Source organism: Sciurus carolinensis, chromosome 6, assembly GCF_902686445.1.
Source record: "Sciurus carolinensis chromosome 6, mSciCar1.2, whole genome shotgun sequence".
Taxonomy (NCBI): domain Eukaryota; kingdom Metazoa; phylum Chordata; class Mammalia; order Rodentia; family Sciuridae; genus Sciurus; species Sciurus carolinensis.
The window spans coordinates 70,518,011-70,590,099 of record NC_062218.1 but is presented as its reverse complement, the minus strand read 5'-3'; positions in this window follow the sequence as shown (position 1 = coordinate 70,590,099).

Sequence of the window (72,089 nt, the reverse complement as noted above, 5' to 3'; positions counted from 1 at the left end):
ATACATCTTCTGTGAAGTGTCTGTTCATTTCCTTCACCCATTTGTTGATTGGGTTATTTGCATTCTTGGTGTAAAGTTTTTTTGAGTTCTTTATACATTCTGGAGATTAGTGCTCTATCTGAAGTGCATGTGGAAGAGATTTTCCTCTACTCTGTAGGCTCTCTCTTCACATTATTGATTGTTTCCTTTGCCGAGAAAAAGCTTTTAAGTTTGAATGTATCCCATTTATTGATTTCTGCTCTTATTTCTTGTGCTTCTGGAGTCTTGTTAAGTAACTCTAGTCCTAAGCCCACATGATGATTTGGCCTACTTCTTCTATTTGGTGCAAGTTCTTTGGTCTAATTCCTAGGTCCTAGATCCATTTTGAGTTGAGTTGTGTGCAGTGTGAGAGATACAGGTTTAATTTCATTTTACTGCATATGTATTTCCAGTTTTCCCAGCACCATTTGTTGAAGAGGCTATCTTTTCACCGTCGTATGATTTTGGCTCCTTTGTCTACTATGAGAAAATTGTATTTATTTGGGTTTGTGTCCATGTCCTCTATTCTGTACCATTGATCTACCTGTCTATTTTGGTGCCAATACTATGCTGTTTTTGTTATTGTTCCTCTGTAGTATAGTTGAAGGTCTGGTATTGTGATACCACCTGCTTCACTCTTCCTGCTAAGGATTTCTTTAGCTATTCTGGGTCTCTTATTCTTCCAAATGAATTTCATGATTCTTCCTTTATTTCTATGAGGTACAGCATTGGGATTTTAATCGGAATTGTGTAGAATTTGTATAGCACTTTTGGTAGTATGGCCATTTTGACAATATTAATTCTGCCTATCCAAGAGCATGGGAGATCTTTCCATCTTCTAAGTTTTTCTTTAATTTCTTTCTTTAATGTTCTGTAGTTTTCATTGTAGAGGTCTTTCACCTCTTTTGTTAGATTGATTCCAAAGTGTTTTATTTTTTTGAGGCTACTGTGAATGATGTAGTTTTCCTAATTTCTCTTTCAGGGGATTCATCACTTATGAATAGAAATGCATTAGATTTAATGTATATTTGTTTAGAGAAATATTAGAATAAAGAAACTGATTTTTTGAATAGAAACCAAGATTGAGGTACCTTTCCATCACATGATAATATTCTTTTAATGGTTAGATGTAGTAGTAGAGTGCTGTTTCTTCTCCAAGTAATGATTAAGTTGCTAAATATTAGAAAATTCAAATGTTAACGTTAATTTTTTTTTTCTATATCCAGTGGAGGCATTGTTGGTTAAATATTTGAAAGTCTATGCATTAGTGAAAATGAATAACTAGCATAGTGTCACATCTGTCCTTACATGACTGACTGATTATACAAAACTACTTTCGCTGACCAAGCTGAGAACTGTCATTCATATTAAATTAAAATGAAATGTTAGAATCTAAGAAAATTGAATTGGCTGATGAATAACATCCTGAATGCCTCTCCTAGCAATATGAATAATTATAATAGAATTCTCTGGCACATGGCAGCTTCTTGCAAATTAGAAATGATTAAGCCTGTTTGGTCATGTAGAAAGATAAAATTAACATTAGTTAGCTTGAAAAGATAGAGATAATCCTTAATATTATTTTAAAACATATTCTGTTTTTCATGATGAAAAAAAATATAAAATCCCAATTCTTTTTCAGGATTTTCAGTGATATCATTTATTTAAAAATTGTATTTTATGTGTTCTAAAGCATAACTATATCATTTGTGGCTTACATTCTCAAGTTGTACTATTTTCTTATTGGTTTATTTCTTTAAAAGGAACACTTTAGAATAAGATGAATAATGTAAAAATGAACACTTGTCAGACCCAAGAATTTAGAGATCCAGCATCTAGTCAGGGTTAATACAGACCAGTCTTAATTTTCTCTCTCAATAAGTGATATTACCATGGTGATTTAAGGTATAATAAAGGTGATTTCAATAGAGAAAGACAAATTTGGAGCTGAGTAGTTGGGCTGAAAACCTGGTACACTGCTTACAAGACTGAATGACCTTGAAATAGTCATGTAGTCACTAATGCTCAGTGTAATTCAGTGAAATTTGGAAACTGAAAACACTTTCTCATCAAATACTTTAATAGAATTTGAGTTTGTTCAGGAGAAAGGAGAGGATGAAATATGTTAAAGCACCCTGAAAAATCTAAAGCTTTCAATTAATGTTAGTTTTCATTAACGCTACTATTACTATTCATAATTGTTCTATGCCCTATATTTTTTTTTCATTTTCCACATAAGTATAAAAATTCTGAGTTGATAGGTATGAGACAGATTTTAAAACAATTTTGTTTCAAACAAAATAAAATTAACAATTGACATTTTTGCTTTATTTTGTTTGCTCCCTTTGTCTACTTCATTTAGTTTTGTTTATTAGCTGCCAATAGGTGACTAATCGCTAAAATCACACTTGTGAAATGTCTGTCTTTTAATCATGTGCTAAGTATATGTTGGCTTGATGGTTGTGCTTCCATTTATGCTCTTCTTAAGCAGGTGCTATAGCACACAGCTGTAATCCAGCAATTTCAGAGGCAGAGGCAGGATGATTACAAATTGGAGGCCAGCTTCCTCATCAATTTAGCGAGAACTTGTCTCAAAAAATGAAACAAAACAAAACAAAAGAAGAATCTCCCTCTTCTTTCTTAAAAATTTTTTTAAAAAATTCTATATTTAATATCTAAACTATTGAAGAGAAAAAATAGATTTAACATTTGTAAAGTAATTTGATTATGTTTCTTTAGTTTCACAGAAAATAAATTGTGCTTATTTAATACTATTTATACAAAGAAAGGCAAACTAGAAGAAACAACTTGTTCTATATTTTATCTATTCTTGTTTATATGAGGTATGACATTTTTAAAAGCAAGATACTTTTTTTTTACACTTAAGAATGAAAATTGATTTTAGAAGAGAATTACTTCTCTTGTTATTCTGACACTTAAAAACCAAAGGGAGTTCTCCATCTATCTCTTTTCTTCTTCTTCTTCTTTTTCTGTTTCATCACATGTCTCAATACCAACAGGATCTTTATTCTGAACTAAGAAAGGTAAACTCAAAAAAAAAAAATAAGAAAGGTAAACTCATCAGTTTATTTTTATACATGAAAACTAGCACAACTATAAGGCTATTTACACAGTGTTATAAAAGACACTGACAAACACTTTTTTCCCCCCATTTAGGAACGAAAACTTAAAGGACCAAGGTTTAATTTGCACAAGTGTAATTCCATCCTTTGATTTTATTTTTATGGTTCTTCCCATGAGAAAGAAAGGTAACAGAGTTTTTCCTGAATTAAGAGAGAAGTGGCAGATATGACATTTCAAATCTGTAGCAAACAGTACAGCATTCAGACATATGAATGTGTTTTGAGATAAGATGTCCAAATTTGTTTTTAATCATTCTTATTTTTGCAAAATTTCCTAGAAGTCAATTTTGTTTTTCCAATTCCACAGTCCTTGAACAATTGAGCAATGGATTGTAAAGTTGTAGCTACATTTATTCATTTTCTCATACACCAATACACACAAGTTAGACAAAGTTCTTAACATTCATTCTAAAACAAAAATGAATTTGAACCACTGTCTACAAAATGCTACTGTTATATGAGGCCCTGCACCATGGAAAGCAGACAAGCATGAAAATAGATTTTTTTTCCCATTTTCATTTACTACTTACTAAGAAAAATGTTAGAAAGGTAAAAATATTTCTACTGCTATTCAAATGTATATCTATCTGTACCTCACAATTTAAATTATGTTCTAGATTGAGAATTGAAGATTTTAATTTTACAAACATGCAATTAAATTTGTTTCATATAGAACTTTAATTATGTATTTAGATGTAAATAATTTATGTTTTATAAGATGTTTTATGTTTTAATGTTCTTCTTTTTTGTTTTAAATTGCACGAAGAAATCTGTAGTTTACGCCACAAAACTTACTTAACCCACAAAGTCCCAAGATTTTAATGTGGCTAATGTTCCAATAAATTGATACAGATGTATGAAAATAAGTTAGATATTATAGTTTAAGGCTAATATATTATTATATTAATTAATATATTACAGTAATAATTATGCTGTTATATAATTAAAATATACATTATATAATTAAAATATATTATATATTATTATAAATATTTATTATAACTAAAATTATGCTGTATTAAAATTATACTATTTAACTATATTATATAATTATACTATACAATTATATATTATATATTATGTTGTATTACATAACTACATAATATATAAATATATAGTATATTATATTATATTTAAGCTTTTTTATATGTTCCACATCTGGGACCATGGAGGAATGGATTTAACAATCAGATACCATAAGGATGTAAAACAGTGAATGATGTTATCAAATGATTTTCTACATAAGATACTGCTTTGCCCCACAAAATAGCTTACTTTTCTAGAATAGGTTAGAGCTTTGACTTCACCTTCTGTGAGGTAACTACTGACCCCTTGGAATGTTTTCCCTGACAGGAGTTTCTTTGTTTCCCAGGGGGCTTTGGTCCAAGCTAGATATGTTACATATGTTAGCTATGGTAGCATTTCAGCTCAATCTCTTCAGGCACTACAGTCTAAATTCAGCTATGGGTTTACAACTATGTCTATGTGGTCTATTCCCAACAAAACTTTGAGCCAAGACTCGAGCGAGCATTTTTGGCAGTAATTGTGTAGTGTCTCATATTATTGCTGAGAAAATAAAGTACTATCATCACAACTTCACTGGGAGGGGAAAAATGGAAGCTCCATGCCTTGGTGTCTCTTGTACCATGTTTTATGTGTATCTTCCATCTCTGATTTTGATTTTAACTTTTTTTTTGTCCTAATAAACTGACCATAATAATAATAATTTTTCTGAGCTCATGACAAAAAAATTCATGTGCATGCATATTACATTCACCTTAAAAAATCCCCCTCAACCCAACCCAAAAAAAACAAAAAAAGGACAAAACTTATTTCTAGCTTATTTCTGAAGAAGTGTTGTTTATAATTATCATCATCATCATCATAAAATATGATTGTACCAGAAATATTTTTCTATACATTACATCCATAAAATCAATATTGGAATATTTAGCAAATGCAATTCCATATTTAGATATGAAAAATAAACTAAAATTAAAAATCTTTATCAAGGACATTACTTTTGTCACTGCTCAAAAGACACTGAAATAAACCATCATTTATATATATGTCATTTTATAAGTATTATTTTCTATAATTTCTATTTCACATATAATTACTCTATGATCTCTGTTTCAGAGATACAAGCAAGAGAACACATACATTGCAGTCTGGACTGACATATTTCAATTGGGTGTTTTTCTATTTAAGTGATTTTGGACTCCTACCAGTTCTTGCAGTCCAAAGGCCATATTAATTATTTAAAGTTTTAAGTACCGATGGTTTCTAATGAAACAAATAATAATGTGACTTTGTCTTGAATGCTATAGTAAGCAATACAAAAATTGTTGAAAGCATTTAGTAATGATTATTTACTATTTTCTATGAAGTTGAATACTATAATACTTTCTGATTTTATCAATTTAAATCATTTTCTTTTTATTGGAATAATTATTAAGACATATGAATTGTATGAATTAAAGAGTTTTGCCATGGCATTGCCAACCATACATACATTATACTTTACACACCCTTCTCCCTTCTCCCACCCACTAACCTTCTGCCCCTTCCTGTGACCTGCTTCCCAGGCTCCAGTAGTCTTTGGGTCATCTTTTTTTTTATTTTTTATTTTTTTAGAATTCTGCATATCTGAGAAAGCACAATACTTATCTTTCCATGTCCTCATTGTTTTGCTTAACATAATGTCTTCCAGTTCCACCTGCTTTTCTGCAAATGTCAGAATTTCATTCTAATGAAAAGCTAATACTCCTTTGGGTATATGTGCCATACTTCATTTATCTGTTCATCAGTTTATTGGCACCTAGGCTGATTCCACATCTGGATTATTGCAAATAATGCTGTAATAGACCTGACTATGAAGTTCTCTTTTGTATACAATCTTCATTTCCTTTAGATTTTGTGGGAGTCCTCTCTGCCACTCCACATCCCATGTGAAAGAGAAAAGGGTTAACTGCCAGAGGAGGATGTTGGCAGTTTTTCTATCTATTACCCAAAAAATTTATTTACTCAATGAACACACATGAACCAATACTCTTTTTATGAGAGACGGGGTGTGACAAGTCTGGCCATACCAGCTCTGGCCTCTTACAACAACATGAAGTCGCCCAACTCTCCTTTATTTATAATATACAGGTCAAGGGGGCAAGGACAGGGAGAAGCTTCTTCTGTGATGGACTGGATAGGGTGGAGTTAGGGAAACCATCCTCTTAGGAGGAAAATTCCAGAAGGAGACAGGGAAGCACTCTCACACAGTGCCACATGCTTCTTGGCAGTTCCTAGAAGCCAGGCCTCTGCATCACATGGCTCAACCTAGTCTGATTCTGCTAAATAAGGACGACTTCCCATAAGATGTTTACCCAGGAATGGTACACTAATTTTAGTTTTTTGAGGTAAACTGTAAACTGGTTTCAGTAGTGCCTGTACTAATTTACATTCTTACCAACAATACATAAGTGTCCCTTTCCACAATCTCATGAGCATTTTTTTTTATAATAGCCATTCTAACCAGGGTAAGATAAAATTTCTGTGTGATTTTGATTTTGATTTCCCAAATGACTAAAGCACTAAAGCTATTGAGAATGTTTCATATAATTTATTGCCCATTAACACTTCTGAGAAGTGTCTCTTCAGATCATTTGTCCATTTCTTGATTGTATTTTTAAGTTTTTTGAGATATTTATATATTCCTGATAATAATCCTTTTTCAGATGAATAGCTGGCAAAGACTATGTCCTATTCTGCAAGTTGTCTCTACCATCTGTTCATTGCTTCCTTTGATTTGCAGAAGATTTTACTTTTATGTAACTACACTTGTGAATCCTTCCCTTTTGCTTCCTAAGTTATTGGAATCCTGCTGGGAAATTGTTGTCCATGCTAGTCAATATCTTGGAGTGTTTCCCTGAAGGTTTTTTCTAATCGTTTCAAAATTTCATGCCTAAGGTCAACATCTTTAATCCATTTTGACTTGATTTTTGTACAGGTTAGAGAATGGTCAAGTTTCAGTATTATACATATGAATATCTCACAACTCACTCACTGGAATATCTCATTGGGTAGCCTTTCTTCAGTGTATGTTTTTGTTATCTTTGTTGAGAATTCATTTGTCACACAAAAGTGGAGAGCTGAAGTTTCTAAACTCCACTCTTGTGTCCCTATAAAGAAAATTTAAAGTCAGACATGAAAAGACAAGAAAGAGAAACTTATCTGAGTGAAAGTAAAATAATCTCAAGCAAAGGGGAAAGTGGGTCATGTCTGTTAGGAGAATGACAAAAGAAACAGTGTTCCTTCCAAATTTATTATTAGTTGATGTTTACCAGGAGAACTGTGTTCTATGTTCTATACTCATTACCAATCATAGGTTTATCTCCTCCTCTGTATCACGTGGGAGAGTTTTTGACCCTAGTTCTTCCTCTCTGGGACTGTCATTGTGACCATCCTGTTCAGGAGGGGATTACATCTGTAAGTCAATCCTATGTTAATGTGAGCATAGGGGTAAGTGGTCAGACAGAATTAACCTTAATGTGCCTATGCTACTAAAGGAATTTCACTTTTGAAATGCTGTGAGGAATCTATTACTATAAATCCTAATTTTATAATGACCTCATTAGGCCCTGTCAGTAGTTAGTCCACTGATCTTTCTTTCTGGATGTATTTCTAAACTGGCTCCCTTTGTTCTCTCCAATCTATTTATTCTCAAGTTTAGTGTACTTGTTATATAGGTTACTTGATTGCTTATTAATCACAATTCAAAGAAAACCTCTGACATCCTGCTGTGTTATTGATTCACATTTCACTTCTCATTACTATTACTCCACACATTGACTGAAGATGCATGGATTTATTTCTTCGTCTTTTCTGCTGTTATGCTGTTCCACTCATTTATGTTATCTGTTTGGTTTGGTTTTTGTTTGTTTTTCTTGTTTTGTTTTGCTTTTGTTTTGTCTTATTTTTGTTTGTTGTTTTCCCCCAATAAAACATTGTTTTAGTTACAATTGCTATGGAGAAAGTTTTGAAATCAGGTATCATGTCTCCAGCATTTGTTATTTTGCTTAAGATAGTTTGGCTATTTAGGGTTTTTTGTGTCTCCATATGAATTTTATAATTTTTTTCTAGATCTGTGAAGAATGTCATAATATTTTTATAGAGATTGCTTGAATATGTAGATCACTTTGGCTAGTATGGACATATTTAAAATATTAGTTATACTAATCCATGAACATGGGAGGACTTTCCATCTTATAGAGTGCTATGTTTTATATATGAGATTTCCCCCAAAAGTTCATGTATGAGACAATGGAAGAGAATTTAGATATGAAGTGATTGCATTATGAGAGTCTTAATCTAATCAGTGTATTAATCCCCTCATAGGGCTTAACTATAAGCAGGTTGGGTGTAGCTAGAGGATGTAAGTCACTGAGAGCCTGCCTTTGGCAGCCTGATTTTCTGTGGTGAGGAGAGCTCTCTCTCTCTCTCCCCTCTCTCTCTCTCTCTCTCTCTCTCTCTCTCTCTCTCTCTCTCTCTCTCTCTCTCTCTCTCTCCTTCCTAGTACAATGTTCTGAATTGCTTTCCTCTACCACACCCTTCTGCTATGATGTTTTACCTTACTTCTTGTCCAGAGCAATGGAGTTGGCCATCTATGGACTGAAATCTATGAAACCATGAGTGCCAAATAAACTTTTCCTTGTCTAAAATTGTTTTTGTCAGGTCTTTTAGTCACAGCACTGAAAAATCTGACTGAACAGAGTATCTACTTCAATTTCTTTCCTCAGTGTTGTACAATTTAGTTATAGAGGACTCTCACACCTTGAAGCTTATTCTTAACCATTGTTACTTTTTGCCTGTATGGCTATTTTAGTGGAATTGCTTTCCCTTTCCTGATTTCTTTCCCAGAAAATTATCTATTTCTCTAGCTCTCCCAATTTATTGCATAAAGTTTTTCAGACTGTTCCTTAATGATCCTTTGAAATTCAATGGTGTCGTTTATGTTTTTGTTTTCACTTCTGATTTTATCTTATTATCCGATTTTATTTATTTAGATCTTTCTCTATTTCTTTTGGTTACTTTAGCTAAAAATTCATTAATTTCTTTATCCTTCCAAGAAACCAGCTTTAGTTTCATTGATCCTTTGTAGTATTATTTTAGTCTCTATTTCACATATTTCTGTTCTGATCTTTAGTATTTCTTTTCTTATATTGCTTTTGGGGGGTTGGTTGCTCTTGTTTTACAAAGACCTTGAGATGCATAATTAGTTTACTTGAACTATCTCAGAGAGAGAGAGAGAGAGAGAGAGAGAGAGAGAGAGAGAGAGATGCCACAAATTTTGATGAAATCTCCTCTTAGTCTAGTTGGTTTGCCTTTAAATATGACTTAGGCAGTTCTCTCTTTAAGCTTTTAATACTATTTGTTCTGTACTTACATCAATTTAATTATAATATGTCATGGAGACCTTCTTTTCTGGTCCTATCTATTTGACATTCTACATACTTCCCATACCTGAATAAACATATCTTTCCCATGATCTGGGAATGTTCCACATTTACTTCACTGAAAAGATTTCCTATAAAACTCCCTTTCTGTGTCACTCACCTTCAGTTTTATCAAGCCTATGCAATCTGATTAGGTAGCTGCAATCCATGCAGCTGCCTCACATAGACATTTCCCCCTTGCCGCGCCTGCCTGGGGACAGGTCAACAGCAATATTTTGTGCCTCCCTTTACCTTAAGTAGAAATGTTCTTTGTCACAAAAGAATTGCTGGTCTGTGGACAACGAGAGCTTAGTTTCCCTCAGTGGACCTGAGAGTGTAGTTCAAAGGCAGAGAACTTGCCCATGTGAAGCCCTGAGCTTGATCCCCAGGATTGGGAACAAAAAATTCAAAAGGAAAATGAAGAGGTAAAACTAGAACACCAACAAATATAAAAACAAAATAGAGATAAAGGGGAAAAAAGAAAGAAGAAAGATCAAAATTAAATTTTCATAAAATAAAATGAAATACAGAATCTTTGTATGGAAAAAGCAGCTAAAAAAATTCCTCCTAGTCAACTTTTTTAGAAACACAAGTAAGGGCATATGGTCACAGTCTATGCTTATCTAATCTTCTCTTTGAATCTTCTAAGATTGGAATCTTCCAGGTATGGTGGCTCATGGATGCAGCTGGTTAAAATTCATCTCAACTCTCTCCAATTGGATTAAAGCAGAATGTCAGCAGTATATTTGTTGTGGTTATTTTTAGTTTCTTGCACACGGGTATGTGGCAAATGTCAAAGCTACAATAGATTCCCACATGCCTCTCCAGGTGGGTTGAACAATTGAACCATGGAGTTTTGTGCTGGAGGGGATTTTGGAAGCCTACAGACCTGCTTCCCTTGATTCTAGGTCCTTCAAACCTGTTCTGCATACAACTGCTGTCCCTTCAGGCAGGTTCTCTGAACACCTGATTCCAGAGATCTGTGCCTTGTTCTCCTGTCCCTGTTACAGCCTGCACTCTCCCAAAGCATAAAACTCTGTGTGTTTGCTTTATGGACACTTCCCCAAGCCAAAACTGTCTTGTGTGGAAGACACTCACCTAGTCAATGCAGCGGGGTATCCATGGAAGATATGTGTAATTATGTGTAATACTTTTGACCCCTCAAAATATAGAACCCTTCTAAAGATGGCTACAGGTTATAGCACTCTGAGAGTTTGCCCTGAATTTCTTCTCAAAAGCTAGCTTGTGCAGATTCGAAGAGACTTAGTTGTTCAAGTTGTTTTTGTGCAAGGTACAACCTTCTGTGCCATGTGTGATCTTCTTTCACATTTACCCCCTCTGAGTGGAAAGGACTTCTTCCCCAACCAAGGTGCAAGATGCCAGTTCCTGAGGTGTTACACTTCTCTTGTTTTGTTACTCTGCTTAGTCCTTGCGTTTCACCAGGTTCCGTTTTCTCTGCACTCAATTTCCTCTGCTTACTCATGGCAACCCCTTCCTCATACTGTGACACACCAGCCCCTTCGGTTCTGTTGTGTGGAGGAACAGAAAGTGCTGATTGCCTCCATTCTGCCATCTTGATTCTCAATCTAAATTCTGATCTACACAAGTCATCTCTGGTAATGTGTGAAATGGTCTTATTTACCAGTGTCTCTAAGCATAGCTTATCAATTATTAATGTTCTTTAATCCTTGTTGATTATTATTAAATGCTTTTCCAAAATGCAGATATTCTAAATACTATGTATCATTAAATTTTCTAATTATTAATCCCCAAGTGTTATTTTTATTATGCTGTTTTACTGATATGCAAAAATGTGCCCAATTTAATTTATTATCTAGCTCAATATTCAATTAGTTACATACAATAATTAGGTACAATATTTTATTTATTTCTGATGTTCGTACTTTTACCTGTTCCTTTTCACTTTTAACTCTGAAATCTAGTAGAACATGTCAACTGTTTTATCTGATCCTTTCATTTAAATTTTCATGATTAAGAGATATATTATAAATTCACTGTAACTAACATCTCTGTTTCTAAAAAAAATATAGTTGTGTAATTATGTCTAAAAGAAAAAAGGTAGAACTCACTTCTAAATGAAATTTGGAATCCATTTCTGATAGCTTCCTTATTAATTAACGTTTAGGCTTCTCTCTCAATTTTCTGTTTTATCCCCAACATCTGTGTCATTTAGTCTTTAAAGTAGAATACAAAATCATCTGTATGGATTGGTTTAAAATTTTATCACTAGCACTAGACACTTAAATGCCCCCAGCCTTCCAAATTTCTTCACATATGCTTTCAGCAAAAGCGGAGCATATTTATTTATTTTCAATTTCACCCAGAGATGGGGTAACTCTTTATGATGCAGGAGCTGAAAGTAAACTCACCTAGTGGAAACTAAGTACAGTTATAACAACAACAACAAAAATATTGCTGATTTTCTCTCTGTATATAAGGAAAAATGATTTTTCTTGTTTTAAGTTTCATTGTGATGCATCCATGATCCTTCAGGAATTTATTAAAGTCAAATTCTTTGCCAAGCCCAGTGGAACCAGGTATCTGGAGAATGTTTTTGAAGTCATGACCTAATCTGTGCATCATCATCTGAATCTTGGAGGCAGAACAGCAACCCTGGAGATTGAGCTGATTATTCCCAACCACAGCATTCATCAGTGTGAACATCACTCACATTTACGATAGCTCCTGCTGTGCTCCTCTGTATAGTTCAGGCACTTCCTTTACAAAATGTTTCTATACCTCAAAAACACAGACTCTACTGACCTACTTGCAACTCCTTTGTTTCTTCCATTATTTTATATAATACAACAAATTTATTATAATTAAATACCAATTAGCCTGAGGTTCTTATCTAATAACTTTTAAAAACTTCTATCTTTTGCAGGATGGGATTTCTCCTATCCCTCTCATTACTTGTCTTTCCTTAGGAAGGATATCTTTGCATTTCCACTTCCTAAAGAGCTGGACTTACCAAGTTTGCAAAAGTAAAGTCGAATAAAAGAGACTCCATAATCACAATAAGAATAAGAGTTGTAAGGCATAGACATACTGAGAATTTGTAAGTGAATTTGTGTCTGTGGATTTTACTCCTCTCACTCTGTAGCCGAAATATATGAAAGTTCCTCTTTTATCCCACTATGCTGTTCTTCCTCTGAACAACTATGGGATCTGAGTCAGAAAAAAACTACATCATCTCCTCTCCACCATGCACTTATGAACTGATCCATCCAGGTTAGAATATGATGTTTCAGTTCCCCCAAACCTAGTACAAGGATTTGAAAGGAAATTGAGTTAGAATCACGGATAGAAGTCAAAAGGTAAATAGTGACAATGAGAATGAATCTTGAGGGAAAAGGTAGAAATTCAAGTTTAGGATACAAGCATTTTTATGATCTCTTTGCTTTTATGAAGTAAATATGCACCTGTGTTTTTTTCTCTGAAAAATCAATTCAAACACATGCAGTATCTTAAAATATTTCCTTGGAAATCTCCAGCACCTTAATTATGATCTCATGAAAGCCTCAATGATGAGATCTTCCTTATGTCATATATTTAAAAGAGTGTTTTTAAACTTCAACCTATGTCTCATGCAGTCCAAGGAAATAACTCATGCAAGTTAGTACTATGAAGACTATGATTCTTAATGTTTTATCTTTTCAAGAATAACAAATAAAAATCATTTTCTTAGAAAGTATAATATCAGTAAATAGTTTGAATTAAATGTGTAAATTGATGAACATTGCATCATTTAATCTCCATTGAAAATTTTGTGGAATAACTCAAACAAGAGAGTTAGGAAGTTTAAATAAATAATTAATACATGATTTTAGCAGTACAGTTTTGGGAGAATAGTAAGAAAATTGATAATAGTTCCAATTTCTTTAAAATAACAAATTTTAATATTATATTGATATGACTTCTTTTTGTCTTTCATCTTGTTCTTGAAAAAACTGATTGCGTTTATCTCAATATGAACCTTCTAATGAAAATTATTAATATTAATGTGTACTATGTTATTTAAATTGAGTAATAAAATGTTAACTTCTATCCAATATTTATTACATTTCAATTACATATTTGTTATATGGATAATAATAGAGAACTTCTAAAATAGAAAAAATTTTAAATGGAGTTTTTTTCAACAACAAAATAAGATTTGTGTCATGATCAGAGAACCTGATCTGTTCCTTCTTTACAGAATGCTTAGGGAGAACTTCTCATGGTGATGTGATTTATTTATGTTTAATGAAGAAGACCTAAGTCCAAACATTAATAATGTAATGTTTAAAAGTTTAAAAAGTACATACTTGGCATTATGTTTACTTTTATATTTTTATTTAATGTTTCTCTTTTTTATGTCTTCTTTCTTCTATTACTGATTAGTAACGTGCAAACTCATAAGTTAAAGGGAAAAGTAATACTTGATGAAGTGATCAAAATCAAACTTAAGAAGACTATGAGGACAAAAAGGAGGGTTTGGAGAAACAAAAAAAACAAAAAAGAAGAAGAGGAAGAGAATTATTTAGAATTCAGAACAGAGGACAGCAGTGTGTGCCACAGTTCAAAAAGTTTACATGAAAATAATCCGAGTTCTTTTATATTTCTTGCATTTTTTTCAGTTACACAATCAATCATTCGGTCAGCATTCACAGACTGCAGACTATGTTCTAGGCACAGTGCTGAGCTTTAGTGTGTCAAACTAAAAAATGCACAGTTATGTACAGTTGCCTCCAAGTAATCCCACTGTGGGTGTGACATATGTGTAACAGATTTAAAATACACCTGTATTATGCATTAAATCCTCACAGTCTATAGAAGCTCATCCATTACCCAGGCTATTGTTGAGCAGATGCTATAAACAAATGATGTAAAGCTAAGTGAGGAAGCACTGACAACTCTTGTGACTTACTGAGGCCATTTAAAATGAGCAATGAGCCAAGCAGGAGTCCTACAGAGAAAGAATCAATAATGAATACATTATCATACATATTTCCCTAAGACAAGGATAATAATCATGTGGCATTCACTTCTCTTACTAAATAATTTTAAGGGGCCCTTTTTCCCCCCCCATGGACTCTAATATACCTATTTCTGCATAAAATAGAAAGAGCTCAACTACTATTAACCCCATAACTGTTAGACTTCAGGTGCTCATTCATTTTCAGAATCCTTTGATTCATTTAAAACTTTCAGAGGGAAAATGGCAATTGAAACCTGAGTTTACATTATACAATATTATGTTGGCTAAAGAAATGAGCATTCCTCTAGTTCATCAGTTGTGCTGCATCATGAAAATTTACTAAGAATGATAAGTAAAGAGCTTGTGTTCTCTTCTACCTTCCTTTAAATACCAAATAGATCACTAACGTATTTTTGTTATATTATTAAAAGGATTATTTTCATATTCTTTAAATACATCATTTAAACTGTTAAGATGATATGATAGCCTATATTTTCTCTGGTATTTTCTTACTATTATTCAACAATGGTCGTATCATATAACTCACTGCATTCGCTAAGTGAAAATATAAAAAAGGAAAAAAAAAAAAAACCCAAGAGTGCAGGTTGTTCCTACTGTTAGTTTGCTCACTGAATTTATCACTTGGGTTCAGCATGAGATGCTACCTTCTCTTCTATTTCCTTCACTCTAAGACAGTCCTTCACACATTTCCTAGATTGAGAATCAAGTGTAGGGAGGAATAGAACCTCGTGATTAAAGAGTGCATATGTATTTTGGACTGGCACTGTGCTGATTATTGTTGAAACTGAGTGACATGTTCCCTGGTTTTCATTGTACTGTTCCTTGTGTTTCCACTTCTGACTGTCCTTTCTGTGTGGAGGCTACACATCTTGGATTTAATCAAATGCAGACTGAAAATATTTGAAAAAAAATTTCATCTGTGTTGAATATGTGTAGATATTTTATTTTCATCATTATTCTCTAAATAATACTGTATATTCAATTTCAGGCTCACATTTGAGGCTCACATTATCTAATATTTTCTCTGTAACCTATTCCTCTACTTGGCCAGAATAGTTTCTCCCAGTGTAGCTACCACAATCATTTATTCCCAAAAGTACCTGCAGACTGAATTTTCAGCTGCCCCTCACCCAGTTTAAAAAATATCATAACTCGATCATTTCAGAAACATATTTTTAATTCTGGGATTTTAAAATTGATAGTATTATAAATTCTTACATTTTTGTTTTCAGATTCACAGAGTTAAACCTGTAAAGTCTCATATCAACTCTAACTGAGCATTTTCAAATCATGCAAAATTTCACTGAAATTTCCTTGAATGTACCAAATGGAATAGTATATATAGTTTTGTGTATTTAAGCAACTTATATACTTTATGTACATGCTGAAATATAAGAATCACCAAGTTAGGAAAAGGGAACAAATTTTTTAGAAAATGAAAAGGAAAAAGATGAAAAATCTATCAACAACAGATGTCTTTATTTTCTAATTATTTTATCTTTAAGCTAACTTTCACCAAATCTTTCATAGTGACTAAGAAACATTTAGATAATTATAAACTTGCATACAGAGTTTTTCCCGTATTGTTTTAATATTGTTTCTACACCTTAATATATATTTATAGAGTTTGATTTTATATGGAGTTAAGATGCATTTTATTGGGGCAGAAGAATGAGATAATTTCTAAAATTACAAATAAAACATTAGAAACATTTTGACATTTTAAATATTTCAGCAAAGAATAAAAAATATTTGTAGTTTGAACTCACTATTCCTCCTATTGATAAGAAATGACAGACTATGTTTTACTTTGGACCATAAATTCTTTAATATGGATCCTATTGTCCCAAACAGTTTCACAGACAGATTTCACCCATTAATATAGATATCCTTCAGCATTGGTAAGCATCCTCTAAAATTTAAAAGAATAAAATGGTCCTCATCACATACAGCAATTGATATCTTGGAGAACCCATAAGCCAACATTTATACTAACTTGTTGACTGGCAATGGTAGACTCAGGAAAAAAAAAAAATTATTCTTTCCTGTTGGCCCTTGCTTTTACTCTAGGCATTTTTCCCTTCTTCTATCTTGGGACTTACTCTCCAACATGCCTCCAAAGTCTGGACAGGATCAAGATAAGTCGCATTATCTTTCACACCTCATTAGTTTTAACAAATACATAGTTGGCACTTACACAAACACCACAATACCTGCTGTTCTGTTTCTCAGTATATTGCTTTCACGCTGTTTTTACAGGTGGTGTTTAGCAGCACTATTCTGAGATATATCATCATTTTTACGTCATTGTCACAGACTCACAAGCACAGGCCTGGAGAAAAAAAGTTTACTTGTAGAAAATTGCAATCAAAATACTAAAATTTTACATAGCACAAAATGAAAAATAGGAATATATTTAATACCACCAAGACCTTCCAAAATCACTGGAAAGAATCCATATGTACAAATGATACTGATATTATTACTTTACTATACAACAGATTAATGTAAAGTTGGAAATATTTGTTAACTTACCAAAATTATTTTATCTTTAAGTAAAGGTTCAGTGTGCTATAATCATCATTTAAGTTGACAACAGTAGTTGGATGTAGAGATACATGCCTAAAATCCCAGCAATTAGCAAGGTTAAGACAGGAGGATCAGAAGTTCAAGGTTGGCCTCAGCAACTCAGCAAGACCCTAAAACAGGAATGGGGATGCAACCTAGTGGCAAAATGCCCAAGAGCATAAAAAAAATAAAAACACTTTGCTCCAAATATATATAGCATTTTTATTTAACTGTTAGACTTCTGTCATTCTTAGGGTTAACCTATGAAAGTTATCTATTTCTAAATGTCTCTTTATTAAGTGATAGTAAAAAAGTGAAATTAGGCATGTTATTTGAAAGTACATGAAACCAAATGTAAGACAAAATATAGGATGACTATGAAAAAAGAGAAGGCAATAATGTCATTACTACGAAATAAATCCCTAGGAATTGGGGATGTACTTCCTGGTAGAACACTTGGCTAGCTGTGTGAGTCCCTGAATTTATTAACATCACTGTACAAAATAAGTCATAAATGTTCAACACCCTCAGCAATCAGTGAAATGCTAATCAAAACTACACTGAGATATCTTACTGAAGTTAGAGTAGCAATCGTCAAAAACACAAACATCAATAAATATTGGTAAGGATATGGAGAAAAGCATACATTCATGCATTCTTTGTGGGATTGCAAATTACTGTGACCATTTTGGAAAGGAGTATGAGAAATCATCAAAAGACTAAGAATGGAAATGCCATAAGACCCAACTATCCCACTCCTTGTTATTTATCCAAGAGAACTAAAATCAGCATACTCTAGTGGTACACATGTACCCATGTTTACGACACAATTCACAATAGTCAAGTTATGGAACCTGTCTAGCTGCTCATTGAGGAATAAATGGATAAAAAAAAATATGCTATACATACAAAATGGAGTTCAAATCTGTCATAAAGAAAGAAATCATGTAATTTGCTAGTAGATGGATGGAACTGGAGAACATCATTCTAAGTGAAATAAATCAAACTTGAACCCAAGGGTTGAATGTTTTCTCTCCTATACAGATTGCTCGGGAGAGATAAGGAATAAAAATGTAAATCTGAGGTAAATAGGGAGGATGGTGAAGTAGAAGAAGGGGACTGAGGTGGAAGAAGGAAAGATGGGAAAGTAGAAAAACATTGATCAAATTATCTTATGTGCATATCTGAATATATCACAATGAATTCCACTTTTATATGTAACTTTAATGTATGAATAAAAGGAGAATAAATAATAGGAGGAAGTCCAGCAGAAGAGAGAAAGGAAAGTAGGGGAAGACAGGAATATAAGTGGAAGTACTCGGGGCTGAAATGGAGGAAATTTTGTAATATGCCTTTAAGAATATGTCAAAGTGAATAATCACATTATTATGTATGACTATAGAGCACTAATAAATGAAGAAATTAATGAAAACATAAACTTCCATCTGTTCTCTTTGATTAACTAATTAATTCATTAAATAAATTCAATGTGTATCATGTACATGCCTGGGACACAATAAACTAAAGGACCCATGTCCTGTGATACTTTGTGAACTTGGGAGCTAAACATTGGAAATGAAATTTGTGAAGTTGGGTCAAGTTTAGGGAAAGGGCAATAGTGAAAGCAACTGTGCTTAGGAATGATAGATTTCATTGTCCTGTCCTATCCTGAGGCAGTAACCATTTCCATAGATGAATGCAAGGTTTATGTTTTACCATGATCAGGAATCTGACAAAGAAATAAAAATGAAATCTGTACAGACTGCTACTACAAAGAGATGGCCTTCTCCATGTCTCACTCCTCCTTCCTTTCTCTTCTGCCCTCCTAAGTTCTTTCCTCTAGGATTCTCAGTCTTCAACAAATAAGGAGAAGATGCTGGGGAAAATATTGCATGGCCAGGCACACCTCCTTCACAAAGAGAATTTGGACCTATATTGATCATTGAATCCAATTTAAGGAAATCAACTTAACTGCCCCAGCAGATGAAACTTCCTGGATTGTTTGTATGATTCATCAATTTTCCTTTTTTACTACATACTAAATGTGACACTATTTGCTTCCCTCATCAGGGAAAAATGCCCTGTATTTAAAATGGTTCCCTGCCCAAAATAAATTAAAAGAATAAAGAAGATGAGTGAACAAGCATGAAAAATTGCATTGCTAAATTGGCCTAAGAAAGGAAATTGGCCTGAGAAATAAAAATAATTAAGATCTTATGGCCCTATCAAAAATTCCACTTTCTAATTTCCATCATTTTCAGGTAAGTCTGACTAAAGTTAAACTTTGTTTAAAAAATATAATTTAAAAAGTAATATTGTCATTGATTGTTGACAATGCTATTTTTTTCCACTGAACATTATTATATATACTGACTAAAACTGTGTTTTTTGTCATTGAATAGGAGAAAAATAATCCCAAACTATTTCCACTGGAATTCTACCACTTAAGGATTTATCAAATTTCTCTTGTCACTGTGTGACCTCTCCTAACCCCATTATCTCCTAAACATCAAGTACTGTCCTTTTGCTTTCTGGAAGGAACAAGTCATTTTTAGTGTCTGTGAGTTGGTACTTCCGGAGAACAATCAATTATTGATTGTGTGAGATTTCATAAATAAAGCCAGATGTAGACAGGTGATTAATCATTCATTGCAGGTTCACCTTGAGAGAAAAGAACAATGATAACACAAGCAAAATATGGTCTGTGTTTTCCAACAATTCCATTCATGTTCAGCACATGTATGCTCTACAATTAGTCCACAAGGATTCTTGCATGGCCACCTGAGTCATTTGGATAATCACTTAAAGAAAAGTGATATTCTCTTTGTCAAGAACTTCATGTACCTACATGGATTTCTGTACCTTATTCCTTTTATTTAATATAAAATTCATCTGAGTACCAATCTTGATTGCCTAACTTACTTGCTATGTGATTTTAAGTAAGATTTTTAAATACTTTTATTTTATTTATTTATGTTCATGTGGTGCTGAGGATGGAATCCAATGTTTCATACATGCTAGGCAAGTGTTATATCACTGACTTACAACCACAGTCCCTTAAGTAAGTTTTTAAAACCTTTTTTTTTTCCCCCTTGGGCTTTTTCTTATATCCAAAATGGTGATAACACATTAAGCTATTTAAAAACCATTTTTATAATAACACACACATTCACATATGCACCCACAAATACACTTTTCAAGACAGCATTCCACCAGAGAAGAAGTGGTAGGGGATACATAGGTATTGATAATAGGGGATATTACATATATGCTAACAACGAGTTGTGCAGTACACAAATGTAGATACTGGTTTAATAGTTCCTTTAAGGTGATTGTCACCACATCTGTTGTTAGAACACTGCTGCTGTAGAGCAGGTACCCAGGAAGGAAAGCCGAATGTTGACCATGACAGATCAAGGGCAGGACAGAAACCACACATGTAGCTGGAGCTCCACTAAACCTGGTATTGGTCACATCCTCTGACCTAGCCAGCAAAGGGATGCTGCATAAACTTGGGCCCTATGACATAGAGCTTGAGGTACACCCCTGGAACAGGAATGCAAGAAGCTAAGGAGTGACCTTAAGAAGGAAGAGCAGCTGATGCTCATAACAGTAAGTTGACTCAGCTCAGCTAATTGGTAATGTTCTTTATGCAGCCTATGAAATGGTACTGCTTCCCTTAACTTCCTAAACATACCCAAGAATCTCCTTAATGGTCTTCCCTAAACAGAAACATATAAGCAAATTGTGGGAAATATAGTTCACCCTAGCCAACATCATATATATACACATAATACCATTTATACAAATATACTCAGGTTTTCTTTGAATATTAGTATTCATAATATTCATTTTTTTCAGCTTTGCTTGTTTGCACTAAAAAATTTAGTAAGTTTCTGATTTAGAGCACTGGTTTCAGTAAAGATTTTAAGGGTTTGAAGTAAGTGATGGAAAAGAGAATATACAAAATGGCAACCATGAAGTACTCAGACTTAAAAAAAGGAACAATTTATTATTTTAAAACTTTTAAATTTCCCAAAAATCTATGAAATGTAGATTTTTAATTTTTTTTTAATTTTTATTTTTTATCTTTGTGCAACTAGAAACAACTGTGTCTTTCTTACAGTTAAAAGATGACCAGGAAATTCAACCTCCTGTTCATATATAAAGAATCAGGAATGAAGTTCCATATTCTCTGAGCACTTATTTTCTCAATCAGCTTTCAAGAGAGATTGTATTTTGAAATAAGGAATCATTTTGCATGTGAATTCTATTCAGAGCAATTTGGTCCTCGTTGAGAAATTTCCTTTACTTTTCTTGATGGAGTAAACACATTAGCTGCTCAATTATGTTCATCTTTGGGTGAACAAGTATGAATGCAGTTACTCTTAGAACTGGTCAAACTGCTTAGTATTTAATTTTCATGAAATTTTATTCTTTAGTTACCAGTAATACTTTTTGTTGTTTTCAGCTTGAGTTAAAATCAATCAATAGATATAAAATCATATATATATATATATATGTATATTTAAAGTGTACAATGTGATGATTTTTATATGCATACATTATGAAATAATTTCCACTGTCAGGTTACTTAATCTGTGCATCACTTCATATAGCTACCTTTTTATTTATATAGTTGCCAATTTCCTGGGTTATTGTCCTGTCAGAAGAGTCTATAAAAGGACATTGACACAGAAACACATCGCTTTTTCCTTATGCTTGAGTACAAGGGAGGAAGTACATGTGAGACACAAATCTCAGGTTGACTCAAAATGAAGAGCAAGAGTTTACAACTTTTGTGGCATGTATGCAATAGTCCAGATGCCCTGTCCCTTGATGTCATGACAGTTATCAGTGGAGTTTTAGTTGTGCTGGCAAGTTTTCATTATGCCTCTTCATGCAGTACCTATCTAGTTACCATATTGATTCTTTATCTTGGGATGTGATTTTAATATTCTAATACAGTAAAGGTAACTGTAGATTACTTTAGTGGCAATTCTTCTCATGTGCTTGCCTCTTCTCATCTGGAATTATACTCTTATCATGCATGGAGTCTCCAATATTTTTAAAACAGGGCAGACTATTGCCCTCTTTTCAGTGGTTTGATTTTATTGACCCTGTCTTGTCGGTCTCTGCCTTTTTGATATCTCTGCTGACCAGATAGTCTCAGAAGGCTGAACTGACTTACTGAACTCCATCCTCTAGGTTTGTTATCTTGATTCTATAGCCTTGAAGACTCTGCTACTGTTTAACACCCAATTTTCCAGTATGTCTGTTGACCCCATTAGACTAAGAGCTAGCTTAGCTGTCTCATGAGCATGTTTGGGTTTAGGGAGGGGGGCAGGAATGGAGGAAGGAAGGACTGTATAGATGGAGGGGAGGGGTGGGAGGGGTGGGGGGGAAGGGAAAAAATGGCAGAATGAATCAAACAACATTACCCTATGTAAATTTATGATTACACAAATGGTATACCTTTACGCCATGTACAGACAGAGAAACAACATGTATCCCATTTGTTTACAATAAAATAAATAAATAAATAAATAAAGCAAGACAAAAATCAAAAAAAAAGGATATTAGGCTAGAAGGAAATATATTTGTTTCATTTGAGAAATATTATCTTTCACTCAAAAAAAAAAAAAAAAGATCTACTTTTCAAGCAAAGTTCACTACTATTGATCATAGTCCCTCACGTTATAAATGAAAGTTTGTATACTTTGACTATCATCTCCCCATTTCTCCCATCCCCAGGCCCAGGAAAACAAAATCATTCTCGCTATTTCAATGAGTTTGGCTCACTTTTATCATAGAACTGATAAGTTGCAGGAACTATCTTTCTCTGTGTGGCTAATTTCACGTGTCCAAGGAAACACCAGGTTTATTCATGATGTCCAAATAGCAGCATTTCCTTCTTTATAATTCTAAACAAATTAATCCATTGTTGTGTGTATGTGCTTATATGTTTGTATAACTTTATCCATTCATCCAGTGACGCACACAACTTATGTTTTTTTCTTCTGAAAAAAGCTCATTTTATTAGAGTTCAAGGAAAGCAAGCTTATTCTAAAGAGTAACAGATTTATGAAAATCTTTCATACATATTGGATATTTGAATAATACTGCAATGAATATGGGAGTATAAGTATTTTGGGGATACTGATTTCATTTCCCTTGAATGTATACCCATAAATGGGTTTGCTTCATTATATAATTATTTGCTTGTTTAATCATTTATGTATTTATTATTGTGGGAATTGAACTCAGGATCTTGTGCATGTTAGGCAAGCGTTCTATTGCTGAACTACATCCCAGGCCTCTGTTTTTAAATTTTTGAGGAGCCTCCATTCTGTTTCCATAACCATATACGAATTTACATTCCCACTAACAGTGTAAAAGGCTCCCTTTTCTCCACATCCACTCTGACATTTGCACTCTCTTGCCTTTCTGAAAAATAGGTTTGAAGTGTTCATGAAGTAACAACTCAGAAATTTTGTCCTTCAGTAGTAATACACTATTTAGTTATGTCTCCTTTTTCTCTCTTAAAGTAATACCTACTTCACTTGTGCCTTAGGATGTTTGTGAACTTAAAGCAACTTCTCAATTACAAGCTCTGAATTGTTAGAGTCTAATATAATCTATACAGTATCAACAGACAGGTTTTTTTTTTTTTAAAGTATTCACAGTATTGTATAATCTCTGTTAAAGACCAGGATATGAGACATGAACTTTTAGAAAACTAAAAAAGATTCTCTGTTGGTTTTCCTAGGACTACACCTTTAAAATATTACTTTAGAAAAAAGCATGATGTGGAGCATAGAGCTGGCCGTAGACAGACAAGGGAATCCTTAGATACACACAGATGCAGCAAGAGTGAAATCCCACAGTGAGTGTGAGGAATGTTGAGGAAATATCTTTCTTTAATGCAGATTGTGGCCTGAGAACGTTTGGCAGCTCTGCTTTGTGCTTTTTCAGTTCTTCAATAAATTGGTAGTACATACTGCTTGATTTCTGAGAGGATAGTAGGGATAATAAATCAGGAAATATTTGTTCCCAAATGATACTTGCTCTTAGCAATTATAGGAAATATGTTCTTAACAAAGGCCAGGGTTGTTGAACTCTGTGAGAAATAAATAATCAACACGTTTAAATAGTGAGGGGTTATTCTGGTCAAAACTGGAGGTTACTGAAGGTCTATGTTTGTTTATTTCTTGAATATAGCAATTTTGATGTGATGTTTGTGTATCTTTCCAAACTTTTTCTTTAAGTTGTTAGAAAGATAAACTTTCAAAAAATATTTTTAACTGTGAAACTTAGGTATATCCACCATCTCTCATATTTAATTGCGACCATTATAGTAAAAAGTATGGCATGCAAATATAAAGCAAAGTTCTTTGACTCATAGATGTCTGTTTAACATTGATTATTAGTGAAAAAAGCATGAAAGCAAATATCCCTCATCTTGAACCATTGCTTGATTATCCCACTATATGTCTTATTTAAAGAACAAAATATTAGAAAGCCTATTAATATTCAAAGAGTGGAAATAATAATTGCCACAAAATGAGAAAAAATGAACACAGATGATTTCTGCAAATTGAAACTTTCATTATCAAATAATTTAAACTATGTTCTTGCTTACAGAAGTTGCCTATTGGAAGGTTCACAAAGAAATGAAAATTAATTATGTAAAAGATATATTGTTTATGAAATTCAACCAAATTTGTTGAAATTTTTAAATAATTGATTTCTATGGCATCTATTCTAGAAGTATCTCATTATACTATTTTATATGTATGTAATATTTTTGATGTTATTGTAGATCATTTCTGTTGTATATCACTTTAATCTCTGTGGCATCTCTAATACACACAAAATTATTTATGTATAGCCACAGAATGATTAAGAAATGACGAAATGAACTGAAATGAAAGTTTTAAATGCCGTATAGGTTTTAAAATTCTACAAATGGTGAATTTTTATCATATTTGCTTATAATAAGACTGTGGGATAAACACTTGGTCATAATATGCATGTCTCCACTGTTTTCCTTCATTTTCTCTTGAAATTCTAGTGCACAAAGTCAACTTAATGCTTCCCCTTAAACTGTGGCATACTAGGAACATTGGTCTTAGCAAAACCCACATCCATATATCAACTATCTGTGAATTTGTGCCTGTATTCACAAATCAATATTCCTTTTTAAAACTGTTATAAATTGCTATGTACACTTAGAAATTGCATCTTGAATCTTGTTTATGTGTATTTATTTTAGTAAGTGATATCATGGCACATATATAAATTAAATATACATATTAATTTGTATATTTATCTTTATTAATATGTATATTTAATACATATGTATATATATTTAAAGAAAAAAAGTGGATCTGCATGAAGTCAAGGTTGAACTTTAGCAACCATAAGATGTTCCTTGAATTCCTTCAACTATAGGGAGTATAATTGTCCTTGGGTCTGAGCTTCTGTACCCTGAAATTCATGTTTTTTAGTCCCAGACAGGAAGTACATACAGCATGGATACCAATGATGCTTCTTTATGAAATCGGGAGAATTCCCTGATAGTCACACTCAACTTTCTTTAAAATGCCCTTCATTCAAGGACACTTCCACTCAGTCCCCCAGCCATATACTCTCTACACAGTGTCAGACTTGTGTTCCCTCATGGCTCTCTGGACCCTTGCCTTCGGTCCCTTCTGATTTTTCTTTTGTGTGTCTTCTAATAACATATTTGCAAGCTTGATTCTATTTCAGCACCTAGTTCACAGAAAAACCTTGGCTCACCCAGTGATGGATTAGTATTTTAATTTGGCATAATGTGAAAAATGAAACTCAGAAATTTTACACATCATCCAAGGTAGAAACAAAAGGATTTTGACATAGTATTGAGATATCCTCTGAAAACAGAAGCAGTTCTGATAAAAGCCTAGTTTTCACTCATTGAGAACCATGTTAGATTCCTGACATTTAATCTAATAAATATTTACATTTTAATTAACTATGTAGTAGTTTATTTTCACAATAAAAATTAATGTAATTACCCTTAAAAGTTAACTTGAAATGTACGAAAGAATTAAATGTACAACAGACGAAAGGATAAATAAAATGTAACATATATACACATTATGGAATAAAAAGAATGACTTATGATCTTTTCCAGTAATTTAATGGATCTGAGGTTATCATATAAGTGAAATAAGCCAATGTCACAAAACCAAATGTCAATGTTCTCTCTGATATGTGTATGCTATCACATATCAAGGTGAGGAGAGAATAGAAGTTCAGAGGATTAGACAAAGGAAAATAAAGGGAAAGGAGGAATAGGAATAGAAAAGACAGTGGAATGAATGAATGTAACTTTACTATGTTCATATATGAATATATCACAGTGATGCTTCACATCATGTACAACCACAAGAATGGAATCCTAATTAGGATAAGTTATACTCTATGAATGCATAACATGTCAATACACTTTACTGTCATGTATATTTAAAAAGAAGAAACTTTTACAAAGCACCAAAACAATTACAAAAAAACATAAAGTCAAACATTTACATATTTGGAAAGGCAAATATGACTTAGAACACAATAAATTATGAAACAAACAAGAATGCAATTAACAAACTCAGAGTTATCCAAATTAGAAATGCTTGTTCTCCAATGATCATATTAAGAAATTTAAAAATGCAAATATAAGATTAGAAGAACTTACTTAAGATGCATATATTTGACATTATAAGAAATAACATCAAATCAATTAAAAATAGCAAAAAGCTTATTAAAAGAGATAGAACCAAGAACCAACAAGTGGGTTTGCATCAAATAAAAAAGCTTCTACATAGCAAAGGAAGTAATTAAGAACATAAAGAAAGGGTCTATAAAATGGCAGAAAATCTTTGTCAGTTACTATTCTGATAGGGGATAATATCCACAATATACAAGAACTCAAAAACTTAACAGCAAAAAAACCCAAATGACCCAAGCAGCAAATGTTCAAAATAATGAATCAGACATTTCTCAAAAGAAGAAACACAAATGGCCAACTAATATGTGAAAAAATGGTTGACATTCTTCATAACCAGGGAAACTTCAAAACTATATTGAGATTTCATCTCCAGTTAGAATGACAATCATCAAGAATATAAATAATAATACTTGCAAGGATGTCAGGAAAAAGATTCACTCATGTTATTGGTGGGAGTGTGAATTAGTACTACTATTTTAGAAAGTACTATGGTGATTCCTCAAAAGACTAGCAACCACCATATAGCTATCCCACTCTGTCAGAAGCAGCAATTAAATAATTGCTTTGAACTCCACAGCTGTGGACAGCTTGACTGCCCCATCTGGGAATCTTTCCATGTGAAGGTGTAGAAACATATGCCCATCAGCAGGCTGCTGCTGTTAATGGGGCCCATCCCATGCCTGGCATGGAAGTTATGAGTTCCATAGTTTTAATTTAGATGCCTGCTAACCTTGGGTGTAAGAGATACCAGAGCACCTAAACAGTCTCCAGGTGCCGGCTGCCTGGAGAAAGAATTACTGCACAAGTGATAAAGCCCCCAGGAGGCCAAGTTCCCTCAGTTCTCCCTTCTTGTTTATCTTAAAGAACCTTTCCTAACAATGCATACCTTTGATGTGTTCCCCTATAGAATAAAGGTTGGTGCCTTTCTCCCTTTGTTAGGATCAGACCCATCAGGTCTTTTCCACCCTTAAAGCTTCTACTTAAAATATATTTCCTGTATCCTTTGTTTTTATATCTCAATACTATTATTTTAGCCTTTTATTTCCAGCCTGCCTACTCCTGGGTATTCATTCAAAAACAAAAAACCAGCATACCATAGTGATACAGGGACATCAGTGTTTATATCTGTACAATTCACCATAGGCAAGTTATAGATCCAGGCAAGGTGCTTATCAACAGATGAAGGGATAAAGAAAATGTGATATATATTCACAATAGAATTTTACTCAGCCATAAAGAATTATGAAATTATGGCATTTTCTGGTAAATAGATGGAATTGTAAAACATCATGCTAAAAGAAATAGGCCAGAATTTCAAGGGTTAAATATCTTTTCATATATGTGGAAGCTATTGCTAAATAATCAAAAAATAATAGTAAAATTGCAGAGAGAATCCCATAAAAAATAGAAGGAATATCAGTGAAGTAGAGGAAGAGGATTGGAGGAGGGAGAAAGGATGGAAAAGGGTGAACCATAGAATGAAATAGACCAAACTACAGTATGTACATATATGAACAAACCAGTAAATTTCACCTGTATGTTTATCAGTAAGCCACCAATTAAAAAACAATAAATAAGTTGAAGGAAGACCAACAGAGAAGAGAAAAGAGGACCATGAAGGATGAGGGGAAAGAAGTATTATTGGGGACTGAAATAGAGCAAATTAAATTTCATGCATGCATAATTATGTCAAATTTAATGATAATGCATTATTTAAAACATTTTAAAAGGACATGAAATGGCCAATAATCACGAGAGAATATACTCAACTTCATTTAACTTTCATGGAATTAAAAAGTAGAACCACAAGGAGACACTATATCTAAAATGATGAAAATTTAAAACAATACAACCATTTGGAAAGATCTGCTATTTTCTTAAAAGGCAAGGATAAAAAAACCTAACCTTGCACTTACCATAGGATCCAGTTCTTTTTCATAGATAATTTCCTAAAATAATTAAAAAATACAGAGCCACAAACATACTCACACACAAATGTGTACAGGAACTTTATCTGTAAGAGATAATAATGAAAACAGTATTCATGTTCAACAATAATAATAAACAAAATGCAGTAAGTTCATCACACTGTAGAAAGAAAGCAACTATTATTCCCACATAATGTCAAATGATTGTGATTACTGAAAGAATATAGAAACATAAAAATTTCTACTGAAGAATATCATGTATATAAAATAATGATCTACACTGAAACAAACAGTGTGTGCTGTTGTGTGAGTGGGGGTTGAAAACGTCCTTACAATCTTGATTGTATATGACTATAAGAGCCCCTCAAAGTGTATATTTTAAATGGATGGAGTTTATGTTTTCCTCAATAAAGTTGATGTGGAATAACTAAGAATGGACCAAGGTGAATAAAAGGTAATTTAGGGCAAAAGAAATGTTTTAATGGAAAAACTTGAATTACGACATACAATAAGCCAGGGTAGAGATTTTCCTACTAGAAATTACTAATTTCAAAACTTCAGAGAAGCCATTTAACTCTCTGATTTTCAATTTAATCATCTTTAATATCATGGCGATATAACCTGACAGTATTATTTTAAAATGTAAGTAAGATTACAGGTTAAGATGTATATCAAAGAATCTTTCATATCATAGGTATTTACAACATTTTTTAAAACTTTTTTTTAAACAGGAATGAGGACACAAATTGTAAATGATTCCAGACTTCGATTGCTTGTACTTTATGATTTTTACATAACTTAGTCACTGAGAAGAGTTATTGTACTCTTATTATAAAATCCACTAACATTTTTCTGTTTAAATGAACTTGTGAATTGTTCTACTTTTAGTTCTCTCATTTTTAATTTTCTCACATTCAACTGCCAAGATCTTATTTGCTACTAATAGCATGGAATGTAATTAGTCACCTTGGTCACTATCATGATAAGTGTCAGTCCTGTATTATTTGGCTCATACATTGAAGTCTTCAAGGAGTTGTAATTACAAGATCACTTAATTAACGGTAGGGATGGATATTGTTAGCAATCTATTAAGAAACTTTTGCTTTTCTATTTTACTGCTTTGCTCAGTTTGTTTCTACTCTTAGAATACAATTATCCTATGACTCATTTATTATATCTTATGTAGCAGATTTGTATTTTCACTCTATTATTCACACCTCAGAAGGGTATCCATTAAAATACCTTTCAAGGACTGAATTAAATAGCAACTTTCCTTGAAATTTCCCCTAGTATTCTCTACAAGAAGAAAAAAAGTGACTTAGTTAGCTAATAAAACCTTAAGATAAATATCTGACATATTTCCTTCATTAAGGAAATTATTTAGAGAAGTAAAATTACCTGTCCAAAGGAAAACAGTCACATGTTAAAGCTAGGACTGGAGTTCATTTTGCTCAGTATAATGTAGTACAATATTTAGTCACTACACTGCATTGACATTTTTCACATCTTCTGAATAATACATTAATTTTCTATCCTTTTATTTTGCTGTCTAGCATTTTCTGAACAGAGTTGATGTTGCAAATAAGAAAAACTACAAATAATTATTTTAAACATCAGTTTATTTCACTTTTACTTTGCTAATCAGACATGAGCTATTAGGCCTGTTGGTTAATGGTCCTGTCCTCTTTCACATGTGATTCCATTTTGTAGTCCAAGATAACATCAGTCATTTCTGATTTGAAAAGATGACTTGAAATAGAAACAGTTTTAAATAATAATTCTCCTTCCTACTAGACATGTACACATTTAATGAATGCTCAGTGAGGCTTAAAGTTATTTGAATTCCTTAGTTAAATGAACTCATAAACAGAAAACATGTATACATATTTTTTCTTACTACTACTTACAACTCTCTAAAATGGTTTTGCATATGTAGCTTATTGTTGTTGTTATTGACGTTATTTTAAGTAACTAGACTGTTTTTCATCAGATAAAGTAGTCAGATTGCAGTTCTGTTGTGAATCCACAAGGAAGGCGAGCAATATCCCTTAGGGTAGCCATGCAACAGTTAATCACACCATTCATACCATTTTGTCTCACAACCTGAGGGTTGCATGGTCACAGCTAGGTGCATGGAAGAAGACTAACAGTATCCCAGCTGGATGGTTGATCCTTTATAACATTATAAGTCACATTATGACAAGAAAGAAGTGAACAATGTAAAATGGCAAACAACTAAGTGTGTCACAGAATGTTTTATATCAGGCATCGTCAATTTTTTATATTGCAAACTACTGAAGAAATTTTGCATAAAAATGTAACTTCCTTACATTTTGTTTTTTTTGGGGGAGACAGGTGGCAGGTACTGGAGATTGAACCCAGGACTCTCAACCACTGAACCACATCCCCAGCCAGTTTTTGTTTTTAAAACTATTTTATTTTAAGACAGTCCGGTTAAATTTTTAGGACCTCACGAAGTTGCTGAGGCAGGCTTGAACTCTCATTCCCTGCCTCAACTTCCCAAACTGCTTGGATTACTGGCATGTACCACTGTACTGGGCTCTTCCTCATATTTCTAACATTAACATAAATCATTATATCTTAAGTTCACATAGTTGTAAGAGTTATAATTCTAGCATGTTACAAATATTATTATTAGGGCTGGGATTGTGGCTCAATGGAATGAGCTTCCCTAACATGTTGAGGCACTGGTTTGATTCTCAGCACTGCATATAATAAATAAAATAAAGGTTCATTGCCACTAAAATATATACACATACATATTTACAAAATAAATATATATTTAAAAATAAAACCAAAAGAATATTAGTGTTAAGTAGTGCTTTATTCATTTAAAATTCTTGAAAATCTCTCTTCTAATAATCACATAACATTTTTCTTCTTAAAATTTTATTTATTTTGCATTTTCCCCATAGAACTATATTCCAATTATTTTATGTTTTCAAGAATTTTATAATCACTTTCTATAATTTATTATAACAAAATTATACAGAGAATGATATTTTCATTTATCTTATGGCTTAAAGTTATTTTTCCCCTAGAGTTTACCCTAATCATTATTATTAGTACTTAGCTATTTATAAGTACATATATTAACCATTATAACTGCATTATTATCATTATGATAAATACATAGTTATTAAAATTGTTATACATTATTATAACTTTAACTATAAAAAGGTTTTTAAAATATCTCATTTAGATGGATGAGTTATTCTTTCTTTTAAAATTATCTGTGAATTAATATCACCCATTGTTTTAGACATAATTTATGATCAATATAATTCTTATTTTGTATATGTGTGTACACATAATTACAATCCATTGTAACAACAATACAGATGAGAGTTGGAAAAACGTTTCTTAAAAGCAATGTCACTCAAATCCTTGACACCTTCCAATGAGCATGTCAAAAATATTACATTGAGACATAGAGTCTAAGTAATTATTATTTTGAACAACTTGGCCACTGAAAAGTTTATCAGATGCTCTTTCAACTAGCTAAAATCAAAGACTTTATTTATTACCAGCTATCAGTAAATTTCACTTTTTGGAGATTAAGCCAAAATGTTTGAGTCTTTCTTTTTTTTTCTTTTTTCACTGTCCTGGATAACTTTTAAATAATACAGCAATGCACAAATATGATAGTAAGAGTGGATAAAAGGTTAACCATTATTTTGAAAAGAGGATGAGAGATTGCATGAGGAAATGAAAGAATGGAGGAACACTTGTATATTCTCAATGAAGACTTAGTTTATGCACGCTTTTTATAGGAATTGATGGTTGGGGTAATAGTGTTTTTAAAATCATCCGTCTTGTGTTCCATCAGAATGTGTAACCTCAAGGTACATGTATCCTAATTTGAAGATCACTACTGGCTAGTGTATTCGTTTGCTGCTGTATTATTCCAAATAGTATCTTTCCATAACTTTACATGCACAATACATACAGACAGGCAGGCAGACATAAGTGTGTGTATACAAGCATGCGCACACATACACACGCCTACTCATAAGACCATTTGCTATCTCATAGCCTCATAGATCTGATACTCAAACCAGAATTTCCAACTATCAAGTGAACCTTTTTGTTAACAAAAATGACTCTTTGTATCAGTTTAAGAAATTTGAAACAATACTGCTGGGTAAAATGTAATGGACAAGGACATGTTTTCAGAATTCTCTCTGCCTTTCTCTGGATTGCATATTGAATTTCCCATTCTCTTTTTCATCTTGTGATTCAATGTTAAAATAGGAGCAGATAGATGTATACTTCAACTGGGGTTACGGATGTAGGCAAAAGCAGATATGATAGTTTATCAGAGTTGTTAGATCCTTTGTTTTGATTGAAAAAAAAAGTGTCAAGTGTTATTTTGGTTGTATATTTCAAACTCCCTGATAATAGCAAACTTTATACAACTCCGAAATTGCTGTTTTCAGGGTCAAGATCTTTCACTATCAAATAGCCAGGCTCTGTTCTTCCCTCTTGGCCATAGTTCAAGGTAACATGCTAAACCCTTGATAAATGTGCAAGTGAGATAGGAAGATGGGGCTATTCAGTGGACCCTGCTAATCTATCAAGTCTACTGGTTCCTTATCTTTGCTTTACCTATTTGTTATCTTGTAACATGTGTTCTTTTAATTAAAAGTAATATATCTTCTCTTGTTTAACTGACAAATATGTCTTTCTAAAAGGAAAAGGAGGTAAGAGAATAAATAAAAAGAGGAATATAACCTTTGAGCAGAAAACTCTCTATGCACCATAAAAAGATTTAAAAATTTACTTGATCCAGAATATTATAACAGTTGATGAACAGAAAAATGTATTACTTTAATTTCTTCATTTGTTACCTTTGTATTCTAATTATCTCACTTTTTGAGAAATCCTTGTTGACCCAGGAGTTATTAGATATTAAGAATTATCAGTAATCAAAATTGACAAAACCCCTGCTCCACAGAGCTTAAACTAGTGGAAAATTCTAAATGAATTTGTGGAGACAGTAGAAAAACAAATGAGAGGATTCATAAATTAATGGATATGTATTTCTAAAAGTCACATTTCTAGAATAAGAAGACTTTATAATGGTAAGGAGAGTGCTATTTTATAAGTATAAAAGAGAAAAATGACACATAAAGAATTTCCAGTCTTGATTTCAAATATTTTATCTATAAACTATTTAAGAGCATTCATTTTATTTGAACAATATTGAGTATATTATTTATATAATAAAACAGATTATCTCAGTTACTTCAGTTCTATGGTCAAAATATTTATGTCCTACAACTGGTGATCTTATGTAATAGTCTCTGAATTTTTTTTCATAATATGCTATATTAAAACATTAATTCAGCACTGCATACAATTTGTAGGTGCTGTACATCAGTGTCTTTGGAAGAATACATTATAACTGTGTCAGAGCATCATTACTGTGATGACAATTTTTTGTACTTAAATATGTTATATCATTTCAAGTGACATTAAATAAATAGATAAAATGAAAATAAAAAGTAATTGAAAAATAAACATTTAAAGCAGGGCGACTTATATGTAAACTTATTATTTAACATATTTGTGTGTGGAAGTTCAGTATCTTATTATGAAAACCACATTGACTAGGTTGTGGTGGTGCATGCCTGTAATCCCAGCTACTAGAAGCTGAGGTAGGAAGAGTGCAAGTTCAAGGCTAGGCTCAGCGACTTAGAAAGACCCTGTCTCAAAAATAAAAAACTAAAAAGGACTGACAATGTGGTTCATTGATAGAATATAAAAAAATATTATATTAATTTTTCAACTGATAACTGTTTTAGGGAAATTTGGCCCTTTAAAATATTTTTCAAACTTCTTTTTCCAGATTCTTCTTGACATTTAAGTGCTTTATTAAAATAGTGACTGTTACATAATTTGTCTGCAAAAAGACACTCTCAGGCTAATTGTCATTTACTTATGTCATGATGAGAAGAAATATTTGTAGTATTTAGGAACTTCATTGGATTCTTTCTGTCTTCTACCTAAATCATTTATTTTTTATTTTGTTTTCGTGATTCTTTATAAGTTCTTTTCTTTGAAACACATTCTTCCTTCCTTAGATATGGGAAACTAACACTGGTTAAATTAACTAAATAAAACTAGAGGAAAATTGTATTCCTTTTCACTGACCATGGAAACTGAAACTTCACTCATTCATCCCACTGGGATATCAAACCTATTGATCTCATAGTCAGCATTGCACAAATAGAACTTGACTTTGAACTTGCTAGCTAGTTTTCAAAGTTTGATCTGATATGTGAAGTTCATTCTCATAGAAGAGATTCTACTCATCCAAGATGCAATAGCGTCCATCCAATAACTGAGTACTACTTCAAATTTCTTCTCCCCTCTGTGAGTCTACAAAAGATTTTTGTACATCAGTACTTCTCTTTCCCAGTTTAAAATGTGATGCGCTTTATTGTATTAATTCTTGGCATTCGGAGTCTCATGCATCTTGTAGTTTCATTAGAGTTTAAGTAAAATCAAAATTTACCTACTTGTAATATTAGTTCTCTTTAATCAGAATCAATATCTAAGTGAACAGTGTCATACTAGTACAATAGATACTGTACTAACATACCTTAATACTTTCTTCATAAGTTTATTATCAGCTTGACATGACCACAGTCTCAATTTGCCATAGGCCATAATTCTTCATTCATACCAATTAAGATTTCTGCTTTGCCAGTTATGGCTCTAGAAAAATAATTATATAGTAGGTAGTCTCCAACAAATGATTAAAATGAATTTTGAAAGTATATTTCAATATCAGGACTTTGAACTCTGAACATATTTTAATAAGAGAAAAAATATTGAAATTCATGCATAGAAAATAAATTGTATTTAAACATATGATTTAATGAATAAAATAGTTAAATGTAAATTTGCTATGAAAATTGGTACTTTGTGTACCACTGAAATGTCAACTTTTGGTCATTGAAATAATATCTATCCAGTTATTCTTCAGGTATATATAGTACCTGGTAAAAGATCTATAGCAAAAAAAGTCAAACAAAGCTCAAATTTAAAATATGTTATTAAACATAAGGCACTAGTATCAGAATTATGTTAGAATGTTTTCTTTAGTCTGAGAGAAAAACACGAAGATATTCAGAGAAGGAAGAGATGGTAAAAGCATTGTAAACATCTTACTGACAGTCATTTTGGATTTCCCCACAAAATCTAATAGTTTGGAAATAATTAAAAACAATTACTACTATCATACATACAAACAGATATGCAAACCCACAAATGTTCTGCATCTACCTATTAGAAATACTGTTTTACAGTTACTGGAAATTTTTAAAACATAGGTCACGCACAAAAATACTTATGAAAAAAGTGTTAAGCAACATAGAAGTCATCAGATCATACACATAAACATTCCTATTCAGCTCAACATGTGGCATGGTCATTTCTGCTTCATTCATAATCACCCTACTTGAATCTGCTACAGTTTTGCTAGAGGTTGACAAGAGTAGGGCAGAAAGTCAGAGAAAGTTAGCCAACTGTGCTAAAGTTACAGTTGTACAGGTGTAATGAATTCTGGTGTTCTATTCACAGTAGGAAGAATGTAGATAGCATAATATGCTATTCCTAAAAAGCTATTAGAAAGTATTTTGAAAGTATTAACCATAAAGAAATGATAAACATTTCAAGAGATAGCTATTTATATATACAGTTTTCTACTATTATAATTTCTAGTATTTTCCAATATTATGTTTTTTCACTCTTTTCTTTAGTATATTTACCAAAGCTTATATTTAATCAAAGCTATTTTAAATGTATTATTAATTTTAACATGTGAACAACTTTGAGTCTGACGATTTGCCAGTTACCAATTTAATTCATCTCAATTTCAATTTCATTCTTTATTGCTTAGCTCGTAATAGGGAGATCGATTTATAAGCAGGTGTGTCTTGTCAGCTGGCACAAAGATTGGGCAGCATAAAGAATACTCAGAGATAGTCTCTTGCAGGAAGTTTCAGTGGCACTATCACATGCAACTTCTGATCTTTTTTTTTTTTTTTTTTAAATTCTTACAGCTTTCTTCTAATAGTTCAGCAGCGATTCTCTGGAAAACTTCCTGGAGAGTTTCTAGCCCACGGTGAACACCACACACTATAATGCGCTACCAACCTGATCTGCTCTCACTACCACAATGAACTTTTCTACCCCTGAGAAGCTACAGGCACACCAATTACAATGAGATCTTAGTTTCAGGCATGTGTGAGACCAAAAGTGATCTTTCCATGAACACTCAGTAACATACATGTCTATGGTGACTGTTCTCTCTATCTGATATTTCTTTATTCTTAAAAGTTCTATTTTATCTTATAAGTAAATATTTTATTTATTCATAAGTATTCATTATATTTAATCCTTACTCAAGAGCACTGTGTGGTTTTTATCTCTTGACTAGACTACAACCAATACAAATGTGATGGCTGTAGTGTTATCAGGAAATATAGAAAGGGATCTTAGATTGGATTTGATTGTGTCCCTTGATTTTAACATACTGATCAGTTCTTTGTTGACTGGAATTAATTATTAAAAATGAATTAAATGAAAATATAAAGTAATATTTTTTCTTGTAGCTACAGGTCTGATGTTATTCCAAAGATCAGACAAAATGTAAAAGAAAAAGCAAAGAGAAAAATATTGAAATTTTATGGATTGATGGATTATAATGTCAGTTAGACCAATAAATTTGGTCTCATCAATTTTCTTTTTCCTTTCCTTTCTCATTCCTTCCTAACATTCTTTCTTGCTTGCTTGCTGGTTCTTGTAGTACAGGGTATTAAACCAGGAGGGATATACTAAGGAGCTACATTCCCAGTCTTTTTAAAATTTTATTTTAAGACAGGGTCTTACTCAGTTATGCAGACCAGCCTCAAACCTGTGACCCACCTGCCTCAGCCTCCCAAGTCAATAAGTTCAGGTATGTTCCATCCCCCCTGCTCAGTCTCATCAAGTTTATATTTTTGTTAGGATAAACATTAAGAAAAACTAAAATCTAGAATGGAAACACCTGATTGGCCCAGTTAAAACTAGTTTGTTCCTTCTGTAACTCTGAACCTTACCTCTTCTCATGTCTGAAGACACTTTGCTTGAAAATCTTTGTTTCTTAAAAGGGAGTGGTTACCTTGTGCATTGGAGGGTGACTTGTTGTTTGAATGAAAATAACTCAGTGGTGGCCTGAATTTAATCAGCTTGAGATGCTATGGCTTGCCTGCCATGATGTTAATGAGAAACTCCAAGGGCTTAGTCATGTAGGAAAGTGAGAGTTGTGATGTATTTCCTCTATTCCAACTAAATTATACTTAGGTGGTACAGAAAAATCCATCTTGGAAAGGACAGAATATGCTACAATACAGGGCCTTAGTTCATTAGCAAAGGGAGTACACAAAACCTTGAACACCTTTTTAGGTCACATATGACCATGTAAAATATTTCTTGGAATGGATTTACTAATTTTCATTCTTAGCATAGATTCCCAAAGTAGCAGAGTATAAGGGTCAAGACTTTATTGTTCAAGTGAATGTGGGCTTATTTACTGCAGAAGATTATTCATAAGAAATACCTGGGCTAGAAGGATATTTTTCAATGAGGAACCACAAGGTTAATAAATAAAATAGATGGGCAACCAACTAGTATTGTGGTACATATACAGTACACCCCCTCAGGAAAAATTGCCTATAGATACTAAGATATTGGAGATTACTGAAATATATCAATGATTTTGGCCAAATCATTCTTACTACCAAAATTATGTTGGTTTAAAGGTATCACAGTTATATTATTTCATATGTCTATATTTTGTAATTAAAATTTTCAGTGGACCTAAGTATTTTACTTGATTCTTTCCTGGGAGCAAGGCAATATAAGTTTCTTATAATAATAGGCATCTTAAAATTTCTTTATAACCATGAAAAAATAAAACTAAACTCAATCAGAGAGTTCAGTGTTATTAAAGAAATAGTAGCAATAGTTTCTGATTCAAATTAAACTAACATTCAGAACTGGGGTTGTGACTCAGTAGTAGCACGCTCGCCTAGCACATGTGAAGCCCTGGGTTCAATCCTCAGCACCTCATAAAAAAAATTGAAAAAAAAAAGGGTATCTTGTCCACCTACAACTAAAAAATATATTTAAAAACAAACAACAACAACAAAAGCTAACATTCACTGATTATCTGTGATGCCTTCAGCACTGGCATGTATGATCTCCAGTGTATATAAATAGTAAAACCCATAGATTTTGTACTTATATATGGTATTTGCGAAGATAACTTCAAGCAAAGAAGTTTAATCATTTTATCATAAATGTACAGATATTATATACATGCACTACATATATGTGCTATGACATGCTCATTAAATGTACACATTACCTTGCCATTTCTTATATGTGCATAAGCCTGTACACTTTCAACCCTGCCACAGCCTTGCTTTGTATTAACAATTATGAAACAGTTTGTTATCTAAGAAATGGGGGAAATAAAAGTGGGTGATAGATCAAAGCAAAACAAAAAGCTGTAAGATAATATTTGAAGAATAATCATAAAATTTGAAGATAAGTTAAAATAAAAATAGTATATAATTAACTTGATATATAAGATGCATCACCACTTGCATGACAACTACTAAAAGAAACAGTGAGTTCATTCAACTGCTGTCTTGATAACAAATGACTATTTTGTCATTTACTTTATTTCAATGTGCATAGGAAGTCAATATGATTAAGAGAAAAAGGCCACTAAGGTGTTGATCATATGAAAATTCAAACTATGACTCTATGCATGTTTTTTCACATTCTTGAATAGTAGTTAGAATTTCTAGTTAAGATAGAGTTTATTTATTTTGTGTTTTCCCAGTCAGATGTAAGAGTAGAGATTATAATTTACAAAAAAATTACAAACTGTGGTAGTACTTTGCATAATGACTTGTTTTGGGAATAATATGTTTTATCCATTTATTGTGTATATTTTATTAGCAATGAGGTGGACACATTGAAACTCTTGAGGGATTTAGAATTATACAAAACTTTAGTTTTATTGGAATTAAGAAAGCTTAATTTTACTATAATATGTTAATTTAACAAGAATTATAATTAGTATTGAAAGTCATAATAAAAGTAACATGAAATATTACTTTGTCTAGCTTATCATTATGCTTTCCTTTCATAAACTGTTCGCCATTGTAGAAAGTATTTCTGTTTGCTTTTTTGGTAAATGAATAATATGTGAATGGCAGCAATCTCTTTTAAGTTTATGTGTTATTAAAACGTATTCTTTTTGTAGAGAAGTTTGAGTCATTCTCAAAGAGTATTGTACCATCTTTGATATTTTCTTTTTCTTCCAAAGAACCCCTCAAGATCTGAGGTTTTTCTCTAAAATAATTCCATGAAGTAACCAAATATCCTCATTTTAATGGACTATATCAGCCTTCTGGGAATTTTCATTGGAACATTAACTTGTCCCTTTATTGTTCTAATGTCAAATAACTATTCTTGTCCTCTTTGAAGAAGTCAGCAATTGTGAAAGCATTTCTTTTCTTTTCTTTTCTTTTTTTTTTTTTTTTTTTACAGATGGCATTTTGATTCATTGTACACAAATGGGGTACAACTTCTCATTTCTATGGTTATATATGATGTACATTCATACCATTTGTGTATCATAAGTGTACATAGGGTAATGATGCCTGTCTCATTCCACTATCTTTCCTACCCCTGCTCTCTGAAAGCATTACTTATGAGGAATTTTTCCCATTTGGTGGGGAGATTTTTTAAAAAGTCACATTCTTTTAGATTATTTATCTGTAGATATAAACACAATTTAAAAAAAAAATAATTTAATTTAATTTATAATTTTTTAATTTGTTCTAATTTGTTGTACAAGACAGTAGAATGCATTTATACGTTTTGATAGATCATACATAAATGGAGTGTAATCTCTCAATTTTCTGATTATACAGATTGTAGGATCATATGGGTCATGCAGTCATATATGTACATGAGGTAATAACGTCTATTTCACTCTGGTAACATTCCTACCCTGATACCCCTTCCCCTCCCTTCACTTCCCTCTACCTAATATAAAGTAAACCTGTTCTTCCCTACCCCACCCCCACTTATTGTGAATTAGTATCCAAATTTCAGAGAAAATTCAGCCTTTGGCTTTTTGGGATTGGCTTATTTTGCTTAGCATGATATTCTCTAACTCTGTACATTTACCAGCAAATGCCATAATTTCATTCTTCTTTAATATATATATATATATATATATATATATATGACATTTTATTTATCCATTCATCTGTTGAAGGACATCTAGGTTGTATTCACATATTAGCTATGGTGAATTGAGCTGCTATAAACATTGATGTGGTTGCATCACTGTAATATGCTGATTTTAAGTCCTTTGGGTATAAACCAACGAGTGGGATAACTGGGTCAAATGATGCCTCCATTCTAAATTTTCTGAGGAATCTCCATACTGCTTTCCACAATGGTTGCACCAATCTGCATTCCCATCAGCAGTGTATGAGTATAACTTTTTTCTTGCATCCTTGCCAACATTTATTTGTGCTTTTATTCTTGATAATTGCCACTCTGATTGGAGTGAGATGAAATTTTAGAGTAGTTTTGATTTGCATTTCTTTAATTGCTAGAAGTGTTGAACAGTTTTTCATATATTTGTAGATTGATTGCATGTCATCTTTTGTGAAGTGTCTGTTCAGTTTCTTAGCCCATTTATTGATTGAGTTATTTGTTTTTTTGGTGTTAAGTTTTTTGAGTTCTTTATATAGCCTGGAGATTAATACTTTATCTGAGGCGCTTGTGATAAATTGACATCTTGGGACTGAAGGTGGCCAAACCCAAGACAAATGTTTTGTAAGAAGAGGTTATATGTACAACTTCTATTGGTAGTTATTTAATAATTTCCAAATAGTTGTTTTTCTAATACTTAACTTTTTCCCAAATATTGGCATAATATCTACTGTATCGCTGAGTACTAACTGTTGCCATGCATGAAAATAAATGTCCTGGAAATAAAATGTATGGAAATATGACATTCTAAATGGAAATAAAAGAGTTTAAACATTTGCTGCTGAATCACATAAAAAGTGGAAATTAATAGTCTGAAATTGGGTGAAGCTTCAGAGGGGTATGAGGCCAATGTGAACCCCTGGGCACAGTGCAGTAGCAGTGTCCTGAGGAGAAGGAACTAGGCCATAGAATGAATCAGATCTTTTTTGTTATCATAAGCTATCAGGATGATCATAGGTATATAGCGGAAGATCCAGATGCAAATTTGCTTTACTGCATGTTAATGTATGATATAAAAAATTCAGATTCAGTAGTAAGAGTCTCACGTATCTTTACTCCTCATTGCCATCCTAAGGCAATTTCTGGCATCCTTTACAGACTCAACAACATACATAGATGGGAAAATAAAAAATATGAGCACTAGTCCTTATGAGCACTCTCATCCTTTAAGAGAGATGTCGTATGAAGAATAAATTGAAATGAATTTAGCATAGATATTTAAAAGTTAGAATATAGAACTAATTTATGTGAAAATTACAATAAAAATTAAAATGTACTGTATATGACATAGATATAAAAGATCTACTGTACCTTAGCATGTTTCCATGTTTTTATGGCTTTTTAAAAAAATTAATCTTCCTTCATGCCAATTGATATGGTAGTTGAATGGCATCAGTCAGTGGGTTGGATTCCAGAAATCACCACTTTTACCTGCTTCAAGAGCTCTACAGACAAAAATAAGTACATAAAATCACACAACAACATAAAATATTTGTTTGTACTGTCTCCATACTGTCTTTAAAATGAGAGATAATAGTCTCCACAGCAGATGAATGCATCATTTTTCTTGCAGGAACTCCCTGGCATTTATTTTATTTGCTTGTATGTTATTTATTTAAATAGTTGTTCTGTAAATGACTTGAAGTAATGTAATTTTAGATCCTTAATTGAGTATTATTCCACTATGTGAAAACATTATCTAGCTATTTGTAAGGCAAATTGCTTCAAAACTATCATTTCGGTTAGCCTAGAACAAATAGTATGAAACTTTTAAAAAAGGTAAAAACACCCAGTATCATTTGACAAAGAGTCATGCTACAGAATGTTGCAGTATTAAGACAGCATGTTGGAAACAAACTTTAATAGTATCACTATATGAGATAAAAGTTACACATATAAATACATGGAAGCATGGCTTTGAACTGTGTAAATAAATTTGTAAAAGTTATATCAATAAAATCCATATGTACATTATCTTATTATATATTATATAAGCAGATGGAGTTAAAACCCAAACTAGCCTCATAATTTTCTGTTATTCCCAAATAAAAATGATTGGATACAAGTTTAACATAATTTCTAAAATCTAAAATTTATTCATGGTATCTGAAGCAGGAAAATTGTGACTTTAAAAAATCTCTTGGCATGACATTATTGTCACTTGGAATTGAGTGGAAACTTACGAAATGTGGAGATTAGTGAAAAAGAAGAGGAATTATTATGTTCCATAGAAGACACTGAGAAAGGACCTTATAAACAATATAGAATGATGAAATTATGAGGCTGAAATAGGGAAAGTATAAGTGCAATTAGGAGAAGGGAAGACACAGAAAGAAAGGGATATGGAGAAAATTAGGGGCCAGAACACATAGAGCCTTGTCGCATTGGCTGAATTTCGTCATTAATTTAAGTGTAATAGGAAGATATCAAAGTGCCTCAAGCCTAGGGATATAGTGTTAGGACTTGCACTCAGAGGACATGGGTACATGTTCTGAAGAAGGGCTCAGATACAGCCTTTGTAAGGAAGGCAGAAAAAAGCCTTTCAGGACCCCTTCATGAGTGTAGTAGAAGACATAGAAAGAAGGAATGAATTAAGAAAACTTCAAATATTGTAACACCCCAGTGTTTGAGAGGAATCATCTCTGAGAGGAGTTGGACACACACACCACGTGAAGACACCTAGGTCTCTGGTTTCTGAAAAGGAATGAAGAGCGCCATTCTCTAAGAGAATAAAACTTCAGAAGTGTGAGATTTGGAAGGAAACATTACATATTTGATTTTTGTCCTTTGATTTTTAAATGTCTGTGCTCCAAATTTGAGTGACTAGGTTTGGTACCAAAAGAAAGAAAATTATAGTTTTATTTTCCTCTACTCAGCCACTCCATTTAGGAGTTCTTCACGTTTACTCCTTAGGATTCTTTCCATTTCATCCTGTAATTTCCATGCAATCTCATATACACATAGCTGCAATTACTGTAAACATGAAGATGACTCACAAATTTATAGTTCGAGTTAATAGACTTTTCATTTTATTCTGTATTTTCTCCTTAGGCAATCACACATATGGAGCCTCAATTACCACAGAGATGCAAATGACTCACAAAGCTATAGTTAATGTTTTGTACTCCTGTCTCCATGAGACCCAGATTGTCCAATTCTTTCTTTAGATTTCCACCACAAAGTCACCTAAAAATTTAAAAATCAAAGAGAAGACAAGTTTAGAAAAGAACAAGCAAATATTAACAAGGCATTTAGAAATGTTAAAAAAAATTACTCTGGAAACTGATGTGAGGCTTATTAGTGAATTTCAAGAGGAATTTAAGTGCTTGTTGAGAACAGAAGCAGACTTTATTAGGTTGAATAATAAATAAGAGATGAGAGAATGGAGACAGTAAGTACTGAAGTTTGCTTTTGATAGAATTTATTACTTTTTTTAATAAAATAAAAGAAAAAGTGTGCAAAAGCCAATAGCAAATATGCCATTGCCAAGGAAATGTTGATTATATAAGAGTAAAAAGGATACTCAAAGTGTTAATTATCTAAGATGATAGGAAGGGATAAAAAGAAAAGCAAAGAAGCAGGAACTGAAGTCTGCTCACCTACAGACACAGAACTTGGCTTTATTAGGTGTGGATGAGGCTAGTAATTTGTACTTAGAACAAGTTCCATGATGATGTTGTTGCTGGTCCATGGACCACGGTTTGTGAATCAGCACTACAGAGAGTGAGGGATTAACTAAGTAAAAATGCATGGTATTTGTAGACATTGTGGTATACTAATCTGAAATTTTGATCATGAATTTATAGTGTTACTGCCTATTCCAATATTTAATATTTCTCTAGCAATGCTTGGCTGCTAGGATGTTTACTCATCTAAAGTATATTCATATTTAGTTCAGTCAGGTTTAGGGTTCAGTGGAAAGTAGGAGAGATGTGCATGGGTGGGTGAAAATATTAAAATAGTAGACTTACATAATTAACTCAAATATTTTAAACGATTCTATAATAACATTATGGATCAATGGTGAATATTCCTTTAACATTTGTTCATTATACAACATATTCAGGAAATATTTCTTGTATCAGAGACATCACAGAAGTCCACAAGTTCAATTTCTCTAGAGGCAGGGGCTTATAGTACCTCAAATTGGGTCTATATATATTTTAACCTAACTATTTTACAAATTGCTTTGCATACTGTTTTCAAGTCTATTAGAAAGTTATAGTTTTTATTTGTTTATTTTAATGACACATCACATCTTCAGGGTTTTTAAATGGAAAAAGCTACTTTGGTTTCATTTTTTTATAGCAGTCAAAATACAGTGAAATAATCACATTTGAATTAAATTAATTCTTTAGCATTAGTTGTTAAAGATATAGGAAAATTGCAATATTCTTAGCCAGAGTCTTCCATCTTTATTAATTAAATGAATTTTTAAACTGGCATATAAAAACAAAAAAAATTCATACTAACAGGTTACCATGGTCTCTTTCAATAAATTGTATCATGCATGAATCAGTTTAAACATATACATCTAATCAAATATTTATCATTCTATGGTGAAATGATCATGTCCTTTCTTCTAGCTGTTCAAAATATATAGTCCATTTATGTTGCCAAGTAATAGTCATGCCACTGTGGAAATAGCACATTAGAACATTTACTCATATCTAACTGGAACTCAGCAGCTGTGAATTAACCTCCTTCCCATCCCTGGTCCCCTCTACACTTCCTATGCCCTGGTAATCATGATTCTACTCACAGCTTCAATGGGGTCAACTTTTTCGGATTCCACATATGAAAAAAGATCATGCAGTATTTCTCTTTCTGTACCTGACTTACTTCACTTAACATAATAATTTCCAGTTCCATCCATGTCATCACAAATGACAAAATTTCATCATTTTATGGTTGAATAACCTTTTGAATAGCAATCTTTTGTGAATTTGTTCTGTATTTTCCTCATCTATTCAGAAGCTGATGGAAACTGAAGTTGTTTAAATTTCCTGGCTGTTGTAAAGAGTGTTGCAATGATCACATGATTGCAGGTGTCTTATGACATTCTTATAAATTCACTTTGAAAAAAATATCCAGTAGTACTGGGTCTTTCAAATTTGTACTAATCATGCTGTCTGAATGTGAAGTTAATCATTAAAAAATATTTGTAGTTAAAAAATACTTGTAGTTAATTTGTATGTAGTATTTTTGTTTAGTTGTAGCTAATTCATATGGTATTTTTTGTTATCAGAATTTTAGACATGTTTTGAACAGAAAAACTTATATCTTCCTTTTTTTTAAAAAAAGAGCAAGAATTCACAAGAGTGCTAGCTTGATGTTAATGTAATTAGTTGTCAACAAAATTGTCTTTAAGCAGTGGAGCAAGAGCTTCCATATCAGGCAAGAAAAAGTTGATTTGTCAGAACTGTTTCACTCCCACCTATTCCAATCATTGAATTCCATATAAAATTATTGTATGTGACATAAAAATGGGTTCAGAAGACTAAATGCTTGCAGAACAGTGTATGAGAGATCAGCTGAATGGTTGCTGATGGTTTGTCAAGGGAAGGGTTTATCAGAGTTCTGTAAGAAAATTTTAGCAGGTAGTAATTGCTGTAGAATGAATGCTTGTCTACCCCCAAATTCCCAAATTCATATACTGAAGTTCTAAATCTATACTGTGATGGTATCAGGATATGGTCTTTGCTGAGTGATTAGGTTATGAGGTTGGAATCCTCATGCATGGATTGGGCCCTTATACAAGATGCACAAGAAAGGGTCCTAACCCCTTCACCATGTACATACACAGAGAGAATATCATTCATGAACCAGGAACCAGACACTAATTATAATGGTGCCTTGATCTTGAACTTCCCATTTTCAAGTACTGTAGTATATTTCTGATATGTATAAGTCAGCTATTTATTGTAGTGTATTGTAGATATGAAACAGAAGTACATATCACTTAGCATATACATTACAATGAGCATATATTATGTCTAAGTTCCTTCATCTACTATACAGCAGTGCTAGTATATGAAGCAAGCAAATTCTTCTAAAGATAACAGCATATTTACTGGTGTCTATTATATCACACTAAATGTTAACTACTACACTATATTTGTTACACATCTTTTTTTCTGTAAAATTTCTGCCAATAAATTGTTCTGTTTAAAATGATGATCACTTCCATGTAGTAGCTTGGCACTCAAATTGTTACTATTCTCTGGAAAACATTAATGGGAATATATATTCAAATTAATATATATATAATTATAATTGTATATCTTTGCGAGGAAGTAGCCAATGACTATTACCTACTTGACATTTGATTTATAGGGATTTTATTGTTAAGTTTTATTATAAACATTTATCATAGTTTACTTAGTGCCTGGTATTGACTTTAATAAATCTTTTAGAATAAAAAAGTAAAAAATTCAAAATAGTAAGATACTATCTCACATTCACTGTGAAAATATCACTTACTTTAATATGTATAGGAATATTGTACATGCTTTCTTTTGAATTTAAATTCAGTAATAGAAAATCATGTACCTTATGTTAGCATGGGAAGGAGACCAGAACACATTTTGGGAATTTTTTTACTAGAAAACTCTAATAAAAAATAATCTTCTAAGGCCACAGAAATAAATCATTCTTTAATATGTGCTTATCTCTAAGATAACATGTGAAAGCAATTATTCACATATCTGTGAGGATCATCAAGTTTGAACCACAGTTGACTGAATCCTGATAAATAATGCTGTTTTAGATATGGTTAAGACTAGATAGTTGAAATGGTTCTGAATATATGAATAGTGTATAAACATTTGACTTTGAGAATTCTATAACACCATTCTTAGTATATAATACTATTGTTGAGTATATAGGCACATATGAAAGATAACTGTCAATATAAGAGAAAATAATCAAAAGTCTCAGGCCCAGTCCTTAGATTTGAACACTTTTTATTTTGTAACCCTGAGTATATGCAGAATTAATCAGGGGCAAGGGGATAATGCACACTAACCAAACTCATAAGAGACTGATTTAAAAAATATAATGCCATATTATTGTTTCAATGATAATTAGAATTGCCAAATTGATAACATACTTACATATGATAAATACTTAGCAAAAATGTGGGAAGGCAAATATGAATAGAGGACTGCTTCATGAACATGAAAAAATGTAAAGAACACAATAAAATAGTAGTATAACAGACAACATCCATTGCTGTGAATTTTAGTGATCACTGAATATTTATGTGCTTATCAACAACTGGTTACATTTGCAATTAGTTGCAGCCATGGTACATGTACTTTAATGAATTAGGAGCACAAGTATCATGAAGAAGTACTTGAGGACAAAATCTAAAGTTATAACATATTTCCTTCATAGTTATCGTCCTTCTTGGAAGCAATATGGAGGTCACAGGATGAAATGGTAAAGCCACATGTGAGAAAAACCTGGACCTGTATTGTCCTGTAGAGCAGGAGCTATCAACTTATATCTGATTTGTGCAGCTAGGATAAAAATTTGAATGTCTAAAAGCTTCTAGACTTAAAATATGCTTATCACAACATATTCTAGAATTACCTCGCATAATCTTCTCAAACATAGCATGATATATCTGATCCTTCAACTATAAATCCATATTAACAGATTTCCCTTCTTAAACTTCATAAATATTTCATATATACCTCAAAAATTAGAGAATTTATAAACATCCAAGACACCCATTTGCATATGAGATGTTATTCCCATAGTTGGTTAATTCCACCCATTGAGTATTGTTGGTTTTCATTTTTTTAAATTCTGCCCTGATAAGTTTAGCTTTCTTTTAAGAGTCCATTCCCTTGCTGTCATTTATCTCATGTACCGAACTAACTTTATCTATTTTGAGGACATGCTAACTTAAAGTGTCCAATACTATTTAAGAGTGTAGAAATACAATTGATCAGCAAATGTATGAAATATATATTCAAATCTCTAGCAATTAAAGAAATGCAAATCAAAACTACTCTAAGATTCATCTCACTCCAATCAGAATGGCAATTACCAAAAATACAAGTACCAATAAATGTCAAGGATGTGAGGAAAAAGTTATACTCATACATAGTTGGTTAGAGGGCAAATTGGTGCAACCATTATGGAAAGATTTATGGAGATTCGTCAGAAAGCTTGGAAACCATTTGACCCAGTTATTCCACTCCTCAGTTTTATACTCAAAGAATCTAAAGTCAGCATACTACAGTAACACAGCCACATCAATGTTATAGCAGCTCAATTACAATTGCTAAACTATGGAGCCAACCTAGATGTCCTTCAACAGGTGAATGAATAAAGAAAATGTGGTATTATTAAGCTTTAAAGAAGAATGAAATTCTGGCATTTGCTGGTGAATGGATGGAGTTAGAGAATATCATGCTAGTGAAATATGCCATACCCTGCAAACCAAAGGCTTAATGTTTTGTCTGATATGCAGAAGCAAATTCACAATAAGGGGGGAAAAGGGAAGAACAGCATTTCTTTATATTAGGTCAAGGGGAGTGAAAGAAGGGGAAGGGCATGGGGGAAGGAATGATAGAGTGAAACAGACATTTTTACCTCATGTATATGTCTGACTGCATGATCAATGTGGTCCTACAATATGTATAATCAGAAAAATGAGAGATGACACTCTATTTATGTATGGTCTATCAAAATATATAAATGCATTCTACTGTAATTTACAACTAATTAGAACAAATAAAATAATTTAAAAAGAGTATAATCTAAAATTATCAGCTCGAGTGGCATTTAGGTAATAATTTTTTTAAGAGTTTTGGAATACTTGAGTAATATCTGTATTATTTCAAATATATTTAAGGGCAATAATTTTCACATAATTTATATGCTTTTATTCCTATTAAGGAAATGAATTTTGCCTTATTTTTTAAATTTTATTTGACCCAAATGATTACTGTTGCCAGATATATCACATTGTCTTACTAATATCATTAAATATATATAGGCTTAATATTTAGTTTTTGTCACAATATAAAGACTTTTTAGAATTAAGATTTTCCAAAACTAAAATCTTTAAAACAGAAACATTTTCCTCAGAATGTCAACTGATTAAATGTTGTCACTAAATTTCAGTGGACCTGAAAAATGATTCATGAATATGACTCTTATTGTTCAAAAATGTTTATGTATAAGTATATTTATAGATTATTACAATGTAAAAGACAGGATGACTCACTTCTTCACATAACTCATTTATTCTTACATAGCATATTTATAATAATATATCTGCATGTTTGCATACTTATGCCCAATATACCATATATGTACACACAAACAATAAAATGATATACACAAATATTCATACATAATTAAGTAATAATATGTTTTTGCATATATATTCCACAAGGTACTGGTTTCATTTATGTAGATACACAATTTCTACTCACTATAAAAATGTCAACAAAGTTCAAATTACAGATTATGCTTTCCAGTTTTAAGTAATTCCAACATTTCAATTTAGGGAGAATTAAATCAAGTTACTGACTAACATTAAGTTCTACATTATAAAGATTCTCCACAGGCCAGAAATAGTAAAATTAACTATTACCACTACTGTCCTCTGAAAGTTTTGGTTTCCCTACTTCTCAGGAAGTTATATACAAAACTTGTGGCATAGCCTGTATCAAATGGGTGGCAAGATGCTCACAGAAAGTTATTATCTGAGGCAAAGAGATTGCCTTGCAACATTAGCTAGAAAATCAAAGTGCAAAATAATGTTAACATTAGTAAGAAAAGTGATAATTATATTTTTTATTATTCCCAATGTAGGTAGTTTTATGTGCATTTTTTCATTCAATCTTTAAATGTTATATCACATTATTTCCAATTTGGAAAAATAACCTGAAATACTATATAGGATAGATAATCATGGGTGAATACATGAAACCAATTATCCTGTATCAGAAATGGCATATTCTACTGAGTGATGGATTAGATGAGAGAGAGAGTAGGGATGGGAGAGACTCACGAGGACTAAATATTTGCAAAGTAGTCTGTAATTCAAATAATTAAACAAAGAAACAAATAGTTATTGATGCTAGTCAAGTCAAATTTTTTTCAAAATTTTGGATTAATTTTCAATTCTTATCATAATTGCTTAAGAAAATAGCTATCATAAACTTCTGAAATAGCACAGCCCAAGTGTCAGAGACTGAATTTAAGGCAAGAGATTTAAGTCCAAGACTTTCTGCCAAGGGGAATAAAATATAATTCATAGAATATATTTCATTAATTAATCCTCTCACATTTTAGAGACAACCATCACCAATATCCTAGTAAGACACCTTTATAGAAATTCACGTTTTGTTATGTAAGTGAATTTTTTCTGATTTGGTTGGAATTTTGAGTCAACAATAATCTGCACTTTTAAATAAGTTTGTTAAATGAGTGAAAAGATGTCAGAATAGGAAATATTGTATAAATATCAATAATATGATATTTTGAAAGAATATGCAAAATATGATTACCATTTTCTTCATTCTTAGTCACATTTCACTTATATTATGTAGCCTTCGTTTCACAGCTCTAGCAAATGTCACAAAGATGACCACAATCTAAAAATTCTATGACAAATTTCCAATCTGCTTGATGGTACTATTGCTTTGGTTTTCAATGCCATATGTGCTATTAATAAGGTAATTCATATGATGAACAGGAAACAAATCTCAGAACATTTTAAAATGACTTAGAGTGTATACAATATGCTTTCTTTAAAAGTGAAATTCTATTAGGAATTAATAAAAACAAGACACCTGTTAAAAAAATAAAACCAGCATGTGAAAAACCTATAAACTGAATGCTACCAATATTTCTGAGCACTTTGAAGGAGACTGTAATAAACATAGGCAAATATTAGTTTGTGGATTAGAAGATTCAATACTGTTAAGATGTCAATTTTTTGAACACACGATTACAGATTCAACAAAATTCCAATCACTTTCCAGAATTTTAAATACAAATTGATAAGTTGATTCCCCAATCTATATAGAAATGCCAATGTAATCTTATAAAAAGAGAACAAAATGGGTGTGGTGGCTGAGGCCTGTAATCCAGCTGCTCCAGAGACTGAGGCAGGAGGCAAATCCCCACTTTAGCAATTCAGCAAGGCCCTAGGCAACTTGGGGATGCCCTGTCTCAAAATAAAAATTGGAAAGGGCTGGGGATGAGGCTCAGTGGTTAAGTAAGTGCCTCTGGGTTTAATCCCTGGTACCATTTTAAAAAAAAGTAAAATAAAATAATAATGTCTATACTTAAACCATATGATTTTAAGATTCACTAAAGAATTGCAAAAATAAAGATGCTATGACCTTGTATAAAATCTACACTCAATTGAATAGGCTAGGAAAGTCATAAGAAAAACTAAAATTACATGTTTGATTTTAGATAAAGTTGCTAATCTAATGAAGAAAAGAAAGATTTTTTTAAACAAATATTATTAAAAATATTCAGTATCTCCATGAAGTAAAATAAAATGGACCTTACCCATTATCTCAAACCATATTGTAAAATGGCATGAGGGTAATTAATGAGGGGAATGTAATATCCTATACCTTGACTGATTTATTGTTAACATAGGTACTTCGATTTGCCAAAACTCAGAAAATAGACACATAAGATTTATGTACTTCGTAATATGTACACGTTGTCACAAAAATACTACAGAAATATTTGCCTCAGTAATATCAGTGTCACGGTATTTAAAACATAAAAGTCAAAAATATATTATCTGAAGAATACAATGGGAAGAGCATGTGACGATACATGTATTTTAATAATAGAATCCAAACTGTGCTTGAATATTCATTGAAAATTCAATTTCCCACATGTTTACAAATTTTGATTATAAAATCTAGAAAAGAAATGAAGACCATGTAATGAATATTAAATCTTCTAAAATATATAGTTGAAGCAGTACAGGGTAGTGCATGTCTGTAATCCCAGTGAATTGGGAGACTGAGACAGGAAGATGGCAAGTTCAAAACCAATTTCAGCAAATTAGCAAGGTCCTAATCAATTTAATGAGACATTGTCTCAAATAAAAAGGTTGGAGATGTTTGTCAGTGGTAAGTTGCCTCTGTGTTCAATCCCCAGTACCAATAAATAAATAAATAAATAAATAAATAAATAAATAAATAGATAGATAAATAAAGTTGAAGGTGTGGACAGAGACAGAAATTGCAAAATCATTCCTAAAAAAGAAATGAGGCTCAGACTTTCCTTATATATATAAGGATACACATGTTGTGTTTGTAATTTATTACATAAAGACAATAGTCTTTCAATTTTACCAAAGGATAGTACATATTTTTAAATCAGGAAATAAAACCTCTCTATAATGTTATAAAAACTGTGCAAAATAATTCCTATTTTTTTCTGGATGCGCAACAATGTCTTAAACATACAGATGTTAATGTGTAAACCTAACACACATGTATAAAAATTTTCTTCCACTTTTCTTCCTCCAACCCTCTGTATCTTCCCTTCCTTCTTTTCTTCCTCTCCCCCTCTTTTTTCTTAAAAAAGTGTTTTACTAATTAGAACACATTAAAAAATTAAAAAATAATATAAAAAGTCTTCTAACCAATATTTCATAATCAACCAAAATAAAGATAATAATTAAAATAAAATAAACCAGGCATGGCCCACATACCTCTAATCCTAGTGGCTGTGGAGACTGAGACAGGAGAATTGCCAGTTCAAAGCCAACTTCTGCAACTTACAGAGGCTGTAAGCAACTCACTGAGATCCTATCTCTAAATAAAATACAGAAAAGGGGCTGGGGTTGTGGCTCAGGGTTGTGGCTCAGTGGTTAAGTGCCCCTGAGTTCAGTCTCCAGTACCAAAAGATAAAAATAAATAAATAAATACATAAATGAATAAAACCAAAAAGACCACTGGGTATTTCCACATCTATAATTTCAAATGTCATTTTCGAAAATATTCATAAAAATATTGATAATGTTGGAGATTACCTTCACACTCCACCCATAACAATTTATTAATTTTATATATGATATAGGATTTTAATAATGCTGTATTCTCAACTTTCCTACATAGATATAAAATGTACCCTGAATTCTCTTCTGTTTAATTGCCTTGTGACCTTAAACAATTTATTGTTGTTTAGTTCCTTTGAATACTTAACATTCATTCATTTTTCTTACTCAAATTTATGCCTCTGCTATAAAGACTAGTATAATGAAAAATGAATATTTTTCATATTTTAAGATTATATATTGGTATATAATAAGAGCTTAATGATTTAAATAGGAATTAACTCGTTTTATACAAAAAAATATCAGAAGAAATTTCAAAATTGAAGGTTATTTTGAAGACAGTATAAAAACTTGCTTTTCTAAATGTTAAAAAAAATTCATTGGTAATGATCAGAGCAAGTGTTTTTATACTGCTAGTGGAACTCTCTTTTCCTAATAAAAATAATTTTGCAAAAATTAAGTATATAAATTATGTATTGGTATTAATCTTTAAAATTGAAGATATAAATAACATGACTAGGAAACTGGACACTTAATTCAATTGTATACATAAATAAGTAGATAAAATAATTCAAGATTCTATTTGCTTATTACCTATTTCTATTATGCAAGATTTCTTTGTTTGTGGGCTAGGATTGTGGCTCAGTGGTAGAGTGCTTGCCTTGCATGTGTGGAACACTAGGTTCTATCCTCAGCAACACATAAAAATAAATAAACAAAATAAAGATATTGTGTCCATATGCAACTAAATTTTTTTTTAATTTAAAAAAGATGTCTTTGTTTTTAATATGCCACAATGATTCACTTCAGTATCTCGACTTTTCATGTTTTTATAATTAAGAAAAAAACTAAGAATAAGTTGATTTTCATAAAACAATTCATTTGCATTTAAAGATTACTGAGTATAATGGACTTCATGCAGTAGTCATTAGAAGCAGTCTGAGGGTTGGTATGAGTAGCTTACTGCTTATCCATATTAGCAGGGAGGAGAGATTTTGAGTCAGAAGACAACAATGGTCAAGAAACATTAAAAGAATACTTGTAAAGGTACAAATGAAAAGCAAAACTATATTGAGATAATATATCAAGAGGAAAGAAATAAACAGTTTCAGGAACATGGATCAACTAAAAATGGAAGGCTATGTAAATTGCAAAGAGATGCTAATAATTACGGTAAGTTATGTTCAAAATTCAGCTCATGACAGAAAAATTAAAAGTATATGGATATAGTGTATCAAAATTTATAATATTCAAAACAGTCTTATTATAAGAGCTTATGTACTATAGCAGGAAGGATAGGATAAAAGATAGTTTATTCTGTTTTACATAACTGGGCCTGGTTATGCTGATAAACTAGAGGCAATATATTCAGTCTCAATGATCTGTGGAAAGGACATGTAATGTAGGAAAATAGACTTGAATCAGATAGACTGGACAACAATAGAACATTTTATAGATTGCCAAGAAAATAAAATAACAGGTAAGAAACCACAGCCTTATATGAATATATCCCTTAATCTGATAGAACAGAGATTACTATAATCATATATTTCTAGCAAACATAATCATTGCATTCACAATAAGATCCAATTGTTCTTAGCCATGTGGAACAAAAATTAATTTCTAAATTGTGAACAAACAGATTGCAATAAGCCTCCCTAATATTTAGGAATTGGTAGAATCAAATAATTGAGTTTATTGTTAGAGACTGTAGGAAAAAATGTTTAAGGAATATAAATTTTACATATTTATAATATGAAATGAAAAGATTGAATGATAATGTTTTATGATTGAAAAAATAAGAAAACTTCTTGCAAAGGTTTTTTAATAAACTTAAGAAATATTTATAGTCAAAACTTTGACCATTATAAACATAGGTTAATTTTACCTGCCCTTGTTTTCTTCATGTGTTCAATTATCACTGCATTCCACTATTAATTTTCAAAAGGGCAGTTGATGTAATTTTCCCAGCTTTTCAATTGTATTTCCACTGTAGTTAACAAATCTTAGTTGTTGAAGTTGTCAGGGAATTACTGTAAACATAAAATCTTAAACTATACAGACATTAACAGAAACCTACTTATTTTGCCATACTAAAATTAAAGACCCTAGAAATATTAGGCTAGATAAGTTTAACATAGATAAAGTGATTTAAGCACACAGTTAATCTACAAGGTGTGTGACCTGGCAAACTTTTGTTTTAGAAATGTTTTCCTGCCTGGGTAATAAATGTACACAATCTGGATATTTGAGATAGGTTATGTCTCAAGAAGTCATGAATAAAAGAAAAAGACAACTGTGATCTCTTGATGCCCTTTTATAATATATGATATCATGGATTGAAAATGAGGGTTAGGGTATTTTCATATTTTAACAATTTGTTTGATAATACCCAGAACTTGATCAATATAAATGTTAAATTGTGTTGCTGCATGACACCTTATCACATATGCTGAAGAATGAAGAGCAATTGCTGAATGTGAGTTGGCATGGATGCAGAAGCAGAATGCACACTGACTACATAATCTGTGTCTAGAAAATCTCTCTGAAGTTAGATAAGATATGAAGTCTGAGGGCCACTTACTAAGCAGGTATGTATTTGCCAGATTTTAAGAAGATCATAATCCAAAATAGCACATTGAGTGGAAAATAAGATGAGAAGGAAACTATGAAAATGATGTTAGCTTGGAACGAAAGTAAAGAAAACATCTCAAGAAATGAGAAATTTCATAGTGGATATTAAAAAAACCAAGAGGAAATTTGAAAGTCTACTCTCATATTTACCATCAAGATTATTAAATTTTTGTGTTTTGAACTATAACATCATTTACTTGCATTTAATCATGATGATATTTGGGATAAAGGGATTTGCTTTAGAATTTAACTTCAGGAACATCTACTTTTGTCTATAGTTGAAGTGAATTGCAACACAAGAACAACTGAAATATCTATATAAGTGGCATTTTATATTTTAAGATAATGACTAATACAAAGAGAACTCCAGTGGCCAATGCAAATTTGTGAGAGAAATAAACTGGAGGAAGGTAAACCAACATTCAATAAATTTTTGTGACTCTTGCCAAAGCTTAGACAATGGGAAAATTCTAAAAGACAAAATTTGGTAATCTTGAGGGCTAGAGAGACAAAAAGTAGAATTGGATCTGTTTCCAATTTCTAACATATGGGCAGAATTGTATAAAAATATTTCTTAATCCATTACAGCTGCTTAGGCAAAATACCATGGAATGGGTATCATATAAACAACAGAAATTTATTTACCACAGTTCATGAGGCTGGTGAGCCAAGAATGAATAAGGAGCCTTCAGAGTCAGTGTCTGTTGGAGTATTGCTTCCCATCATAGAAGTGCCTTAGAACTGTGTCCTCAAACAGTAGTGAGAACATGGCAACCACCTTGGCTTGTTTAAAAAGGGCACTAACCCAATTCATGAAGGCCTTTCTATCTTGTCAGTTCCTTAACACCCCACCTCCTTATATCATCACATTAGTGATTAGATTCCAGCATACACATTTTTGAAAAACTAAATCATTCAAAATAAAAAAGTAAATGTAAGGAAGTAAGGACATATTGACACCAGTCTTCCATTTGAAGCATTTGCTCAATTTGTAAATTGTATCAAAAACAAAGGAAACCAACCAATTAACAAGAAATCTCCTAATAAGGCATATAATTTCTCCATTTCATAGAGTCAAGAAAAATAGCTATGCTGTATTGTAGGACCAGGGAAAGACTACAAATGGAATGAATCTTTCCACAACTGCTGCTATGAATACTGTAGTCAATCAAGTCTCATTTTTAGACTGTTTCACCTGTCTTCACAAGAGAAAAGGAGTGATTAGAGGACTCGTAAATGTTTTCACAACTATATCTCTAAAAAGAAAAATGGAGAAAATCTCTTACTTTTATGTTTTGCAGATTTCTATGGTACAAACACTCCCATGATGGCTGATTTCAAGTCACCAATATGTAAAAATGAACGTAGATTTGGAAAGAAATTCACACAGTTGACTCTCTTGAGTTAATATGAACTGGCTCCAGCACTCAAGTCAATGGAGTCTACCTTCTCCATAAGAAAACAAAATTACACGATTTGTAATATGAATTATATTTCAGTTGAAATTATCAATAAAATATATGAAATTGTACTAAGAGAAAATAAAAGGACAATAAAAATAGATACATACATGAACTGTCCTCTGCAAATATTAAAAAGTTGTGTTCCTTCTGCCCAATAAAACTGATTATGACTTGGAGAAGAAACAGCTATGTATCTGGTTCTTGTTTTGATTAATGACCAGTCTAAAATTCAGTTTTACTAATCATTCAGCAGAAGTTGGATTTAAAGAATACTGATAATAAAATAGTCAGAGATTTTGATTTCTTTATGATTTTTAGCAATTCTAATTTTATTATTTTTTTCTAACCTGAATTCAAAAGTCCATTTGTCATATTTTGATATGTCATGATGAGTTCAAAAATGTTAAGGCAATAGAAATTTTGTCTCAGAATATAGTTTATTTACCAAAATTCTCCAACTTAACTGCCATATTTTAATATTTCTTTTCTAATTGATTGAGTGCCAAATGCAAGCTTATTTCCTGATTTATAAATTGAATTACAAAGCACATTATAATCTTAAATTCATAAGTGATGTTACAATACTTATTCATATTTTATAGGTGCATTATAATTATACATAATGGTAGTATTCAGTGTTATATATTCACATATGAACATGATATAAAAAATACTGAGGAATGACACCATATCAGTTTGTATGTTGAAAACTCATTCTGGCTCTTAGAATAAAGTCAAATGGAATAACTAACCTAAAATGAAAATAGCTAACAACTTTGATCACTTATTATGATACCACATAATGTTAAGCACTTTTATATACTATCTTATTTAATCCTTTTTGTAGTTTTATGTATATTTTACATATTCTGTCACAAAGTAAATACAAGTTTTTCTGAAGTAAAGTCTTAAAATGATTACCACTTAGAGAGATAACTTCATCAGTTACCCATACACAATTCTCCTTATTCTGAGGTGATGCAATGAGTCAGCTATTACAACTGTGTGAATAATGGGATCTGAACCATAGAAGAATAGTCCCCAAAACCACAAATCTGGATTTCATGTAGGAACTAACTGCTATATACCCCAGCAAGAGAACTATATCTCTAATATAAACAAAACTTTTGAAATATAAATGGTTAGGTCAAGGTTTCAACCACCTTTGAGATATAAATGCATTTCTCAAAGGATATGTCACTATATTGACCTGAAGTTCCTTTACCTTATGTACCATTGTCATTTAATTTCCAGCACTTGTTATTTTTAACCCACATGACAAATGCTAGGCTCAAGAAGCATTTCTTTCATATGTGGAAGCTAATCCACATAAGGGGATTGAAAAAAGAATTGAAGTTCACTGGAGTAGACAAAGAGGAATGAGGGGAAGGGAGGAGAGATGGGATGGGGAAAGAGAGTGGCATGAATCTGCCCTTTCTTAGTGTATCTATGAATTTACCACAGTGAACCTCACCATCGTGTACATCCACAATAAATTAATTAAAAAAAAACTATGAATAAATGGAAGAAAGATCAGCAGAGAAGAGGAAGGGAGCAGTAGTGGGAAAGGAAAGGAGGTTCTAGGGTCTGAATTAGAAAAACATATAGTTCATGTTTTTATGATTATGTCCAAATGAATTTTACTCTCATGTACAACTAAAAAGAACCAATAAAAAATGGAAATATTCATATAGGGTCCTCATAATGTTTACTAAAATAACAATATATGGAACATATTTCCATTATGCTGAAGAGAAAATATCAATTAAATCAATTTTTTTCATAAAAAATATTTAGAAAGTAAAATATGTAAGATTCAAATCTGAGAATATCTGGCTACATGGACAGGGTCCCCATGTTCCACACTACAATACTTAGTTCTTATTACACCTTAGGAACTGTTTAACTAGAATTAAAGAATTTTGACAACTTGTATTTAATTTACCTTTCCTTCACATCATCCCAAACAACCATTTAAAAAGTAACTGGAAATGTCTTTTCAGTAAATATAACATACTGGTTAACTATATTTTACTGCAAAGTATGAGGATAATATCCATAAGAAGAAAAAGAAATAAATGCAGGTATCCACACAAGTATAATCTTTGTTTCATGTTCTCCAAAATCTTTGTGACACACTTTGATCTAAGCAATGATTTCCTAAGAAAAAACTTTCCCAAAGATAAATAGCTGTGTGTTATTTATGTTAATTTTGAAATGCTCACAAATATATATAAAACTTAGATGCAAATAATGATGATTACTACTTTTCTCATAATTTCCTGTTAGGTATCATTTTGTGCATTGCTACTTATGAATTTTTAATTAAAATAAGAAAATCTAAAAACATTAGCAACTATTTCCAACTTCAGTTTATACTTACATGTTTGGATAATTCACATTAAAATTAAGATCATAATTCTTATTCACTATTACTATATTTCACATTTGTAATTTATTATTTAGTATGCTTATACTCCATTCACTTTGAGTATGAAAATATGAATAGTTTTCTATACATATCCTACATCATTGCTGTTATTTCTAAAAACATTTTCTTGGTGAAATGGTTCTTTTCATTTATACTTCTAACTTTTCAAATAAAAACATATGTCATCATGTCTTTGTGATAACAGTAGGGTTGAATGAAAATTATAATATTCCTTTTGAAATAATCATGAACTAAAAACATGTCTTCATAGTTCCTCATTTGCAGTTTGCCTCATTTGGGCCCTGAAGCATAGGTGTTTATTAATTTGAAAACCTTTATCATACTGATTACCTGACATATAATTGGCTATCATATCCATGAAAGCTATTACTAGTTTCTAGCATCCTCAGGCGTATTTCATCTGATGTAAATGATCAGAAGTTAAATGCTTTAGTGGAGCATTAGCACTTAGCTTGGACTCCTTTGTCCTGTGTGGAATGATTTCAACTCAATTTTGCCCATCTTGATGAGAATAAAAACTCCAAAAGGAAGATCAGACAACCCCATGGGAAGAAAATAAAACCTTTTGAAACATGCCTCCCCAAAATGATTGTGCACCTTATAAAGAGTTATTTAAAAAATTTTGATCCATAGTATTGAATGCTGAAATTAAACATGAAGTAATTCAGGAAACAATCAACAATTAGTCTTTGAAGACCACAAAAATATTTTAATTAAGAAGAGCTTGGTTTGCAAATCACCTACTATGTACTAATTGGTGTTCAAACTTCTTCTTAGACATGATTCCATTTCATCTTTATATCACAGGATACTATGGATATTTGGTATAGTTGAATAACTAGAAGATACTCATCTAGAGGAATTCAAAATAATTAAGTTGAAAATACAGATACTAGTACAGTATATTTTCGTTTTTAGCATGGCAATTGATGAGTCTAAATGTTTGTAAGAAATATATTATTTAATATTTATAGGGAATTTTACTTTCAGAAAAAAGAGATCAGCACACAGAAAATCAACAAAGGAATGTCAGAAATAAATTGCACCCTAGAACAAATTAAACCAATTGACATCTTCAAAACACTTCTTTGAACAGTTACAGAATACACCTTCTTCTCAAAAGCATATGGATAAATCAAATAGGGCACGAAACAAGTAGAAGGAAATATAAGAATTGAAATCATACTGAGAATAATTCATGATCCCAATTCAATAAAATTGAAGTCAATATAAGAAAAAAATTGAAAAACTGTGCAAGTAAATGTATTAAATAAACAAAATTATTCTTGAACAAGCAAGGGTGCAAGAAGAAACAAAGAATTAAAATGAAAATTTTCTTGGAACCAATGAAAATAGATATATAGCATACCAAAACCTATGATACAGCAAAACCAGTATGAAGAGGAAGTTTCTTATCAATACTCACATCTAAAAAGCAGAGAGATCTCACACAACCTACACACTGCATGTCAAAGGACTGAAAATACAAAACAAACTAAACTCAACTCATTGGTAGAAGGAAAGAAATAAAAAAGATTAAAGCAGAAATGAATAAAAGAGAACTATCATCAAAAATGAAATATAAAACATAAAGACCTGGATTTTTTAAAATGAATGAATGAATTAATTTTTTGCAATATACATACTTGTTTACAAAATATACAAAGACTGGAAAACTCAACAATCAACAAATAATACAATCAAAAATTAACAAAACACATACAAATACTGCCACTCTGTATGACTATAATTTACTAATAAAAAAGAAAAAAAAATTACCACAATTGATTGGGTCCCAAGTATGCAATGGTTCAACATTTGCAAATCAATAAATGTAAAGCACCATATAAACAGAATTAAGGACAACAAAATATGATCATCTCATCAGAGAAAGAAAAGACACTTGATAAAATTCAACCATCACATTATGATAAAATGCTGAACAAAATAAGGTATGAAGAAACCCTACTTCAAAATAATAAAGGTGGTATTTAATAACCAAGAGCTAACACCATATTGATTGGAGAAAAACTGAAAGATTTGTCTCTATGATATGGAACAAGACACAGACATTCATTTTTACCATTTTTAACCAGTATAGCACTGGGTATCCTAGCTAGACCACTCAGGCTATAGAAGAGATAAAGGGGACCCATTTTAGAAGAGTAAATCAAATTATTTATTGATGATGTAAACTTATATATGAAATGCTCCAACAACTCTGTAATAATAAAACTGCAAATTAATATACACATTCAGAAAAGATGCAGGGATAAAAAAATCAACAAATAAAGTTCAGTGGTATTGCTATACTCCATTAATAAATTATCTGAAATTCAATTAAGAAGCAAATTCACTGGGCAGTGACACATGCCTCTAATCCCAGGAGTTTGGGACACTGAGGCAGGAGAATTGAAAGTTGGAGGCTAGCCTTAGTAACATAGAGAGGTCCTAAGTAACTTAGCAGATGCTGCCTCAAAATAAAAGACCAAAAAAGCCTGGGATGTAGCTCAGTGGCAGAGTACCCCTGGATTCAATTTTTAATATCAAAGGGAAGAGAGGAAAAAAAAAAGATGCCATCCCATGAACAATGCTTCAAAAAAATTAAAATGGAATAAATTTAAACAGAATAAAGATTTCATAATAAAAATGATAAAACATGATGAAATAATTTCAGGGGACACACAAAAAATGAGCATCCTGTGTTCATGGATTAGAAGAACCAATCATTTGAAATACACATTCTACCAAAAATAATCAGTAGATTCATTGCAATTTCCATTAATATACTAATGACATTCTTGAAGAATTGGAAAACATCAGAAAATGTTCATGAAACAGAAAAAATTACTCAAAAAGCAAAACCCACCTTAAACAAATGGAACAAGGCAGGAAGCATTATACCACCTGATTTCAAAAGATACTATGAAGATGCAACCATTTCAAATCAGCATTTTATTAGCATAAATACAAACACACAAACCATGGAGCAGACTAGAAAGCCTAGAAGTAAACTCATGCATGTGTAGTCAACTGATTTTCAACAAATGTGCTAGTGGAGTAGAGATAATGCAAGCTCTTCCATAAATGGTTCTGGGAAAATCAGATATACAATAGTAACTCTTGCTAGTTACAAAAATCCACTGGAAATGGAATAAGTTCTAAATTACAAAACTACTTCAAGAAAATCCAGAAAAAATAAAGTTCAGGACATTTGGATGGGCAAGAATTTTTTAACAACCTAGAAGGAAAGGAAACAAAATTAAAAAGAGACAAATGGAATTACATCAAACTAAGAAGTTTCTGGAGAGTAAAGGAGAAATGGACAGAAGAGGCAAACCACAGTGGGAGAAAATATATTATAAATTTTAAATTATACATCTGACAAGACAGTGTTATCTAGAATATTTAAGTAACTCTAAATTCAATAGCAAAAGACAAATAAAAAAGGAAAACTACAAAATGGGCAACTGACCTAAATAAATGTCTGTCAAAAGGATATATGGAAATGGCCAACTGGTATATGAAAAAATCATCATCACTAATCATCAGAAAATCCAAAAGCATATGAGGTATCACCTGACTCTAACAAGAATGCCTAAAGTCAAAAAGACCAAAGCTAACAATGATGGCAAGGATGTGGAGAAAGTAATACCTTACATACCATTGATGAGAATATAATAGGTAGGACAATTATGGAAAGCAGGATGGAGATTCCATGAAAAATTAAAAATAGAAACACCATGTAATCCAGCAATCCCTTGTTGTAAATAGATGAAAGGAAGTGAAATGGGTACAACAAAGAGGAGTCGCCACTCCTATGTTCATTGCAACCTAGAAATGGAAACAATGTTGGTGTCTGTCAACTGACAAATGGATAAAGAAAATATACATATTCACAGTGAAATATCATTCAGTCATAAAACAAGAATAAAATCCCACCATCTATGACAATACAAATAGAAACAAGATCATTATGTTAAGTGAAATAAGTCAGGCATACAAAACAAGCATTGCATGATCTTGCTCAGGTATAGAATCTAAGAGTGTTGATCTCATAGAAGATGAGAGTAGAATAGTGGTTATGAGAAGGTGGTGGAGTTAAGAGGGAGTGAAGGATGGGAATAAGTTTATCAATGGTATGAAATAGCAGTTGGGAGAAAGAACTTCTGTTGTGCTGTTGCAAAGTAGAGTGAATTATATGAAACAGTAAACTGCTATATAGTTCAAAAAGTTGAAAGAAACAATTTTCAGTGTTTTCTCCCATAAATATATAAATGTTTGAGGTGATAATAGATTTTTTTAATTTAGACATTATGCAATGTACACATGTACCAAAACAGCACATTAATTTACATAAATTTTGTTTTCAAGAATAGTAAAATGTAAATTAAATAATTAATCTAAAAAGTAGTCTAAAAAGTAAACTACAGCACCCACCCACACAGAGGAGAGGAGAGTGGGGAAGAAGGTGCCTGTGTTGCAGTCCCCATGGCTCCCAGGTTAGCCTCTATCTTGGACACTGCAGATGCTGTCATACCGTCCAACACACATGATAGCCTCCATCTTAAGACAACAGACAGAGTCTGGAGGCAAATGGCCACCACAAGAATGCCCACTTGAGCGCTGCATATCTGAACAGGCTGCCCAAGACCGCTGCATGGCCTGCCCTTGCAGATCCATCTCTGAAAGAAATTGCTTCCATTCCAGTTCACCTTCACTGTCATCTTAGGTTACCACTGCTGTTGCCACCCCAGCTTCCATCCTGGGACACTGGCCAGAGACTAGAAGCCAATATCAAGGTATCAACAGGTAGCTGCTACTGCCACTACCAACGATGAACATGGCTGCTTCCATCTAGGGACAACAGCCAGAACCTGGAAGACCACTTCCAAGATCCCTACCTGCTTGATTCCACCTGAGAGGTCCTATCTCTCTTAGGGGACTCCTGCTAGTAATCAACTTCTACTAATTTCTTTTTCTCTCTTCCTATGATCTAATACCTCTATATTCCCACTCCAACCACATAAACATCACACATTACAAAACTCCCATTCTTTTTTGTTCAACAGTAGAAACTGTAGACATTATTGCAAGCCTACTGTTTATATTGTAGATAATAATAACACGTCAATTCTGTTTATTGTACAAAACAATGATTGTCTTAAAAGGGGTCAATTGATTAAAAACTGCATATTACTTGCATTGGGTGCTGTTTAATATTGATACCCTCCTTAAAAGTGAAGTATTGGAAACCTACAGTAACAGTATATATCTCTATAGTGGAAACTATAATACCAGATCCACACTGCTAGAGGGGAAGACACATGAACAACTTGAAAAAACAAGGGAAGAAGGTGCCCCAAACAAACCAAGATGCCACAATAAAAGAACTCATAGCACAGCAGAAGAAATGTCCGAGGAGTTCAGAATGTACATAATTGAAAAAGATCTGTGAAGAAAAGGATGAAATAAGAGAGCAAATGCAGGCAACAAAATCTCACTTCAATAAAGAGGAACCAGAGAAAATGCAGGAAGCAAAAGTTTACTTCAATAAAAAGACAGAGATACTGAAAATAAAATAACAGAAATCCTTGAAATGAAGGAAACAATAAACCAAATTAAAAACTCAATAGAAAACATCACCAAAAGACTAGATTACTAGGAACACAGAAACTCAGAAAATGAAGACAAAATATATAATCTTTAAAATAAAGTTGACCACACAATGATGGTAAGGAATTATGAAAAGAACCTCCAAGAAATATGGGATAAAATAAAAAGACCAAATTTAAGAATTATCAGGATAGAGGGAGGCACAGAGAAAAAATCAAAGGAATGCACAATCTTTTCAGCAAAATAACGTCAGGAAAATTTCCAAACCTGAAGAATGAAATGGATTATCAAATACAAGAGGCTTATAGAATAATAAATGTACAAAATTACAACAGATCCACAATAAGGCACTTTATTACAGAAATGCCCAGAATACAAAATAAAGATAGACTCTTAAAGCCCACAAGAGAAAAGTGTCAGATTACATATAGGGGGAAATCAGTTCAGATCTCAGCAGACTTTTCAACTCAGACTCTAAAAACTAGAAGGTCTTGGAGCAACATATACCAAGCTCTGAAAGATAATGGGTATCATTCAAATATCTAATATCCAGCAAAATTAAGCTTCAGATTTGATGATGATTAGATAAAAACCTTCCATGATAAGCAAAAGTTAAAAGAATTACTACTAGAAAGCCTGCATTACAGAACATTCTCAGCAAAATATTCCATGAGGGGAAATGAAAAACAACAATGAAAGGAACTACACTAAAGGAAAAGCCAATCAAAGGGGATACCAAGTCAAGTTAAAACCAAAAATAAACAAAAATGACTGGAAGTACAAATCATATGTGAGTATAACCCTGAGTGTTAATGGCCTAAACTCATTAATCAAAGACATAGACTGGCATAGACATAGACATAGATTTAATAAAAGACCCAACAATATGCTGCCTTCAAGAGATCTCATAGGAAAAGACATCCACAGACTGAAAGTGAAAGGATAGGAAAAACATATCACTCTCATGTTCTGCATAAAAAAGCAGGAGTTCCCATCCTCATATCACATAAAGTAGACTTCAAGTCAAAGTTAGTCAGAAGAGGTAAAAAGGACATTTTCCACTGCTTAAGGGAATCATACATCACCAAGACATAACAATCCTAAATAATTATACCCCAAACAATGGAATATCTATGTACATCAAACAACATTTCTTGATTTCGGGCATTAAATAGACCACAACACAATAATACAGGGTGACTTTAACACAACTCTCTCACCATTGGATAGATCTTCCAAACAAAACTAAACAAAGAAACTATAAACTCAATAATACACCAATAACTTAGACTTAACTGACATATATAGAATATTCCATCCATCAATGAGTGCATACACTTATTTCTCAGAAGTACATGGATCCATCTCTAAAATAGACCATGTGTTATGCCACAAAGTAACTCTTAGAAAATACAAAAAAAAAAAAAGAGAGACAGATAATACCCTGCATTCTATCAGATCATAATGGAATGAAACTAGAAATCAATGATAAAATAAAAAAGGAGAATCTACTCCAACACCTGGAGACTATTGAATGATGCATTGATAAAAGATAACATCAAGGGGGAGATTCAAAAATTCTTAGAAGTAAATGAGAAAACCCATAAAACATATCAGAATCTCCGGAACACTATGAAGACAGTGCTAAGAGGAAAATTCATTGCATTGAGCTTATTCATTAAAAGACTAAAAAGTCAACAAATAATGACCTAACATTACATCTCAAAACCCTAGAAAAAGAAGAACAAATCAACACCAAATTAGTAGAAGACAGGAAATGATTAAAATGAGAGCTGAGATTAATGAATTGAAGCAAAAGAAACAATTGAAAAACTGGACAAAAATGTTGGTTCTTTGAAAAAATAAATAATATCGATAAATCTCTTGCCATGTTAATGAATACAAGGAGAGAGAAAACTCAAATTACTAAATTTCCTGATGAACAAGGAAACATCACAATAGACACAACAAAAATACAGAAGATAATTAGAAAGTATTTTGGAAATTTTTACTCCTTTAAAATAGAAAATCTTGAAGACATAGACAAATTTCTAGAGATATATGACCTACCCAAACTGAATCAGGATGGCATACATAATTTAAACAGAAAAATTTCAAATAATGAAATAGAAAATGCCATCAAAAACCTACTAACCAAGAAAAGCCCATGGCCAGATAGATTTTTAGCAGAGTTCTAAAAGACATTCAAAGAGCAACTTATTCCAATATTCCTCAAAGTATTCCATGAAATAATAAGGAGGGAGCCCTTCCAAACTCATTCTATGAAGTTAGTATCACCCTGATATCAAAATGAGACAAAGACACATCAAGGAAAGAAAACTTCAGACCAATATCCATGATGAATATTGATGCAAAAGTCCTTAATAAAATTTTGGCAAATCATATACAAAAACATATTAAAAAGATAGTGTATCATTATCAAGTGGGTTTCATCCCAGGGATGCAAGGTTGGTTCACCATAGGGATATCAATAATGTAATGCCTCACATCAATAGACTTAAATATAAGAATAATAAGATTATCTGAATAGATGCAGAAAAAGGCATTTGACTAAATAAAGAGACGCTTTATGTCAAAACGGTAAAAAAAATGGGGATATGTCAAATTTTTAAAAGCAATCTATGCTAAGCCAAAGGTCAACCTCATTCTAAATGGAAAGAAATTGAAAGCATTCCCTCTAAAAAACAGGAACAAGACAGGAATGCCCTCTTTCACCACTTCAACATTGTTCTTGAAACTCTAGTCAGAATAATTAGATGAAAAAAATTAAAGCAATATGAATAGGAAAAGAAGACCTCAAAATATTCCTATTTGCCAATGACATGATTCAATATTTAGAGGATCCAAGAAATTCCATCAGAAAACTTCTAGAACTCATAAATGAATTCAGCAATGTATCAGCATATAAAATCAACACACATAGGTCTAATGCATTTCTATACATTATTGATGAATTCTCTGAAAAAGAAATTAGGAAAACTACCCCATTCACAATAATCCTAACAACAAAAAAATAAAATACTTTGGAATCAATCTAACAAAAGAGATGAAAGACCTTCAAAATGAATACTACAGAACACTAAAGAAAGAAATTAAAGAAAACCTTAGAAGATGGAAATATCTCCCATGTTCTTGGATAGGCAGAATTAATATTGTCAAAATGGTCATAGTACCAAGAGTGTTATATAGATTCAATGCAATTCTAATTAAATTCCCAATGTCTGTCCTCATGGAAATAGAGGAAGCGATAATGAAATTCATTTGTAAAAATAAAAGACCCAGAATAGCCAGAGGAAACAGTTAGCAAAAAGAGTGAAGCAGAATGCTTCACAATACCAGACCTTAAAATATACTACAGAGCTATAGTAACAAAATAGCATGGTATTGGCACCAAAATAGACAGGTAGAGCAATGGTACAGAAGAGAAGGCATAGAGATAAACCCACATAAATACAGTTATCTCATACTAGACAAAGGTGTCAAAAACATATATTGGAGAAAGATAGCATCTTCAGCAAATAGTGCTGGGAAAACTGTAAATGCATATGTAGCAAAATGAAATTAAACCCCTATCTCTCACCCTACACAGAACTCAGTTCAGTGTGAATCAAGGACCGAGGAATTAGACCAGAGAACCTGTGCCTAATAGAAGATAAATCATGCCTAAATCTTTATCATATGGCTTAGGACCAGACTTCCTTAACAAGAATCCTAAAGTGCAAAAATAAAATCAAGAATCAATAAATGGGATGAATTCAAACTAAAAATCTTCTCAGCAAAAGGAACAATCAATAATGTGAAGAGAGAGCCTACAAAGTGGGAGAAAATCTTTATCACACATAAACCAGACAGAGCACTAATCTCCAGGATATGAAAAGAACTAAAAAACACCAAAAATAAAATAACCAAAACCCCAAATAACCCAGTCAATATATGGGCTAAGGAACTAAGCAGACACTTCACAGAAGTGTCACAATCAATAAACAAATATGTGAAAAAAGGTTCAACATCTCTAGTAATTAGAGAAATGCAAATGAAAATTACTCTAAGATATCATCTCCTCCAATTAAATGGGAATTATTAAGAAAACAAGCAACAATAAGTGTTGGTGAGATTGTGGGGAAAAAGGTACACTCATGTATTACTGACTGGGACTGCAAATTAGTGCAACCACTATGGAAAACAGTTTGGAGATTCCTCAAAATACTTGGAATGGAACCACCATTTGACCTAGCTATACCACTCCTCTGTCTATACCCAAAAGACTTAAAATCTGCATACTACAGTGATGCAGCCACATCAATGTTTGTAGCAGCTCAATTCACAATAGCTAAGCTATGGAACCAAACTATATGCCCTTCAATATATGAAGGGATCAAGAAACTGTAGTATATAAACACAATGAAATATTATTCAGCCTTAAAGGAGAATAAGATTATGGCATTTGCAGGTATATGGATGGAGTTGGGGAATATCATGCTAAGTGAAATAAACCAATCCTCCAAAACCAAAGGTCAAATGTTTTCTCTGATATGTGGATGCTGATTCATTATGGGTGGGGTGATGAATGGAGGAACTTTGGACTGGGCAGAGGGGAGGGAGTGGGAGGGAAGGGAGCAGAGGAATGGGAAAGATTGTGGAATGAGATTGACATTATTGCTCTATATACTTGTACGCTTTCACAAATGGTATGACTAAACATCATGTACAGAGAAATGAATAGTTGTGCTCCATTCGTGTACACTGAATTGAAATGCATTCTGTTGTGATGTATAATGAACTAGAACAAATAAAATAAATATAAAAAGTAATTTAGAAGTCTTTGAGAATTCAAATTAAGCATTTTGCTAGAATCTGATTAGAAATATATCATAATTAGAAAAATAAAATATTAACATTGAAATGTTTGTAATTAGTTTTATACACCTATTCATATGAATATTTCCCAAGAACTTTCTCCATCTTATTTCCAAATTGTTTTTAAAACTTTATTCCCTAATGTATTTAATCTTAAATATCACAAGGTTATTTATATTTCACATTTAAAAAGATATTTTGCAAATATAAGTAAATTGTCATCAATAGGAAAAATCAGTGGAGACCTTGAAATAGATATAGAATTATCAAATATGACAGTATGATTTATTTATTTTCTTCATAAAAGTTCTTTTTATGATACTGGGGTGTGAACCCGTGGTTTCATGCCTGCTAGGCAGAAGTTATACAACTGAGCTACATTCCAGCCCTGACAGTATTATTAATAACAACTGTGTAGTCCATGGGCTGGGGTTGTGACTCAATGGTAGAGTGCTAGCTTCACATGTGTGAGGCCCTGGGTTTGATCCTCAACATCACATTAAACAAACAAATAATAAATAAAATAAATAAAAGTTATTGTTATCTATCTACAATAAAAAAAGACAAATGTGCAATCCTTAATACTTGGACTTACACACAAGATTTATGAGTCCTTCAAACTTTAAGTGTCCTCAGAATTAGGTAATTCTATTAACACATCTAAGAACCAGATAAATTTAAGATCTAGTAAGTCA